We start from the raw sequence: 72,089 nt of genomic DNA, 5'->3' as shown, positions 1-72,089 counted from the left end.
GTGGATGGAGGCAGGAGTACTCCGAGAAAATCTACAAGGAAAATACAGCAGCTACAGGACTGGGAGGCAGCAGCTCAGTTCACTCCTCTTAATCACTAGGATTTTCACGAGAAAACCGCATCTTGAGTTTTGCAAAAAATTGAATAGTTTATTATAAGTATATTAGAGCTCATAAGATTACAATATACAAATGTGTTGCTCAATTTGTTCAGATCCATATGTATAAAATGTGCATCCAGAGTGGAATAGAACAGTATAGTACAACATATTTCATGCATTTATGTAAAAATCTGCATTAATTACCTGTTGAGGTACGAAATTGTAAGGTTTCAAAGAATATAATGAAAATACACTTTTTCCTCTTTGTCCTTTCCCACTTCTGTGTGGGGTCGATGTGCTTAAACCTTCTCTAAACAGCTTGGTGTTGCATCTCCTTCCCTGTCAAATCTTCTTTTACTTTATCCATCAACCTTCATTTTGGCCACACTTGCTTTCTTTTCCCTGTACTTTCATTCCTATCACTTGATTGGTGTCCCTACATTTTCCTGATACGAATGGGAAATGAGACTTTGAACTGGTACCCTGGATTGGTTTCTCCTTTGCACCCAGTTCTGGATTGATTCTTGAATCATGACACTATAATCACATTAAGAATATTTAAGAATGGATGATCTTTAGATTTGCTTTATACAATGTATTTGTAAGATTTTTTTAGTTCAATCTTTACTGTTTACAAAAACATCTAAATTTTAAAATTTCTTCTCAGATTCTGTGTTCAGGGCTTTGTAGGATAAAAGTCTGAATTTAGCTTTCTGTGTAGTGCAATAAAGGGGTTTGATTATGTTGAACATGACGTTAAACCTTAACTGTTGTATACTGCTCTCTAGAGGACGCAAAGAGTAACAGTTAATTGAGCGTTATGCACGTTAAGCTCACTAGTGAAAGTATGTTTCACCCGTTCCCATGTGCAGATCTCCTCTAGCTATGCTAGATAATTCCTTCACTAGAGCGTGAGAAGAGAAAATGGAACAAATTCCCGGCAAGCTTCTGTCTCCTAAAGGACTGAGGTAAGACTGGGCATTTACTGTATCAGAGGAGTTTAATGTTGGAAGAGGAACAGCCAAGCAGCACTCTGATATTTCGACTGAGTGATATTACCTGGTATCAGGGGCGCCATTACACATGTCGGGGCCTGTAACAGAACTATACTAATAGGCCTCTGCTCAGCATCACCCACACCTTCAAATGTTGTAGCCATTTAACAACATAGAACAGCATCAACGTGTATTTAACAACATTAAACCAAATGCAAAACATTATATAGTTTCAAGGTTTTATTCATGTTTACACAAGAAAATATAAAATTTCCCTTCTCAGTTGCATCCAACAACAGACATAAATGAAATAAAAACAAACAAATAGAGACAAGATATTTGCATCATTTGAGAAAAAGATGATTTTTTTAACTCCTTCTATAGTGTATACAGTAGTCCCTCGCTATATCGCGCTTCGCCTTTCGCGGCTTCACTCCATCACGGATTTTATATGTAAGCATATTTAAATATATATCGCGGATTTTTCGCTGCTTCGCGGGTTTCTGCGGACAATGGGTCTTTTAATTTCTGGTACATGCTTCCTCAGTTGGTTTGCCCAGTTGATTTCATACAAGGGACGCTATTGGCAGATGGCTGAGAAGCTACCCGGCTTACTTTTCTCTTTCTCTTGCGCTGACTTTCTCTGATCCTGACGTAGGGGGATTGAGCAGGGGGGCTGTTCGCACACCTAGACGATACGGACGCTCGTCTAAAAATGCTGAAAGATTATCTTCACGTTGCTATCTTTTGTGCAGCTGCTTCCTGAAATGACATGCTGCACGGTGCTTCGCATACTTAAAAGCTCGAAGGGCACGTATTGATTTGTGCTTGAAAAACAAACTCTGTCTCTCTCTCTCTCTCTCTCTTTGTCTGCTCCTGACGGAGGGGGTGTGAGTTGCCGCCTTCAACAGCTTTGTGCCGCGGTGCTTCGCATACTTAAGCCAAACAGCCATATTGATTTGTTTGCTTTTCTCTCTATCTCTGTGACAGTCACTGCTCCTGACACGTACTCCTTTGAAGAGGAAGATATGTTTGCATTCTTTTAATTGTGAGACAGAACTGTCATCTCTGTCTTGTCATGGAGCACAGTTTAAACTTTTGAAAAAGAGACAAATGTTTGTTTGCAGTGTTTGAATAACGTTCCTGTCTCTCTACAACCTCCTGTGTTTCTGCGCAAATCTGTGACCCAAGCATGACAATATAAAAATAACCATATAAACATATGGTTTCTACTTCGCGGATTTTCTTATTTCGCGGGTGGCTCTGGAACACAACCCCCGCGATGGAGGAGGGATTACTGTATTTACCTAAAAATGGTTACATGATACATATAAGACCTCTACACTTCTATTATTTATCATCTCCTATATTCCTTTTTAAAAACATATATGGCACTGGGATAAAAAGGAGTTTCCAGATTGATTTGTTTGGGTTTTTAAAGTGGCAGTCTTTCCTGATTTAGTTAGCTCTGCATGTAATGGGTGTCTGTCATCAGTTGAGATGATTTCCAGTTTTTAAACATTGTCCTCTGACACACATTCACCACATCATCTGCAATAACTTTAGCTGCATGCTTGGTAATCTGCTGGAGATTTGTTCTTTTTTTCAAAGTTTGGTTTGTCAGACTGTTAAAACTAGACAATGAAGCTGAAAGTGATGACAGAGTAGATCACACTGTGATTAAAGGACAACATGAAGTTCTTGACCACTTCAAAAGTAGAGTTTATGGAAGAGAAAGAAACACATCGCATTTACAGTCCATTTTTTTGTACTTATATCACAATTAAGATTAGTCTGGGGTAGTGTTTCCTTAAGAGGCATTAGCTCTCTGGAAATGTGTTCTTTTCAATTGCGGCGTTTTAATTAACCTGAATTTAAATAATTATAAATAAAAAAGGTATTATCCACCCCAGCATGCAATATGATGGTTACAAGATTACACGAGAAGTATAAAGGATATTTTAGCTCACTTTACTGACGGGTTCACGCGGTATTACAGACGGGAAGCTTATGACAGACTCTATCAAGCAATGTGGGGGTCTTGACCTACGCAGTTTGCCATCTTTCGTCGCCATGCTGAAAGGATTTTCACCGGATGGAAGACATAATCTTCTGCCCGGCAGCTTCAAAGTGTGTTGGCCGTAGGTCCATCCTTATATTCTGGTTGCTCTATGTGCAGGCTCCTTCTCTGGATCCAAACAAGGACAGGAAAGGACTCAAACCCCACCTTCAAAAATACAGGAATAGCACAATGCCTACATACAGTTCTCATTCTCCCAACAAGGAAAGAGGATAGTGTGCTGACAGAAGACAGAAATATATTAGTCTGTCTTTAGGCTGACTATTCAATTCTCCAGTTGTCTTTGGCTCTCTAGTCCTGTGCTTGGCTCGACAATTCTAAATGCTGATGCTGTGCCCCTGTGTACCATTCTTGGTCTGCCTGTATGAATGAGTTCATAACAGTGGGCACAGAGAACAGTGACATTAAACATATTATAACAGATGTTAATTTGCTGTAGGCCCAAAACATGTGACCCAGTGAGGCTGGAACTTGATTGCAGCGTTTGCAGGTTGGATCTTGCCCTGGAAACATTTTGGACAGTTTTAAGCGAGACAGATGCGCTTGATATATACTGTAATTTTGAGTTGAATAATTGTATGCTTTGCACATATGGAGCTCGAATGAATTCGCAGCATTGCTACCTTCCACTCCTTTTCTGATATGTTGAGTGAGAGATCCTTTTCTCATTGTCCTCTTGGATCTTTGAAAGGGAGGGACTGTAAAATAATTTTATATATTGCAGAAATGCTGTCCGAGTCCTCGAGACTGAGCAATATTTTTTCCAGCATAGAGGTAGGTGGGAGATGAGGAAAATCGGGCAGGTTCTGTTTAACAAAGTTTCTAATTTGAAGATAGTGAAAGAAATGTGTTGCTGGAAAGTTGAATTTGGAATGTAATTGTTCATAGGATGCAAAGATGCGTCTATATAAAGATCTCTAAGCAATTTAATCCCAAACGTTTTCCAGATATTAAACACTATTAAACACAGTGGTCTTAATTTGCCTTTTTTGAATAGGTTGTATGTTTAACATTTATGTGTATATATTAGGCCTGGGAAAGGTAACGCGTGATTAATGTGGTCTGTTTAAAAAAATAATGTCGCATCCCGGGCAATAGTGAATTAAACATCTTGAGTCTGAAAAGACCAAACTTGTTTTATTCCATGTGTATTTTGCATTGCCAAATATTCACGGTGCCTCAACTCATTATCTGTTTCTTTTGTCTTTATTACAATATACTGTACATTATAAATACTGTAGATTTGGACGAAACAGTTAGTAACTTTCTGGTTTATTAGGCACTGTGCATGTGACCTCAACTTAAATAACGGAGATATGGTAATTGTCGGATTAGTGCAACAATTAGTCTCTTAATGTGGACAAGATGAAGGAGATAATTGTTGACCAGGAAGGCCCCATTGCACACCGAGAGCTCTGTGGTGGAATTGGACAAGAGCACCAAATTCCTTGGTGTACACCTGACAGCTGCCCTTACTTGGTCAATTAACACCACCTACACAGCCAAGAAGCCGCAGTGTTGTCTACACTTGCTTCCGTACATGAAGAAGGCAAGCTTAACTCCCCTTTCTCATCAAATTCTGCAGGGCCACCACTGAGAGCATTCTAACCACCTGCATTACTATCTGATTTGGGAAATGCAGTGTCTCTAACCATAAGGTCCTACAATGGATAGTGCACACACCAGAAAAGATCATTGGGACCACCATCAAAGATATCTTTATAAAGTGTTGCATCTGAAAAGCCTATAGCATTGTGAAGGACTGCTCTCACTCCTCCCATGGTCTCTTTCTCCCACTTCCATCTGGTAGAAGGTTCTGTAAAATCTGAAGTAGTTCTGCCAGGTCCTGAAACAGCTTCTACCCCTTGGCTGTCTGAACGCTGAATTCTGCTCTCAGATCTGCTCCTTGGCGCTTATTTATATACAGGACATTCGTTACATGTGTCACTATTGTTATTTTTATTATTAGTTATTAATTTTATTTATTTATTCATTTATTACTATCTATTTCAAATTGTTACTATCTACTCACTTACCTGTTATGTTTTATTCATTTATATATCTATTTATAATATAGTACTTTATCTATTTTGCACTTGTCCTGTGTTTATGTTTATTGTGCACTGGGGTCCTGTGGACTATTATTTGTGCCACAATATGCTGCTGATTATAACCACTTGACTTGACTTGAGTTGATGGTATGTGACCTTTGGAGATATGCCTCCAGCACCTGACCAATGCATCCCTGTCAATGGAACCCCAAAATGGTGGTGAACCTCAAACTTTAAGGCCTGAATGCTTCAAAAACGCCTAAGGCCAGAATGGCACCAGCAGGTGCTTGGAGGTATGGTTAAAAAATTGTTTAGAGCATAAATGTCAAAATGAGCAAAATATAAATCAAACATGGCTACATTATAAAACTGCAACAAAGGGTACAGCACAATCATGCTAGATAAGGTAAAATAAGAAACTGATTAATTATAGGTAGACTTTTTAAAGTCACTAAACCATCTTCATACAACATGCAGTGTGGCAGTAACTACACAACTCTGTGAATGGTAAGAATTGTGGAAAATTGTAAATCAAGACACAGCAATTAAAAAGCCAGAGATGGAGTCTAATGAACAGACCCAGGAAGAAAATTCCAACAAGTGGCAGCCACAAAGCTGCAGAAGTATCTGCTAAGAGTGACATAACAAGAGTCGTGCCTGGCAAAGTCCATTACAAACAGACCCAAGTGCAAAGTCAAGGTCTGATAAATCTAACTATAATTTAGATATCTGAGAGCACCTACAAGTTCCTCATTGGGAGCAGTAAGTGTGCTAGAAATATGGATATCTATTCAGGACTCAATATTCATTTTAACATTTCAGGTTTGTTTCTTGTCAAATCTTATCAAACTGTGGCACAATGAAATGCTTGCTGCCATATCTTCCACAGGCCAATGCCAACAGTACACAAAATGACATTGAATACACCAAATACAACATTAACAGTATCAGCAGTACAAGAACAAGAAGCAATCACACAGTTGGTAGTATGAGTGAGTGGATGCTGAGTAGCCTGGTGACCTATGGATAAAAACTGAGTCTGAATCTCGTGTCATGAGTATTAATTATCTTGTACCTTTTGCCAGGAAGGACAACAGAGAAAAGTGATAGATAGATAGATAGATAGATAGATAGATAGATAGATAGATAGATAGATAGATAGATAGATAGATAGAACTTTATTTGTCCCGTGGGGGAAATTTGATATTTTACAGATGCTCAAAAATACAACAGACCCTCAAGGTGGATTTGGTATAAAAAAGAAGGCTGGCTATACCAAAAAGAATCTGAACCCCACTGTCAAGTATGGGGGACATTCTGTGATGTCATGGACTGTTTTTTTGCCAGATGTCCCTTGTTTAGGGCACATGGCCTCATGGACTCCATTAAATACCAGGAGATTTTAAATCTCAATCTGGATGCCTTTGCCAAGAAGCCTATGTGGGTCGTTGCTGGATTTTCCAACATGACAATGATTTAAAATGCATGTCCAAATCAACACAAAACTAGTTAAAGCAATGCAAAAAGTAAGCTTCTGCCATATCAGTCTCAGTCCCTGGACTTAAACCCAGTTGAAAACCTGTGGGGTGAACTGAAGAGGAGAACGTACTAGAGAAGACCTAGGACCCTGGATGATCTGGAGAGACTCTGTAAAGAGAAGTGCTCTCAGATTCCCTGCTATATATTATCCAAACTTATAAGAAATTATAGGAAATTATAGGCTCAGTGCTTTTGCATTAGTAAAGGAAGGTTGTAAAAAGAATTAAATGTAGGGGTGCCAAGAAACTGAGGCACATGTGATTTTGTTAAAAATAATTGTTTCTTGATGAGGAATTTTTTTTTCTCAGTATTAATATACTTTAATTAAAAGGTTGGATTTCTCCCAATTTTTCCAGTGTGAGATTTAGGTAATTCACCAAAAGGTGATTTTTTTATAACCTTTTTTTCACTCAGAACCAGTAAAGGAAAAAGTTGATCTTTGAGGATTGGCCAGTCAGTAAGAGCAGCTCTTCTCACTTGTGTCGACTGATATGAGTTCTTGCCTGTAGAGAAACTAAAAAGGGATTTCTGGAAAAAGTTACTTGAAAATAATGTTCTTTGACAAATTATCTTTCCAAAATAAAAACAGATGATTCAGAAATACATGTTATTAAAATGAGGCAATTTCATAATGCCGCAGTGTGAATCAATTATGTGATAATTAAACGACTTATTGACTAGCTTATTGATTGTAGAACACATGTATGTAGCTATTTATATATTGTGATTACTTTCTTTCTCCACATTCATCACATTATTTAATTAAAAGTAAGCCTTTGAATTTCATTGAGCTACAGGTTTAATTTACTTTTCCAGCTGAGACAAAGTAAACTCATTTCTACTGCTGCACATTAAAATAATCAGAATAGTTATTTCAGAACAGAGTTTATTAATGTATAAATGTCCACAGTTAACACTTTACAGTTTTATCTCTTTTGTTACCTTCTCAACTACCAATTAAAATCCAACACGAAAAACAAAGATTTTACCCCAAATGTATTCATAATTCATTATTTAAAGGAGTAATGACTACTAAATATGCACCTTAAACATGAAATAAGCACAAGTCTTTGGATGAATTCTTATTTACATTAACGTTACTAACTGACGTGACACAAGTTGTGGGCTGAGAACACTTCTAGGTCACTGTGTTAGTTTACTAATTCTGCCTGCACACCATTATTTAGTTTATTTATTACTTTAAATTCTTGTGACCCTGAGTGGAAGGGTCATACGTTATAATAATATTAATATGATATTATGATATGTTTTATTGTTAGTGCTTTTTGATTTCTCATGACAAAACAATTTAATTTTTTTAAAGTTTTAAAATCTATGTTTTCTTTCAAATTTATATAGGAATTGTCAGAAATGTTGTAATTTTACTGTAATTTGGTATAATTAATTTTAAATGCCATTGGATAAATGGTACTTCTATTTTAAGTGATATCTCACGAAGAGAGGTTAATGCCCAGTAATTATAAAACACAATGCTCAGTTTGTAACAACCTTGCAAGTGGGCTGCACATCCAGCTGAGTCTAACACTTGACCGGTAAAGCTGTGCCCCTTCATCCACTTTTGAACATGCATCTTCAAGTACAGGGGCAAGGAGAGTCACAGCCATTTCCTATAACAATGGGTACAAAACAAGAACAAGCCCTGGATGGAATCCAATCCACGGAAAGGCACACTCAAATACAGAAGCCAAGATATAGCAAGTGGGACTGTGGGAGGAAATCAGCTCAAGACATGGGGAGAACAGACAAAAGAACACAGAAGGTGTTGTTCCACTGTGCCTCCATAGTTACTATACCTGTACATACCATTAAAACTAAAGTAATTACTTCTTAGGTCTGACTGCGGAAATTGAAGGAATTAAAGATATTAAAGTCACACAAACAGTGAATGATTATAATTTGGCCAAGCTAGCCTGGACCGAATAGCCTTTTCTCGTGATACATGATGTGGACACCCATCACGATAGCATTAAGTTGCAAATTTTATTAGCAATAAAAGCAGAAACCACTCCAAGAGTCCAGATTCTGCATGTTTACAACCTTGGGCAGCTCAGTAAGAACTGTACAGTGTATGGGAGGACATGGTGCATATGAAGTGATAAGAATGGGCTGACTGGAGACATAAAGAACCTGCAGATTTGCACACGAGCCACACAGTACTGCAAACACATCTTAGGGCATGTAAGCCCATCACTGTATATCTGACATGTTTTATAGCTAACCTGAAAAAAGGGGAAAGATTAGACAGAAACTAGTCTGTTTCCTTTAACGTTCATAAAGATATGTTTATTAACATTTATTTGCATGTATCATCTTTAGCACAAGTGTTTTTCTCCATAAACTCTGGACCATCTTTTCCTTTTTTTTTACCTCTGGCACACAAATTTATTCTTTGGCAAAACCTGAGCATAACAAATCTTGTTTCTCTTTTCATCTATAGTAATTAGTGAGAAGTCAAGCTATGGTAATTAAATCATAATCTATCTTTTGAATTTTTTCAGCTTCGTTTGATATTATTTATTTATTTTGCACACTATGGATTTAATTTCAACCCTCAGATTGTCTCTTGTCTCCTCATTTATTTGCCAATATGCATAAAAAAAGATAGTTGAACTAATTTCCACTAAATGTTGCAAATAAGTGGCCGTTGGTCCAACTTAAAATCTAGCCTATAATGGTGTTTCAAAAATTTCATCAAGGAGGGGAGCTGTAATGGGGGAACAACTAAAAACTGTGTATTACTTACTCTCTATATATAAAATCCTAAGCCTAAAAGTGCAACGATTTTGTGCAATGATTTTACGTGACGCTTTTATGTCACATTTTTTGTCACGCTTTAAATCGTGCTTATTTTCAAACCTACATATATATGTTTGGTATCATTCTTTTCAGAATTTATAGAACTTTAATGTGATGTTGTTAGATTTTCAGACTCTTATTCTGTACAGGCTTTTAAATGTTCAAAGTGATGCGCAAGATGCAGATCACACGGCACGGCGGCAGCAAGCCAGCAGCTGAGGAGGTAAAAAAAAAAAACAAAACTGTATTTGTTTCCCATTGTATCACCGTTTAAGAGGGAGTTTCGGAGGAGAGACCATGTCTCCTTGGGGTGCGTTCAGCCCCCCTCTTCACAACGCGAGTGGCAGAGATGCAAAGTGGATGGCACGTAGTACAGGCTGGGGGGGTTGATGAGCGAAGCAAGCAGGGGGCGAACTCCCTTGTTATGTCAATAGTAATGACATTTTGCATGAATAATAAAGATGAACCACCTTAAAATCTTAGTTACATGGTGTTTCAAATATTTTAATGGCAAAGATGGATGTAAATGGGGGCCGGCTAAAAAATGCATCACTCCAAAATGGCCGAGTCCAAGTTCATGAAAATCTACATGCATATTACTGTTGATACAAGTTAAAATCCTTGGAATACAGTCTGCAACTCTAATTATATATAAATTGCCCATAGATATTTTGCATTTTGTCCAAAATTATGAAAACAAAGTGGTGTACCACTGTTGCTTCACAGGTCTTTAACTCAGTGTTCACATCTTGGCCTGAACGCCATTTGTGTGGAATTTACAAATTCTCCCTTTGCCTGTGTGGGTTGTTCTCTAAAACATCAAATTAGGCTGACTGGCAGCTCTTAAATTGGCTGTGTGTACAGTAAGTGTGCATGGATGTGTTTTGTGATGGACTGTCGTCCTGTCCAGGATTAACACTGGAATTGCACCTCAGTCCAAAATTAAATCAAACAGGTTCAGAAAATGGATGGATGAACAGCTGGGCAGAAGCATTTTTCTTATCTCATTGAACATTTAAAGAAAAAAATTGATCAAAGAATTTTGAAACAAACTATTGGTTAACAAAACAGTTTCATGTTTTCATAAAGGATGTTGAATTCTCACAGCTTTAATTATATTAAAATATTAAAAACACTATAACTGATAAATGAAATTTGGATTTCTATGACTAATTATTGTGTCATATAATAACATTCACAGAAAAATTGTCATCAATATACGCTAAACAACAATTTACACCACTTCTTATCAGTTAATCTACAGTACTATAAAAATGGAAACACAAAACAAGAACTACAAGATAAAATAAACAAATGGTTCAATTTTCATTCATGTAAGAGTCTTGTTATAATCTTTATAAATAAATTATAGGTTTCTAAAGAATAAACTCATGCTATGTTTGATTTGCCAGACTACTGACCTGCTGTAACTGTATTTGTCTACTTTGTTTGAAATGGAATGCTTTGATGATTCATAAGAATTCTCTCAGTGAACCAAGTGGCCCAAGACGCCATGTTGAATTCTATCAGGTGTTCAAAGGTTTTCAATCTTTCAAAACCATTTAGTATCATTTTTATAACTTAACCCCAATATCCGTCTTACATTGTACTTTTTAAAGCACTGACACTTTTGTCAGCATGAAATTTTCTATGTTCCAAAAAGCTAGATTTCCATATGAATCTCTTGCCACAATGTGTACAACAAAATGGCTTTTCACCAGTGTGAACTCTCTGATGTTGCTGAAGACTAGTCTTTCTGGCATATCTGTTTCCACATTCGGTACAACTGTATGGCTTTTCTCCAGTGTGAATGGCTTGGTGCTGCTGCAGATTCATTTTCCGAGTGAACCTCTTTCCACATACTGTACAACAGTGAGGCTTTTCTGCTGGCTGAATCTTCTGTTGTTGTTGAACACCGATGTTCCATGTGAGCAAACTACCAATCTGTACAGTATTATTCATTTTCTTTTTATTGCTGTTCCTACTGTTACTGCTAGTTTCAATATGTGGAATATTTTCTGCATGAGTCTGCTTCTGCTGCCGTTTTATATTTGATGATGAAGTAAATGTCTTCCCATATTCACTGTAGCAATAAGGAGCTAGAGTTGTGCCATCCTTCTGTGACGTCTTCCATCCAGGCTGATAGACTGTGGGCAGAGCAGAGCTTCTGTGCACTTCTGAAAAATGTACAAGAAATAAAAGACACAACTATCAAATAAAAATGTATTTACAATAATACCCACAATTTTACAACATTTAAGAAAAAATATTTCTTTAAATTCTTTTTTTTTTACAACCACAGAAATGGTAGAATGAACTGATGTTTCCCATGTGTTAAATTGTATATAAGTGATATACAAGTAAAGCTGCAATACATATTAATTCATAAATGAATAGAATTGAAATTTTAAACAAAGATAAAAAAAAACTTTTAGAGCACACAGTGGGTACCTGCTTTGTGTTAATAAACTTCCTACGTGCATGTGACATATCACTTATTTTAGATGACAGATGAGAAAAGGTTGTAAATGTCACTGTAGTTTCTTTTTTTATATTTTTCTCACAGGTCCAAAATAAGTTCATTCACTAAACAAACATATAATCACTAATAGGCCTTCACTGCAGTGCAATGCCTCATGTATCCAGTGTCCTTATTAAAAATCCCACATCTGACTGTTATGTGTGTGTGCGTGCGTTTTCCTCTGGGTACTTTGTTTTCCTCCTAGTGATGAGGGTGGATTGGGGCATTCCAAATAAATAAACAAATTGAGAGTCCTTGAGCGTGCAGGCTGTACATGTGAGCGTGCACACAGCACTCTGAGGTTGATTGGGGTGCTTGGCTAATCGCACATTTATGTGGAAATGCGAGTGTGCCTCATTCACACATCGGAGCAGGAGGATAGCACCTGCACCCAATCCGGACTATACAAGGAGCCTGCGTGGCAGAAAGGAACAGATCAAAATAAAAAATACAAAATGAGAAACAGACGGAGAGAAACAAACAAAGGCTAAGGAAGGAGAAAGAGGCAGGACGATAAGGAGTCTGTCTCGTGAAGAAACAAGGCGGGATGGTGAGAAGCCTGTGTTGTGAGGAAAGGAGGCATTTGGTCTGGAGTATGCCCCATGATAGCAAGCAGTAGGCCTGTGCTTCAGTGTAGGCCTGGAGAAAGGATGCTCCCACTGAGCAATTCAGAGGAGCAGGAACACACCGTTGTACAGCATCTGCCTTTTGATGCAGACTGACTGGCTGAGGGAGACATGAGTGGGAGTTCTATGGATGCAGAGGGACCTGAACCCAGGATTAATAGGACAACTGCACCTGTCAGCGTGTGTCTCCTCACGCAGCAAGGTCCTGATAGGATAAGCTAAGGAGACGCCAGGTTTTAAAAAGAGGCACTGGGTCTTGTGCTTTTAAGGAAGAATCTTCCTGGGATTTTAACCTAATGTTTATAGGATTTTAACCTCCATGTTCCACTCTGATTTCATGATTTATTTATTGAAGATTTTTTTTGACGCTATTTGGCTTTAAGAAAAGCACTCCACCACTTTGTACCAACCACTTGCTGACTGTGTGTCTCCTCACTTATACTTTTTCTCACAGCAAATATTAAGTGCCAGCTAGGAGTGCAGTCCAGGTATAATATACTTGCTAAAGTGAAACCAGCAGCCTGCAGACATTGGACCTCAACTGTTTTCATTTGTAAAACATTTGCAAGTCAAACCATGATGCAATATATTTTTTTTCCATTATGGTTTTATAGAACAAAGAAATGCATAGGGAGTCAGAGCACATGAAGTGAATGAGGTGATTTAGGAAAGCATTTCATTACATGTTGTACTGTAAGTGTAATTTGTATGTGACAAATAAAAGTTGACTTTGAAAAAGACATATTGAGGGATAGAATGAACATAATTTAGCATATAAAACCATTCTACTTCTACTTGTAATTTAACTAAAATAGAACACCATACACAGCTCTGACCCAATATTGGGCAAAATGCTGTTTTTTTTACCTATTACGGTAAATATTTTTAATTTTTGTCTACTTTCACTTTTTAAAAACTATACCACTGTGATGAAGTTAATCAAATTTAAATTAAAAACCTTTGTGATTTTTTTTTATTTATTTAATTAAATAGCACTTAAAAAAGAGAAACTAGTTTGGAAGCAAAAGGTAAATTCAGAATGAACATAATTTAGTATATAAAACCATTCTACTTCTACTTGTAATTTAACTAAAATAGAACACCATACACACCTCTGACCCAATATTGGGCAAAATGCTGTCTTTTTTACCTATTAAATATTTTTAATTTTTGTCTACTTTCACTTTTTAAAAACTACACCACTGTGATGAAGTTAATCAAATTTAAATTAAAAACCTTTGTGATTTTTTTATTTATTTAATTAAATAGCACTTAAAAAAGAGAAACTAGTTTGGAAGCAAAAGGTAAATTCAGAAAAGACCAAGGTGTCTGTCAGAGGCAGAGGCAGGAGTTGTGGACCAGGCTGGCACATAGCAGTGCAGCGTATGTGGTAAAGGTGTTGGGAGAAACTGTCCAATACATGAATTTGTCAGCAACGGGTGCTTAAAAGATAAACTGTCACAAAGTGATTTCTGCAGGCAGCAAATGTGACCTTTGTTTATAGGAAGTGTGTGAGAGGGGTGTACAATGCCAATGCAGAAAGCGTGCATTTGGATATCAACAATGGAGTTGTTTTGGAGAGAGTATGGAAGTTATGCTGCTTAGGAGCAGATGGAAGTGCAAGCATTGCATTTACAAGCAGTGTCAGACATACATGGAAGACATATTGGTAGCTGTGCCCCTTTCTTACATCTAAGGGGTAAAGTTTATGAAAGATGTATGAGGAAGAGAATGCTCTGCGAGAGTGAGACATGACCGATAAATGCAAAGCTGAAAAAAAGACAAACATAAGAGTGATAAGATGGATATGCTGAGTGACAACGAATGAGAAAAAAAACTAAGGCCGAGTTAAGTAAAAAAAAAAGAAACTTGGTGTAAAAGAGTGTTGTGCTAGGAGAAATGGACTAAGGTGGCTAAGGTGAAAACATGCAACAAGAAAAAAGTGATGAGGTGGACACCAAGGGGGTTTAAGAAGATGTGGCTGGAAGTGATGTCAGATGATATAAAAATGGGTCTCACCCCCAAAAGGTATCCAGATCCTTGCAGAATAAAGGAAAAAAACACATTTGTGAGTAACCTGCTATCCTGGTTAAATCTAGAAAATGGGTGTTAAATGGATGACGATGATTTAAAAAATGCCAAAATAAAAGTACAAGAAGGGAGAGGAAGTAAATAAAACAAGAACAATGAAACATCACACAGAAAGTGAGGTAGTACATTTGTTTTGGTGTAGATCACCTATCTGTTTAACTTACTTATTCCGGGCTCATGGTCAGATGATGCCAATTGTTCACGCTCTTTTGTATCAACAGAAGCTACTGACAGCCGTTCATCTGTCCAACACTGGATATCACAAAGCCTTTCTGGAAATAACCTTAGTGCTGAAGCCCCCTCTACATCCAGACACATATTTTCAGAAACACACATCATCTCATCTTCAACAAATAGATTTGATTCAAGGTCATTTGTTTCCTGTTTAATCAGAACAGGTTTCCACTCTAAGCCGTCCACTGCACATGGGGAGTCTTGCAAAACTACATTTTTCTCCACAGTGTGACAGTGCCTTTGACTGATGCTGCTTTTTTTGTCTTCATGCAAACCCAACTCATGAGTGCCCAGGGCCAACAAAGAAAAATCTTCACCTGCAGCTTCTTCTTTTATTTGAATGATTTTAATTTGTAAACCTTCTTCTGTTTTGAAGACTTCAGGTTTATCTTTACCTGCAAGAGGAAACAAAATAAAACTGAAAATGGTCTCTGAAAAAAAAAATACCAAAGAAAGGTTCTTAAATATTTTTTCCAAAGGCTGCCGTGGCCACAGGTTCTTCTCTGAAATATTTCTTAATTAGTATCTCTGATTCTTGTTTCCAACTAGTCATGTCATTTAAGTAGATGCTTTACTCCTACTCTACTCCTGCCACAGTTGAAATTTCTAATACTGAGTGTACTTTTACTTTAGAAGACAACAAAATATTTTGTGGGTGAGAGTGCACTAGTAGCACTTAAATGCTCAGCTATTTTATTTGTGAATATACATGGGATTTCAAAAAGTAAGGTAATATAGAGTTTGTACAAACCATCCTAATAAGCATAGCTGTTAATAAATTGTGTGTTGAAATTTCAGGCCATCAGAGAATGCAACTGTTTGTTAAACATAGTGGGTGTGTAGTGTGATCCGATTACTCCATGCCAAAGACAAAACCTCCCCTAAAAATCATCATCAAATGATAGAAGTGTAGGGTCCAGCAGTCAGACTACTGTGGAACTGGTATAGTGGCTTTGGTAATGGAAAAACTGGAGTTACAGATAAGGCAATGTCTGGAAACTTGTGCAACTTTATTGACAGATAAAATGTGTTTTATGTGGACTGCACTATCAAGATAAATGTACCAAGCATATAGATATTTTAAAGGAAATGTAACATCCTGATGGAAATACCTTGACACCACTCGGCAGGGATGGATGCCTAAGGCACATGGTAAAACCAATGGAAATATGGAAGTTTGGAAATATGTGGAAAAGTAGTACTTGACTAAGCCTTTGTTTTGTTTATAAATATACAAACATTTGAATAAATATACAAAAGTGTAAGGTCTTGTTATCTTACTTTTTGAAATACCCTTGTATTATTCAAACATTATGATACATACACAGATAGAGCGTATGTCCTCATGTGTTGTTTGCAGATCAAACTCTTCAGAAAACTAAGAATGAAAATGAAGAAAATGAAAAAGAAAATCACAGGTAAATTTATGGCAAAAACACAAATCACTGCAATATATTTTTGTCTATAAAATTGACAACAAAAAAGGCTACTATAAAGAATGTGTGACGGTGATAGACTGTCATGTGCTCCTCTAGGATGTGCACGTGCTCTTGGAGTTGTTCATTAAATTGGTTTATGGCAGACGTGCAAGCTTTGTGGGTGCAGTTCATCCATTTTTTTATTACTTGTAAAGTTTTTTGTCCTGGGGTACATAAAAATACCAACAAAAACATTACACTATAAAAGGAAACTGTCAAGAAACAAACCTTCATTCTCTCAATCAATAGTTACTATATGTACTGTTCCTTTATTTTTTAGATACTACTCCATCCAGGGCACCAACGTCACAGTTCACCAAGTATCTGAATCTACAAAATTATTTAACCCATCTGTAAAGTGTCTGATGTGAAAGATAAAAAAGACAATGAGCATGCACACTCAGCAACTAAAACTAAAGGGAACACAATTATCCTAAACCAGGGCTCCTCAGTTACATCCTGGAGGGTTGTAGTGGCTGCAGGTTTTCGCTCTACCCGATTTATTAATAAATATCTGTTTATTTAGTACTAAAATAATATATTTTTATGCCTAGTTTTAGTTACATCACTTGTTGCAATTCAGAACCCTTAACTGTCTCTTTTACCATATTTCTCACTATTTTTCTTATTTTTTTTTCAAAGTTATGTATTTATTTATTGTAGTGAAAAATTAAGCAAAATTACACCTTTTAATGGATAACTAGAAAGATTGCAATATGCAAGCTTTCGAGGCAACTCAGGCCCCTTCTTCAGGCAAAAGTTCTTATCTATCTATCTATCTATCTATCTATCTATCTATCTATCTATCTATCTATCTATCTATCTATCTATCTATCTATCTATCTATCTATCTATCTATCTATCTATCTATCTGTTTTAATCAGATGCATCTAAGTTTTAATTATTACCTGGTTTCTTAACCAGACATCAGTTAATAATGAGGTAAAAATGGAAAAGGAACCACCAGCACTTCCGCTAATGTGCTTCAATTTAAACCTGTATATATGTAACATGAAGTGTTTGTGTTAATAAAATGTTTTGAAATAAATAAGAAAGAGACAAGAGATACAAAACTGTTCTGGGCTACAAAACATATAGATAATGTCCTCAGAAAATGAAAAATATACACTGTGACAAAAATTTGTCTTAGAATAATTATCTGCTAGCACTATCTGCTAGGCCTGGCTTCTAATTACTAAACTGGATAAAGTGAAAACCTGCAGCCACTGTGGCCCTTCTGGACTGTAATTGAGGACCTGTGCCCCAAAATATCACCCTGTCTGAGACTGGCTTCTGACTTTGTATGAAATAGCCTGGAACTGTCATAAGCACCTCACTTTATATATAGTTCTGCAGTTGTCTGCTTTCAACCTTTTCAGACTTGACAATGATATTTAAGCCTCCATTAATACTGCCATTTTGGTGGCCCCATTGTCATATTTTCCCCCTAGAAGTATTCTGTTTTCAGTTAGAAATTGTATTTTTCCAGATAATTCACAATTTGAATTTCACAAGTTAACTCACATTCCTACATCAATCATTTGTAAATATGCATGTTTTAATGCCAGATTTCTTGTTTTCCTTCAAGTACTGCAATAACTTTAAAGTCTCAATTTTAAAGAGCCCTTACAAGTTTAAGAGCCCTTTCAGTGTCAGCAGTGCTCATTATGGTACCTCAGCCAACACGCAGTTGCAGCTAAATTTGTCTTACTACATGTATGTGGCTGCTAGCTTGACATAAAATGCCATAAACAAGGCTTAATGAATTTGCTAGGGCCACCTGCATCACATTTCTGATACAGCTGTAAAGTGGGAAAAGAGGAACTGACTTTTGTTTAGGTATGTTATTCTATGACGGCCTGCTCCTGCCTGCAGCATTTAACTGGTGTCCTGAACTGTGATGTATCAGTTCAAGTTGGGTCACACACACATCATCAGAGCCTGCGGGTCCAACCCTGCCACACTGAACAGCTGCTTCTTTGCACAGGCAGTAAGACTCTCGAACACAGCGAGTCTTTTTACATGCGCTTTAATGACCCAGTTATTTACAGAAACCTGGTCTCTAAAATGCAATGCAAACCCCTATTCCAGTTAGAAAAAACAGCTTAATGGTCTCTGAAAAAACAGGATAACCCATGTAGATTTCTCTGTGAGAAACCTGATTATGTTGCCATGTAAATGCTTAAGGAGTTTGTAGTCTGTGTATGTCCATTGCACTCTGCTTGCCTGCACATGATAGCTTCACACTTGCTAACAGCATGCACGTGTAGAATCATCCACAAAGATAAATTTCCTGAGACAAATGCATGGGTGATCGCATTATTTCTTCTCCTTGTTGAAATAATCTTGCTCAATATTTCATAACATGAACAGAATGTGTTATGTATTCTGAATACTTTTTAATTTAATGAGAACCTAACGCAATACTCATTTTATTGAAGTAAAAATACACGCATTATTTTCCAAAGAGCACTGGGTGTAAGGCAAAAAGCATACATACCAGTATGCCAGTCCTTTGCATGCCTCAATTGCACAGTCAATTAGAAAAGAGTGTGCTGAGTGCCATTAGGTAACAGAAACATATTAATAAAGTGTCAGTTTTGATTTATTGGAGCTTTCTGCTTTAGATATGCTGAAGCAGTGTGACTGGGTGATGCAGTGGCCATTGTTATACTGCAAATCAATGGTGGTGATATAAAAAGGGCATGGATGTTATTTATTTCAATGCACATAATGAACTAAACATATTTAAAAAAAAACACAAAAAAATGATCACAGGCTTCATGCCCATTTTCAGATTCATCGCAGTCGATGATAACATTTAACTTTTCTCTGCAGTTTAATAATGTCAGAACATTCTGCCAAAGGGGAACTCCAGAAGTGTACTTGCGCATACAAACAGAGGTTTTTAAGAAACTAGGCTTCGGTCTTAACTCACCTTTATCTTGGTTTTGTGTGTGTATGTTAGCACACTCAATGTTAACCCCTGTCCCTGTGTGTGCCTCAATATGGTAAACTCTTAACTAATTATTCTTCAGTTCTGCATTCCTTGTCCATTGTACATCTCCTATCATCACTGATTGCTATCTGTCAATATGATGTTAATTTGTACTGATGTTTCTTGTCCTACATTTTCTTATGCTACACTACTCACCTTTTTGAACTGTTATATTGTCATACTGTATTTATTGTCTAAATATTGCACTGTGGCACCAGGAAACGTAATTTTCTACCACTGAAAAATGTACCAAGGTATGTGAATTGATGTTACAACAATAAAGCCCACTTGACTTGACTTACATTTTTTTCTTTTACTAAGTCTGTTAGAAAAATGAAAATTTCATTAATACGTTTTTTAACATGGTCGAGGAAACACAAGTGATTTTGTCTTGGTTTTTGAGTGTGAACTGCACTTCATTATGCTTTCTCTTTGATTATATTATTTTATCTGTGCACAGAATCACACCTTTGTGAAGAGCTGTTTTCACATTTGCTAAAAGGCTGCAGTTTTCACCATCTTATTTTAAGCAAGTCATATTCATAAGCATGCTTTTTTTCATAACCAACAAAAAAGTTAAAGTAGTAAGATATATATATATATAGCACATATGGTGCATCGAGAATATTTAGGCTACATTCTAATGTATATGCATTTTTAAAGTGAATATTCATGTATTGATTAAAAAATCGCAGCATTATGTTTGTGACATCCAACTTGATGATTTCATTGATTAATTTGCTGTTTATGCCACAATACTTCCCTCAACTCTTTTGTACACTGTGCCTTCTGACAATTGGCATACTTTCTTAACTCCTGTTCACGTGTCCCAGTTGGCATGTTCTCTTGGTGTTCACATTTCTGGGCTTCTTTGCTCATGATACAAAAGCATGTGTGAACTCTAAAGCGATGGTGTGCATGCCTCCCATCTACCACTAGTTCCTGACTTAAACCTTTTGCTCTTGGGAAAGTCACTGCCTGTTGGAAATACTATTCTGGAAAATAAGGTCTAAGAAAATGGACGGACTGATTAATGCTATTCTATGTAACGCTCTGGTGATGAAGAGTACATTACAGTAGTTTCTCAAATGCTAACATCGTGTAGAGCTGCTGTCGCATTTACAGTATTTGACTTCCATAAACAAGGCTAAACACCCCAAGGCCCTGCTTACTCCGCTGGGCGCTACTCCTGGTTGATTTCCACGCGCGGTCCGTTGGTCTGCACCATGATCCACTCGCGGCTTCCCTCTCGGTTATGCCGCCGTCGCAGTCAAGCCGGGCTTGCCGGTTACATAATCTGCTTGTCCCAAAGATGCTCTCCGCCCGGTTCACGTGGTCCCGCGCAGCTCGCAGCTCATTCTGGGATATTTGAAGTTGCATCCTCAAACTTTTAATCTCGTTATCCCTAGCGGCAAGTTCGAGGTGGAGGTCAGCAAACCTTCTGTCCGCATGATCTGTAAACTCCAACCGAACAACCTCCACTGCTGTTTTTAGTGCCTCGTTTACGAGCATATAATAGTCCTTAAACTTTCCACCCCTTTGGCAAACTTCATTTCCATGATGTTCCATTTCTTTACGATATATTGAAAATTTGTTCTCCACAATATCTGTAAATGCAATTGCTCCCCTGCTTGATGTTGCTTTCGTCCTGCGTTCCATGGCGGTGGCGAGCTTCTTCTGAAAGGCGGGGACTTAACGTTGCGATCTGATTTTCTCGTTTTTTTATTTATTTATTTTTTTCGTGTACATCTAGCTACACTGAAAAAAAGCTCAAATTGTCAGGCGGGTTAATTCTATCCCCAGGAGCTGTTTGAAATGGCCTTGAAACCGAACAGCGATGTAAACTGTCGAGTCTGCCTGGACAGACCGCACGTAACGGCAGCTGGAAAATCAACTTCCGTGTTTCCAGCGGTTGTCACAATTAAAAAGGCTGCTGTCAAAATAAAAGTCTTCTGACGCGCTCTTGTTTCCGTCATGTTTATATATAGGTATGGAGATAGTGGAATTGTCAGAACGCTAGCTTCCTCGCAAAAATATGGAATGAATCCCAGTGTCTACCAGAAACCTGAGACCAAAACGAGACGGGATCCAAGCCGAGCATTCAAACACGCTCAGTGACACGTATCGGATTACTTCTGAAGTGCATAAATCACAATGGACATACAAACGCACACACCCAAAGTTACAAATAATGAAAAGATAAAAAAAAAAATGACAGGAGAAAAAACAAGAACTGCACGAACAATTATTAATTAGAGGTATGAAAAATTCATTCAGTTTATATTTGCATATCAGAATGAATTTTGTTTTCTTAATTCATGTTCATAGAAAAGTGAATTTGAGTGAGTCTGATATTTTGTAATTTAAATATATGGATTCTCTGTTTGCTTAGTATACAAAGAATACACACATCCTCTGTTCTCTTCTTTTTGTTATCATACACAGAGGGAAAACATATAAGATAGTACATGTTTGTTGGAGGGCGGCATGGTGGCGCAGTGGGTAGCGCTGCTGCCTCGCAGTTAGGAGGCCCGGGTTCGCTTCCTGGGTCCTCCCTGTGTGGAGTTTGCATGTTCTCCCCATGTCTGCGTGGGTTTCCTCTAGGTGCTCCGGTTTCCTCCCACAGTCCAAAGACATGCACATTAAGTGCATTGGCGATTCTAAATTGTACCTAGTGTGTGCTTGGTGTATGTATGTGTGTGTGTGCACCCTGCGGTGGGCTGGCGCCCTGCCCAGGGTTTGTTTCCTGCCTTGCGCCCTGTGTTGGCTGGGATTGGCTCCAGAAGACCCCCGTGACCCTGTAGTTAGGATATAGCGGGTTGATGGATGGATGTTTGTTTGAATTCCCTAAACATCAGTAAATATGCCTCCTTCCACAATACCTTAATAGAGCTGCAATAGAAAACTGGTGTCTTAAGAGATTTAACTTTTTTAACATAGCAAATATTACTTGTTGGAAGTGAGAATGCAAATCTTGAAGTCAGTGAAGGAAGATGGGCATTGCCTGGGTGATAAACCTGGTAATGACAGCATGTGCCCCAGAAGTAATCATGACTCACCAAAACAAAGCGAGAGAGAGTATAGCAAATTAAAAGGAAACTGGAAAGATTCCTTCAAAACACAGAAAGGCAGGCATACTAGTAGATTCCAAGAGGTACTGTACTTCCCATCTTGTCAAGTCAAGTCAAGTGGCTTTATCATCATACCATCCATGCACAATGCTGCAGTAAACAGTGGCTTTAAAAAAACATTCCCTGAGATTGCAGTGCAAGATATACACGGATGGTACATGTATAACATAACACACGACCAGTGCACGATAAATTAACTACACAAACAGTACATAAATGATGCAACACAAGACCAGTGCAACACAAATTAATTAAAAAAAGCCCCACAAAACTATACTATACTATATTATGCTACACTACACTATTCTAATAGAAAAGTAATTATGGCATAGGTAATCAAATATCCATCCATCCATCCATTTTCCAACCCGCTGAATCCGAACACAGGGTCACGGGGGTCTGCTGGAGCCAATCCCAGCTAACACAGGGCACAAGGCAGGAACCAATCCCGGGCAGGGTGCCAACCCACTGCAGGACACACACAAACACACCCACACACCAAGCACACACTAGGGACAATGTAGAACCGCCAATCCACCTAACCAGCATGTCTTTGGACTGACAGTAATAAATTCAAATAGAGAGAAATAAATAATTTTGTGATAACAACAATTAACAATAGAGACAGCAGTAGTACCAGATGTCCTCTATACAGACAGACTACAAGGAACAGATCTGGGAGGCAGTACAGAGTTCAGAGTCCGGATAGTCAGGAGGTAGAAGCTGTTGCAGAACCTGGCAGAACTTGTTTGAATGCTATATACCTTCTGCCAGATGGAAATAGGACAAAGAGACTGTGATAAGGGTGAGAGGAGTCTTTCACAATGCTCTAGGTATGCAGATACAATGCTTGATGTTTTAAATGGAGTGTGGAGAGATCCCAGTGGTCTTTTCTGCTGTGTGCACTTTCTGCTGTAGGACTTTACAGTCAGAGACGCTGCAGTTCCCAAATCAGAGTCTTGCTCCAGTCAAACTTTCCATTTTTATGGTAGAGGAATGTTACAGATGTACTTAAAATATAATTAAACAGTGGATTATGATAAAAAATTAAATATTTTGGGTTTAATAGGGATCTCCAAATAGTAAAGAGCTCTAAATAGTCCATGTAATCTGTTTATAAGGCTGACCTGCCCAACTCCTAGATTGGAGTGTGTCTTTTGACATATTGCTTTCAGTATACATTATTAGAAGTCTATTGACACAACTGTCCTATTATTTGTATTTTAAGTTACAGTTAAGGTGGCTGCCTCAATTTCACTTTGTTCTGGGCTCAAATCCAGCACTAGTTCACTACAGTACTTGTATGGAATTTATATATTCTTCCCCAATTGTGTGAGATTTTTGCATTTTTCATTTCATATCCCAAAAATGTATGTGATTCTGATTTGGTTCCGTGTGACAGCTTTTATGTGAATGCGCTTTGTGATGGACTGAAACCCCATCCATTGTCATTTCTTACCTTGAGCTTGATTTGGCTGGGATAAGTTCCAGCCCCAGTGATTCTGAACTGGATTAACTGGGTTAGAGTATGTTATTTTATAGGGAAACTGGAGCCTGTCACAGCAAGCACAGGGCACAATCAGTATATTTTTATTGCAAAGTCACATAATGAAGCAGAAAAAAATAAAGATGTAGTTAGTGATTTTTCAGCTTAATATCTTAAAATCAAAATTTAAAATATGCAATTTATATAAGTGTTTAGACTCCACACATTAATGTGGTTGAGCCAACATTTTTCACAATGACAACTTTAAGATGGTGCCCATCAACTTTAAACAGTTTCTAGGAGTAATTGTTGTCTATTCCTTATGGCAGCACTGTTCCAAGTTATTCAGCCTTTTGAACAGCACTCGCAAACCTACATTTACAATTTTAAATTCATGACTGGATTAAGTGGTGATGAAAAGCATTCTCACAGCATGCTGATGCCACCACCATACTGCACTGTAGAAGTAGTGAAAAAATAAACTATTATTAAGTAACTTAAGAGCACTTTGTGCCACTCCATGCTGCTAATATTGCCAAAGTGATTTGGAATTGAGAGTCTACCATCATTTCATTTTCTTCATTGGGTGAAGTACCAGAATTGTTTCATGTAAGTGCCATGTCAGGTTGCTCACATCTTACTAATGGTATTGGAAAACACAAATGTATCAAAGTTGCTGAAGAAACTTTCAGAAGATGTTTTTGGGAGACAACTCCCAAAAAAAGAGACAAACTAGTAGTCAGAAAAGCAGGCTGAGGTCATTAATGCTACGTCAAAAGATATCAAGATGTCAAAACAAAAAAAAAAGGAGCCAATTACTTTTGTCAAGAACATTTGCAAAAATGTTCAAAACCAGAAGATCAATAATAAAAATAGCAGAAGGCGAAAGAATCATAAATTATGGCTTCACTGATTATCCAGATATTTGGATATTGATTGTGCCATGCCACAATACTTTTTATAGTGGCATCACCATGACATTAAGTGTCCTGCAGTAACGAGTCCAGTGCCCAGCAATTGATGACTAGTAAATAAAAAATTTAAACTAATTTAAAAATTAATAAATAATATGCTGTGGTGGGTTGGCACCCTGCCTAGGATTGGTTCCTGCCTTGTGCCCTGTGTTGGCTGGGATTGGCTCCAGTAGACCCCCGTGACCCTGTGTTCGGATTCAGCGGGTTGGATAATGGATGGATGGATGGATGGATAAATAATATGGACAAAATAAAAAAATAAATACAAAATAACCATGAGGAACATGACATGATTTCAGTCTAATAAATACTAACTCACTTCTTTATTTACATGTCCAAATGCAATTTATCAGCCCAGTGTTCTTTAACCACAATGGCACTAAAAATGCAGGGCTGTTTTTTTCATAGCCGCCTTAACAAGTAAAAATAAATTCACATTTAAGTTTGTGCTATATCTATTATATATCTATATTGTCTATTATCTGAATTGATGGTTGGTGGGACCTGTCTCTATGGGGCAGTCATGAGTCATCTCCAAATCCAAAAAGGGTCAACAGAACCAAAAAGGTACAAAAGATGGATGGTTTTAATTGTCTAATCTAGTATATACATTTGAATGTGTGTTTATTTTTGTCTGGTATGCAAATCTACATCAGATTTTGCACAAATTCTCAGTCTGTACAAGGGAAGACTGTAGCCCAGCGTTTCTCAACCTTTAAGTATTTGCGACCCATGTTTTCATAACAGTTTTAATCATGCCCCCTAAAGTTTTTTTGAAAGGAGCCCACTAATACCAATTTGTTCTTTTTTTAATTAATGATATATCATAGATGCATATTTTATTATACCTACTTAACTTTTATCGACATTTATCTAACTCTATATTTATTTTTCTAGTATCAGAATGTAGTTTAAGTTAATTTGTTTTGGTTTTAATAGATGTATTTTTCATATTTTCGATTCTTGTTTTCTTTTTTTCACATCTTTGTGCCCCCCCTTTTTGTTACTTTGCGCCCCTCTAGGGGGGCGTGCCCCACAGTTTGAGAACCACTGCTGAAGGCTATGTTTCGTTCCAAAATTCAGTTTGTGCCCCCATGCCAGCCAGTGCCTGGTACCACTGCTTGTGTTTGTCTGATATGCAAATCCACACTGTAGGATTGTTTTTGACTGATTAATAATTAATAAGACACTTACCCCAGGACAGCAAATTAATGCAGTGAATGAGGTGTAGGATCTTCTCATTCTGGTTGGGATGCCAGAAATGTGAAGAGATCTGTACAATTTATGAACAGGATTCATAAATTGTTGAAAGTCCACATCAACACATTCACTTTCTCTGTTGTGATTCGAAATGTGTCCGAAGACTTGCTTTCACAAATAACCCAGACACGATTGTTGAAATAAGCAAAATAATACAATTTATTTATGACATAATGATAGTAGATGGATATATGCATATATGCATGTATATTGTCGCAGGTGGCTGGGGAGGACTGGAAGAGGGCTTACGTCTTCCCCAGACCACATGGGGGGGGCAGCTGCCCTGGTGGCTATGAAGCTCAACCCTGTAGGGGCCCGTGGTCACCGCCAGGGGACGCCTGGATGCCTTGGGAGCCCTGGACCTCAGCACTTCTGCCACACCCGGAAGTGCTGGGGGGGAAGAGGAGCAGGGACACCCGGAGTGCTTCCGGGGATGCGGCCGGCACTTCCGCCACACTGGGGCGTGTAGGTGGAAGATTGCTGGAACACACCTGGAGCACATCCGGGGGAATATAAAACGGGCCACCTCCCTTCATTCAGGACGAGAATTGGGTGGAAGATGGTCGAGGTCTGGAGGAGAGAGAAGGAGGCGGCCTGAAGAAGGAAAAGGCATTGAGTTGTGGCCAGGACTTTGGGGTATTGGGGTTTGTGTGTGAGTACCTGTAAAGATGGAGCCCCTCAATAAATGTGTGTGGGGTGATTACAACGTGTCTGCCTGCCTGTGTCTGGGTCATGTTACACAATATACATATATATATATAACAATACATATATATACAAAACATAAAATAACAAAAGCTCAACACGTAATTTATCAATTCAGTCTCTTGGCTTAAATAGAACCTTCTTCTCTTATAGGAAAAGGCACATTCATACCTCCCCCTTTGCTTAACACTTCTCACTTGTGGTCAGAGGCAGCAACATCTAAACTCACTTTCCCCAACTGCATCAGTCAATCTAAGCCAAGATCTTTTCTGAGACTTAGAAACAAGATAGTATGTATCCATGATTATATATGTGCTTTGTCATATCTGTTTATTAAATGTTATCGTGTTTGCTTCATATTTCTTTTAACATCTTTATTTAATCTTATTGAAGGAACAAAATCATCACAATATAACAAAATTATAGTCAGTCAATCAACAGCTGTGGTCAGTACAACAGCTGCTCCAAGGCTGCTAAAGAAGCCCTGCAGCAGTTTATAAAAACAGCAGAGGTCATCATCAGCACTGAACTGCCATCACTCGAACTCTTGCATAAGACTCGCTGTGTGGGAAGGGCCAAAAACATTATCAAGGAATATACTCAACATGGAAATTCTTTGCTTGAGCTCCTCCCATCAGGTAGACTCTTTATATCAATCCGCATACACACAAACAAGCTAAAAAATAGCTGTTTTTCCATCTGCCATAATCTTTCTAAACTCTGAATCTCTTCAGCCTGACATAATTTTTAATGAAATATGTGCAATAAGCTATATTGGTAATGTGCAATATACTAATATAATACAATATATAATAGATAGATAGATAGATAGATAGATAGATAGATAGATAGATAGATAGATAGATAGATAGATAGATAGATAGATACTTTATTAATCCCAATGGGAAATTCACAATATACCATAAACTATTCATTGATAGGTGCAATAAGAATTTATGCTGCTGCACATTGGGCAATAATAATTTGCTCTGGTTACTTGATCACTTAACACTGTATTTGACATATTTTCAAATAGCTGTCATATTTTGTATGACTATTCAATTTTCCATATTTTTTTTAACTCAAATTCTTTTTTTAATTGTTACCTCTATTCTGTTATTTAAATGAACCTTTGGGGTTGTCATAAAAGTAATTTAATTGTGTTACGCAATGACAATAAAGTGCTTGAACTTGATTTTTCAGTCAACTTATAATGCTTTTTTTGTCGCTGACTTTACAAACAGGGTAGTACCTCATCATAAACTGGCTGATTAACAGGGGTTTTAGGGAACGCACAAAAAAGAAATACGTATGTACATTATGTACCTAAACATCATAAAGTTTCTTGTTACTCTCAAAGAGTCATCAGTCTTGGGAAAATTACCTCTGATCATTAAATTCATAATCACAAACCTAAAAATATAGTCCAAGTAATACCGCAAAAGATCCTTCCTGTAAATTTTAATATTAGCCCCTAACTACGTTGTGCAATATATTGTTGCGCAATGTTGCTTGGAGAGCTGCGTTACATCATGTGACTTTCATATCAGGCGACCAGTAACTGTAAACATAGTGATAGCGGCTATGAAAAGAGACACTAATGTAAAAATAAAATGAAGTAACCAGAAGAACAATGAACTGTTTCAGGTGAACTCTCATGAGATACTTGCTTTATATTTATATTTCTAATAATATCTACTTAAGCTTTAGAATGGAGGAGAAGGCTTGCAATTTTGTAAAGATAATATTGAGACCACTGAGCATATAGTTTTTGCTTGTAATTACAGCAATGTATTTCTTAATTGTTTCAAAATTTCCTAATACAGAAAAATATTAATGTTATAAATTTTTACATACAGTAATGTTAAATGTATGGCATACATAAAGAAAAATGTTATTCTTATCTTACAATTAATAACTGAACTATATATTAACTGGAGTCCTGGGTTGAAATTATAGACAATGGCACACCTGTGTAGAAGATGCCTGTTCTGTACATGCTTCTGAGGCTTTTCCTTTTGGTACTTTGGCTCCACATCCCAAAAGCATGCTGGTTAGTTCAAATGGTGCCCATAAATTAGCACTGTATGAACGATTGTGGGTTGTACATAAGTTTTCTCTGTGGTAGACTGGTTTCTTATCAGGATTGGTTTCTGCCCTGACCTGGCCCACCATGACTGTAGAGTAGATTAACCAAGCCTGATAATGAGTGACTAGATGGATAATCAATTTCACTGTATTCGCTTATTCACTTGTATATTTTCAATGCCCCCACACTCTCACACCACCTAGAAACTGAATACAAACAAATTTGGGATGAGGAAGGAAACTGAAACACCCAAATATATCTAGGAATAGAGTGAGAATTTAAAAAGTCCATAAAGACTGTATGTGGGTTAGGATTTGAACCAAGCACCATGGAGCTGTTAGGAATGAAATATAAACACTGTGCCAACATGTTGATATAATAGCAAAACTTATAAGCATGTAATACTAATTTCATCGCTCTAAGAATATAAAGGGTCAGAAATACAAAAAAAAAAAACCTGAAAGTCGGTCAAACAAAATAGAAAATTTGATATAGAGAGTACACTCCAAAAGCCAAAGTCTTTATAGTAATGGAGAAAATGAAAACAATCACAACAATAAGACAGAATAATATGTAAAGTGAAAGTCTGCCAGACCAAGGCCAATGCATTTTGAACCTTAACTTACTGAACTTGAACCTCAGAATCTACTTTGGATTCACTGTGGGTGAAGCAAAGAAATTAGTCAGACTTATTGGCAAATTGTTACACTTGCATCACCCTGAAGCAAAAAGGCAGGATACAGTGGCTGAGTGAAAGTGGCATGAAACTTGTGCAGAAGTTTCATTGAGTTTGATATGCTATAAAAAGACAAACTGCCAGTTATATAGTCCAGGAATATTCCTATTCTGGGGGAGAAGGGGGCACTAATTATAGTTGGTTTATTATTGTGCAAAGCATAGTAACCAGCGCCATAATGGCTGAGACACCAAGAGTTAGAGTTGCCACCAAGTCGACAGTTGACACCAGCACCTTTCCTATTGATGCCTTTATATGTGATTCCTATTTCAGGGCAGCCACTCCACTGCACTTCCCAGTAGAAGCAATCTCTAGCCAGCGCTTCTTCACAAAGTACTTGAGGCCAGTGGTGAAATCTAGCAGGGAAGCTGGGGTAGGGCTGAATCTCACTGGAACAAGAAACTGTCTTGAGATCTTCGGAGAGATGGAGATGACGATGGGCTGAGCGTGGGTTCAGTTTGAGCCGACAGAAAACTGGAGAAGTGAAGAAAAGAAAAAAACTATTTTATACTTGCCTTACAAATGTGGAGCAGTTTTACACAGTTGATTTTTACATAATCACCCATTCTACTATTTTTCAGTTAACCCTTTGCAGTCGTATTTAATTTTCAACGTCACGCTACATTAGTCGTAATTAATTATTGAAAAAACGCCAATAATTACAGCAGTTATTTTTTTCAAGCACGTAGGAATAACACAGGCCACTTTTCTCGACCAGGCGACTGTGCAAATTGGTCAGAAACTTGCAGGGCCACCAGCGGTGGCCTGACGACCTATAGCGCACTTTTTACTAAGGCCAGTTTTCTGGCCTAACGACCGCAAAGGGTTTTAAGGTTTACAAGTGCATAGCTTAGGCGCATCGATACACGTGTTATGGTAATGTTGTTCTTGCTTCTAGAGCTTTCATGTTTTTGATTCCTTAATTGAGAGCACACTTCTCAGTACTCAATCACTCTGGATGGTGAGAGAATATGCATGAAAAGTGCAATAAAAATCTACATGTACATGAGATCAAACATTTATTTACTGTATATTTTACTGAAATAGCTTAAAGGAACATTATAAACACCGTTGAAGAGAATGGGAAATTGATGGAAGATAAGTGAATGAGACAAGGATTCATTTCAGCAGTGAGAAAACATTTAACAGATATAAAAGTTAATTTGTTCTTCAAATGTGCTATTGCAACAAAGGCTGTACAATTCTGAATTACACAATTTACTAAATTATTTCTAAATCTAATATATCACAAATCACTGCTGCAGCAGACTTGTTTACATTGAGTTAATGTTTAATAAAAGATTTCAACAAGTCCTTGATGAGGGTGGGTTTGCAAAACAATGGAGCACTGTTTGCTTCTAAATCATTTTCAGGAATATTCCTATGTTTTCCTATTATTCCTTGTTTTTATGCAGTGTATGTGTGCTATGATTAGGAGGCACACCAAGTCATGAATGTGAAAATTGGCAACTGGGTTTAAGGTTTTTAGGCTGACTCCTGCAGGAAAGGATTTGCTTCCTAGAAGTATTGTGAGGGTCATGAATGCCTGATAGGAAACTCTGTAAGTGTATTCAGACCTTTTGTCTCAAAATCAGTGTACCACGATGACATAAAGAAATGCCCAAGGACTTATAAGTCAGCCTCATATGCATGCCAAACTATATAAAGGTTTATTGTTTTGACAGCATCAATTGCAGAAATGCTGGTCTTTAGGATGGAACCATTGCTTTTCATGTTCATGTAGACATGTCAATCCAATGAAAGCAACCTATAACATTATTATTGTTTACAAGAAGTGACTATTAGGGTTTTGCTTTATTTTTTATATCTTATTAGTATTTTCACATGGGTTTTCCAACTCAGATAGTTTTTTGAGGCTTGTGATTATGATTTTTGGAAATTCCAATGTCATAAAACGTTATGTATTTTTTTTAACTGTTTTGTCAGCCATTTTGTATAACATATTATTGCCACTATGTTTTGCGCCCATCGTCAAGACCACTTCACATGTAGCTAAGACCAGTGGCGTAGCTGGGGGGGGGGGGGGGGGGGGGGGGGGGGGGGGGGGGGGGGGGGGGGGGGGGGGGGGGGGGCAAGGGGGGACACCTGGTTTCGATCCTATTCTTTTATTTGTTTTTTCTCATGGTCATTTCTCAAATCTAGTCAGTTCACTGACATAACAATGACAAGGAATATGTTTAAGACTCTTGGCAAATTCTTTAATAAAGAGTTAAATATGTTAGCAATTATTTGCCAGAAATGTAATGACAAAACAAAACTTAAACTATAAGACGGATCCAGTTGGGTTTACTAAAATTCTCTTTAATAACAACATTGTAATATCCATCCATCCATCCATTTTCCAACCCGCTGAATCCGAACACAGGGTCACGGGGGTCTGCTGGAGCCAATCCCAGCCAACACAGGGCACAAGGCAGGGAACCAATCCTGGGCAGGGTGCCAACCCACCGCAGGACACACACAAACACACCCACACACCAAGCACACACTAGGGCCAATTTAGAATCACCAGTCCACCTAGCCCGCATGTCTTTGGATTGTGGGAGGAAACCGGAGCGCCCGGAGGAAACCCACGCAGACACGGGGAGAACATGCAAACTCCACGCAGGGAGGACCCGGGAAGCGAACCCGAGTCCCCAGGTCTCCCAACTGCGAGGCAGCAGCGCTACCCACTGCGCCACCGACATTGTAATATGCACTTGAATATTATTTTGTTTTTTCTTTAATCAAAACTGGTACATTCTCCTGTTTTTAATCTTACCCTTAACTCATAAAACGATGACATCACATTCAAATATGTACACACAACCTGGCCTAGTCCACAATAAATCACGCACTATCTGTGTATCATTTAAATCTAAGTACAGAAGCATCAAGAAATGGAAATTAATTCAACCGAGTGTAACTGCAGTGACGTCATTTTCAATACACTCACTCCAGTGTGTCATTCTCGACACAATAATTCTGTGGCATTTGTTCATTCTAACAAATGGAATATACAACCAACACTAAAACCTAATAAAATAAATTTTAAATAATAAAAAAAATTATAGGAAATAAAAAAAAGCTGATAGAGGAAATACTTGTCCAATTGGAGCCCTTTGACTGACATTCAGACATAGCTGGTGGTTTGACTTCTGCATCTTAACCTATGGTTCTGGGAGTTAATTGTTAGTAGAATTTTTTTAATGGATTTTGCTAAATTAATGAGAACAGATTACCATGTACTCTGATGAGTTTAGCTCTCTCTCTATCATTCTTTTATTACTTCCTATACTTTTAGATGATGCACCATAATTGTTAATGCTGAATATGATGAATGAATTGTAAATACTGGAAGGACAGAAATCAGCTTATATTATACATTTAGATTAGTCCAGAAATAATGGCCACATACCTAGCAACAGCTATAATAAAAGCAAGCCTGTAGTGTATTTGAAAAAGGACATCTGAAGTGCAAAACCTAAATAGACTATTGGTAAAAGTGAATTTCTAACCAGAAACAAGCGCAAACCAAGAATAACAACGTGAAAATATTTACATCCAGAACCAGATACTGAGAAGGAAAGAGTGGGAAACGTTAATAAAACTGGCTTACTTCTCCCTAAAAATGCACAGATCTAGACTTTATATCACATAATTTATTATTTGTACTGCCAAAAAACACAAGACATCCTAGAAATACCAAAGATTCGCATCTGACTGATTAGTGATCATCTATGCTTTAAATCATAAACACATTCTTACAGCATTTGAAGAAACTAGCTACAGTTGAACTTATCCACTCAATTACATTTTTCAGTTTGTGAAGAACATGTTCTAAAATCAATGTTTGAGCTCCATATTGAAAGTTTCAATTACCATAATCAAAGTTTATGATTTTCTTCCAACAGTTTCTCTGTGAAATGGTTACAAACTAATGCAACAGAATGAAAGGGCCCACAAAACCTGATAAAAATCCAGAAACCCAACATCATTAGCACTCGTCATGTGACACTTGTCTTCTCCTCAAGGAAACAGAAGGATGGTTTTGATAAAAGTGATCTGGAAATTACTAAACTGATTTATAGTAAGGGCAAACCTGCTGGTCAAAGAGAAGATAGCCAACAATAACTTTTAGAAACAAGATTTTGAAGACACCTTTAACTGGGCATCATTTGACAATGAAAGATTTAAATGAATATTCCACCCAAAAATGACAGTTTGTAGTGTAAGAAATCGACAAACAGGAAACCCCTTTACATGGGGTCAGACTTGTGAACTGGAGACCCATCTCTCCCCCTCATTCATTGATCAAGAGTCCTGCCTTCAATTCAAAACAATACCAGTGTGTGAAGGGGCTTCCTTTTTGTGGACTATTTTAATTTTATGAAATTAATTATTTAACAAAATTTCAGCAAAAAATCCTTTTGTTTTGCCCACTGTGAGCAAACAACTAGATGACTGGACGTATGAATTATGTGATAAGAGTAACTTGAGATTTTTGTCATGGACATTTTTGATATTGTTTGCTGTTATTCAATATTGATCACCATTGGGTCCTTCTTCATGTCCATTTTCCATGAAAACATAGGATTAAAAATGTTTCTTGGTCATCACTGCAAACTATACAGGGTCAGTAATGTATAAAGAAATAATTTTTGGGTGGATCATTCCTTTAACAATCACATTCTGAAAAGAACAATTCAGTTCATCCGTCTTTAACAAAGTGAGGAAACCATCACACTAAAAAACCAACAGTCAAAATGTTTAAATTCATCAAAGTTCCATATACCTATGCTCTTTGAGCTTTGAACAGATCTGGAAAAAGAGGAAATCCAAAAGATCTCTGAGATGCTGTAAGCATGAAAATTTAAATAAATAGAAATGAATTTCACTTGGAAATGACAGAATTTCAGAAATCATTAATTGTATTGATGCTATAGTTATATTGCTCATTTTTTCAGGCAATGTAGTTAAACTTACTTAAGTGTAGTTTATGACAATCTCTTAAATATCCATTTTAACTGTAGAATATTTAGATGGACAAAACAATAAAAAGCAGTGTACCTTTCAAATCCCAGTTCAGTTTCTTGTGCAAAATCCAGTTAACTGTCTTATCCCTCTCCTGTGTCTAATTGCAAGACTGGTAAGCCATGGTTTTACAGAGTGCTGTGTTGCTTGCCATGATCAAATACTGTCGTGACACCTATGTATGACATCTAGTTTTGGAATATCATCAGCCTACAAGTGTACTAGCAATACTTTTTGCTTTGATCGTCGCTCTGTTTGACTTACTGTGCATGGATCTATTTCTTTACATTCCATTTTCAATTCAGCGTTACATTTGGAATTGTGTTCAAGACAAAAAAGAATCCTGGACCCACAAGGTAAATTCCTGGACATGTTAACAGTGAAACATACAGAGCCAGTTCCTAAAGGCCAAGACTTCTCATGTGTGAGTATTTGCCTGTCTGTCTTATTAAAATCTTGCTGAATTTAAACTGATTAGTACTTCAGAATGAAAAACATCCTGCTTGTTGAAAAAGATACAGAATTGTTAATGACATCAAGGCCTATTTGATGTGTAAATTAGTTTTATAAGTAGAAAAATCTTTAGAATAGTAAGATATTTTTGAAAACCTAAAAGTGGGGCCTTACTGACTTGATTTTTTTTGGAATCACATTTTTGCTCATGTGTGAATGAAAAAAAAAGACTTTAGGAATAAATTCTTCAGGTTAAGGCAGAAGGGTGTGCAGATGTAAAAACCAATGCATCTTGCACAAACCATCCCACTCAAACAGACCTGGCTAATTTTAAATCACAAATTGGTCTTTTATATCTTTTGAACAGAGAATTCCAAGAAAAGCAAAGCATTTTGCCTGATACATGCCTGACAATGATATTATATTAGCAAAAAGTAATTTAAACTCAAGAATTTCATTATCAAAAATATCAACAATAGTATTTTTTTAATGGAGTGTACAAATAATTTTATAAAAACTGATAAAAAGGATTAGTCTGTAATGCCTCAGACTACAGATCAAAGGGCATGTCAGATAAAAAATTCTGGGTGATACTAATCTATAATGCATTAAATATGAAAAAAGAAAAGAATCTTTGCATTTGCATTTTAAAATAAGAACAGTGTTAAATACATGAAACACTTTATTAATTCTTATTATTTAAATCACACATGTACGAGGAGGAGGCTGGGAGCATGTGCTGATCAATGTAGGCTTACACATTATGATTTGGATTAAAAACTGAGAACTAAATACCATGTGAAATGCCATAATAAATGAAATCAGCCTCCAGACAGCTGAGCACATTTCCTTTATATGCTTCTGAAATGATGGACCTCACCAGAAAAGGCACTTTTTAAATTAGTTTTACTTTTCCTGTCAGAAAAAAGTCAACCTTGGGGTCCTTAGCAGTGTTTCCAGGTCTGCAGTTTTGTCTTTTTAAATTTATGATTGTCTTCCACAGGAAATAAATGTTCTTGTGTGGTTTGCATTTTTTTGGGCTACTTTTTTGAAAGCAACGTGGTATTGTGGAATATTTTTCAATCCCCCCTTCACCACATTTTTTCATGATTTTCATCCATCTGGCACCGCTTCCCCTGCTACTCATATTTTTATGTATTCTTTACCGTTGTAAAATCTCCAAGAGGGACTCTCCCATCCCCCCATTGTTTGATGGTATGTACCCATTCTATCACTCTGAAATATCTCCAAGGGGACCCCCTACCTCGAGCTTAGTTGGTATGTACCGTGATGGACGGCTGGCAGCTCATCCAGGCCAGGATACCCCTAGAAGGAAAAGATGGGGGAAGGCATTAACGTTTGGACACTGCCTCCCCCAAGATGCTAGATGGCATCTCCCCTGGAGTGTAGCAGTGCCCTGGATTTCCGCAGGGCATCCTGGGACTTGGAGTTCGGTTTTACAGCCCTGTTGGATGCCGTGGGTGCCACCAGGGGGAGCTGTCGAAGGACCGGAAGTACTATTGGATCACGTGGACAGGAGCCCCAAAGTACTTTTCTTTATACAGCCTCCAGTTAATCCAAAATGCTGCTGCAAGAATTATTACAAGAACAAGAAAATATGAACACATAACTCCAGTTCTTAAATCCTTACACTGGCTACCCGTTAAGTTTAGGGCAGATTTCAAAATCCTCCTTTTAACTTATAAAGCATTAAATGGCTTACTTGTCTGAACTTATCATGACTTACAAACCAGAGTGCACATTAAGATTTTAAGATGCCGGTCTGCTTATGATTCTAAGGTTTAATAAAATAACAGTGGGAGGTCGAGCTTTTTGTTACAGGGCCCGTGAACTGTGGAATGGTCTGCCTGCTACTATAAGAGATGCCCCTTCGGTCTCAGCTTTTAAGGTAAAGTCATCCCTGATGGAGGATCGCAGGAATCATGGGGTAGAGGAGTCCTTTAATCGGATTGGCTGGCCCAGCGCTGTTTAGGCTGTGGAATGGTCAAATGGGGGAGGCAGCTTGGTGGCCGAGGTCTTCAGGACTCTAAACAAATCCATCTATCCATCCATCCATTCTCTTCTGCTTATCCGAGGTCGGGTCGTGGGGGGCAGCAGCTTGAGCAGAGATGCCCAGACTTCCCTCTCCCCATCAATTCTTCTAGCTCTTCCGGGGGAATCCCAAGGCGTTCCCAGGCCAGCCAAGAGACATAGTCCCTCCAGCGTGTCCTGGGTCTTCCCCTGGGCCTCCTCCCAGTTAGACATGCCTGGAACACCTCACCAGGGAGGCGTCCAGGAGGCATCCTGATCAGATGCCCGAGCCACCTCATCTGACTGCTCTCGATGCGGAGGAGCAGCGGCTCTACTCTGAGCCCCTCCCGGATGACTGAGCTTCTCAACCTATCTTTAAAGGAAAGCCCAGACACCCTGCGGAGGAAACTCATTTCAGCCGCTTGTATTCGCGATCTTGTTCTTTCGGTCACTACCCATAGCTCATGACCATAGGTGAGGGTAGGAACATATATCGACTGGTAAATTGAGAGCTTCGCCTTGTGGCTCAGCTCCTTTTTCACCACGACAGACCGATGCAGAGCTCGCATTACTGCATTACTCGCATTACCTGTCGATCTCACGCTCCATTCTTCCCTCACTCGTGAACAAGATCCCGAGATTCTTGAACTCCTCCACTTGGGGCAGGATCTCTCTACCAACCCTGGTAACCCTAAACAAATCCAAAATCATATTATGTGATATCATCTACTGTTAAATTCTGGTCCGTACTTGTAAATATTTTATTTTTATACTGTATTGAGGATTTGTTCCGTTCTGTGTATTGTATTATATCGACCTCCTTCTTTTTGACACCCACTGCACTTTGAACTGCCTTTCCCAAGGTTTCTTCCATTTTTCCCTACAAGGTTTTTTTTGGGAGTTTTTCCTTGTTTTCTTAGAGAGTCAGGGTTGGTGGGTTGTCAACAGGCAGGGCCTGTTAAAGCCCACTGCCGCACTTCTTGTGTGATTCTGGGCTATACAAAAATAAATTGTATTGTATTGTATTGTATTGTATTGTATTGTATTGTATTGTATTGTATTGTATTGCATTGTATACTTCCAGGCTGACTAAAGAATTTGAGTTCTCCTTCTGACCCAGAAGTGCTGGCAAGTCACGTGGAAGGAAGAACAGAAGCACTTCCGGGTTGGGCACTATATAAAGGACTGCTGAAGACCCAGCAGGCGATCTGGAGTCGGGAGGAGTAGGACAGAGCTTGCTGGGAGTTGTGGAGGATAATATTGTATTGATTTATAGCTGGTTTATTTGTGTATGGTGGCTGCAGTGCTTTAAAGGCACTTTGAAGAAGAAAAAATAATTAAAAGATCTTCTTCGTGCTTTTACCCTGTGTCTGCATATCTGTCTGTTGGGTTTAAGTGGGCGATAGTGACCCCTAGAATTCTTATAGTACCTAAACTTGTCAGTCTGACACTGTTGCCCAACCCTACTTTCCTGTGTGTCATTTTGTCAACTTCAGGCATTGGATAATTTTTTGGGGCAAATTCTCTATTTTTAAACTTTCCTTAGGCTATACATTCTTAGGGACCTGTCAACCCCGGTCTTTCAGCAGTATAGTGAATTTCCCCTTGGGATTAATAAAGTATCTATCTATCTATCTATCTATCTATCTATCTATCTATCTATCTATCTATCTATCTATCTATCTATCTATCTATCTATCTATCTATCTATCTATCTATCTATCTATCTATCTATCTATCTATCTATCTATCTATCTATCTATCTATCTATCTATCTACAGGCCATGGTGTCAGTAGGTGATCCATTTAGCCCTTTTCATACTTTGCATTTTTGTCTTTCGGGAGGAGTCATCAATGGGAAGGTCTGTTCCAGTTATGAAAGAAGAGTTTCTGTTTTAATCCCCTGTGTTTAATTTTTAAATATACAGTAAACATTCTTGCCTGAGCTTCAGCAGTTTTCCCACTGAATCATAGTATATATAATAGATCCAAGCAATTAAAAGATAAAAGACCACATTTTTTATATGCCATTGCAGCACTTATGTTTGAATCCAACAGTTAAAATCTGACAAGTACATAAAGTTTACAAGCTGCCTTAAGATTAATGCTGTTCCTTTATAACTGGAACATCTTTAGCGTCGTAGTAACATGGGAATCAGCTTTTAAAAGGGCAAATGCTTGTTAATGTGTGTGAGTCTGCAGTAATGGAAAACAGCACACCGGATGCCTTCTCAATGGAACACAATTGTGCAATGGCACCTACTCCTATTCAGCACATACAACTTTACGTAACTACAATATTATTAAATTTTTCTTTTCTAACTAACCGTATGAACTAGAAGCCTAAATGCTGTATATGTCTGCATGTTTCATGTCAGGAACTTAATAACTGATATACAACAAACATGAAAAAAACAATGCAACGGTAAATAGTTGCTACAAAGACATAGTTCAAATGTGGTTATTTTATAAATACCTTGTTTATTCTATTTTACAATATACAGACATCAAAGTGGAGCAAGCTAATGATAAATATAAAAAAACAGATTACTTGAAACTTAGCATACTGGCATAAAAAGTTAACAGACTAACCTTAGTAATTATAAATAATTCCCTCACTAAACTTTTACCTTATTTGTCTGGTTTTGATGTTTTTATTATGTAGTGCTTTTCAACGATACATCTCACTTGCAAAAATTGAATATTGGAAGTGAAAATTGAGAAGCAGAATATATGCCATTCTGACAAACTAACAGGAAGTACATTTATCAATCATTGCATCACTCCCAAATTTTGCAAAAAATGCTAATAGGGATTTTTTTATAGTAAACTAGGGGGCTCTGCCCACTGCTCGCTTCTCTCACCAACCCCTGGACGGGTGCTATGCGCTAGCCACTTCATGGTTCTGCCGCTCACGTATGGGGAAACGGATGTACAATTTAAACAGATTGTTATTTTCATGGGAATTGTTACATAATTACTTTACATTACAGCGAGTAATTAACCACAGTAAAAAATAGTAAAATGTAATAGATTGAAAGAAAATTATGTTTCATGTTGCGTTAGAGGTATTCGTTGCATTATACGTTTTCGTTCTGTTTGGCTTTGAAATTAACACGCAAATACTTTTTAAACTTACACTTTTACTGTAAAACTTCAGTAAAAACAATATTTGGAATTAACTTTTCGTCAATATCGCTTTGAATTTTGATTCCGTGTTTGGAGTTGCATCGTGTCCATAAAACGTATAACTGCCCGTGAGTGAAGTACGTTTCTTTCTCTCTAATAAATAAACCGACTTTTTCGAATGTTTGTCCCTATGATTTGTTAATTGTCATAGCAAAAGCTATTCTAACGGGAAACTGTAAACGTTTTAATATGAATGGCATATCAAGATCTCCTTTGGTGTCTAATGTTATCCATGGAAGATGTACTATGTTACCTTTCTTTTCACCTGTTAAAATTTTACGTCAGAATTTTTTGACCAATTTTCAATACAACTAATCTTGCCCTATTACATAGTCCATCACTCAGACATAAATTATGCAATAACATTACAATTCGACCTTCTTTCAACAGTAATTCAGCCAGTGGAAGACCGGATGGTTTTAACGGTTGTAGATATTCTACAGGATATTGAAAGTTGATGTTTTTATCTTACGCACCATCACCACCAACTGTTTCAGCATTGTCTATTGATACGCATTTAACCAATCTGCTGTGTAACCGATCGACACTTGTCACGTTAATTCGTTTGACTTCATTATTTCTTGGTGCTAGGATTGACAATTTACTCATTTCTTCTGTTGTTAACCCTTTGGAATTAAATTCTTCAATAAGATTTGGACATAATAAGTCTTCTTTTATTGGGAACTTAAAGTGAGGAAAACTTTATGGTTGAGAGGAGGGCCAGACTTAAAAAAATCTCATGTTAATAGTTTCGTCTTGTCTCAAGATTGTCTTTTATAATAGAGAGATGTACATATCCCACAGAGGCATTGCTTTCTTATTTGTACCTCATGGCTGTGTTGTCAGTATATATTTGAAGCCTAAGAAATAAATAAGTAAGTTATAAATTGGCAGAATCAAAAATGAAGTGAAGTTATGAAAGCATCATTATTATAAATAAAGTAGTGTGTATTGGTGTACAGTATGTATATGCAAAAAAATATTTTGTATGGTGTGTGTCAGGAGTAACAGGATCAAATGACTGATATGAAGAACTCAAGGCGCTTTAGGCACCTCCGTTGGACAAAACAAAACATAATGGTCTTACATTTTAAAAATTGTTCTCTATGTTTCATTTCCACAGGTTGCAGGCTGTAGAAGGGAGATACACACACTGTATAGAAAAAAGAAAGAAAAATAATAGTTGAATTATTCATTTGGAATTTAAGAATATTCAGTTATTCAGTTTTGGCTGCATGTACACTTAAAGTTCTCGTTCTTTTTGTTTTTATAGAGTTTATCTTTTTTCCACATTGCTTTATCATTCTTCCACTGTCTTTATTTCCTAGCTGTATTAAAACAGGAGAAAATTGAAATCTGGCCAAGTAGTACATTACATTGTCTGTTGCATTTTTAATTTTTTCTGCCTTACAGCCTAAGATTCATCACTGTGAGCACCATGTAATCTCTTAATAAGGAAGATTGCAATATCATTGCTTTTCAGTAGAAATGAATATAATTATTTCAGACATTTTATGCTTAAAAGAAGATAGTATAACACACACGTTTTTCTGTTTCCATGGTAACTTACTATTCTGAATATCTATGTGACCATTTCAATTTAAAGTGTGCTTGTAATGTATGAGGTGGGCTGAATACAATGCAAGACAGCTTAACTCTTAGTTATATTATGGTGCTTTTTCTTTTTCCCTCCTACATGTATTAATTGTGCATAAAAAGCACATGAGTAAACAATTCACACTTTTATTTACCATGCATATTACTCTTCAATGCCTTGGACTTGCTGACAAGTTTTATTTTATTGTGCCTTGTCAATTAAATGTTGCAGAAACTGCCATCACTATACTGCCTTTCTTTTAGGCTTTAGAAGTCTGCAGTTTTCTTGTCACTGAAATGCCTGGTAGTCAAAAGAAATTTACACTGCTTAGCTATTTATGAATTAGCAGTCATTACTTCAATGTACAGTGGTTACAAAACTAATTATATTTCTAGTGGTTATCCCAGCCTGTTAGTGAAGCAAATATTTTGGCCAATCTTTACATCCAGTTGTTTCCCAGGTCTGCTTATCTTATTTCTGGGTCATGTGCATTTATTGTTAATGATTGATTCTGTAATTTTAGCCATTATCCAATTTTAGGGTGACTGGTAATCAGACTTAGTCAAGGGAATTTCATGTTTATCAGCCCTGAAGCATTAAGATTCACACTGAATTACCAGTCATTTTCTAACCAACTTTGTCCTGAACAGGGTTGCGGGGGTCTGCTGGAGCCTATCCCAGCTAGCATAGGGTGCAAGACAGGACAAAACCCTGGACAGGGTGCCAGTCCATTGCAGAGTGAGCTCACACACACGAACACACACGCACAGACACACACACACACGCGCACACTCTAACCACACATTAGGGCCAATTTAGAATCGCCAGTTCACCTAACCAACATGTCTTTAGACTGTGGGAGGAAACTGGAGCACCCGGGGGAAACCCACAAAGACATGGGGAGAACATGCAAACTCCACACATTTAGAACCTGAAACGTGAATTTATTATTTTTTTGGGGGATGCAAGGACACCACTCAGCCTGGTAAAACTTACACACCTCCCCTATAGAGACATACTACACCAAGACAAAACAAATCCATAATTATATTCAAAAACCCATCCCAACATTGCACAACAAACCTTTAATACCCATGCACACAGTCCAAAAACAAAGTTCAGCGGACTGGTAGAAGTTTGAAAGTTGACAGAAAGTTACACAAAAATGCCCAATTGAACAGTCTTTTGGAAAAATTCAAACCTTGTCTTACGGTATTCAGTAAATGTCTGATGGATATCTGCCTGTGAAGGAGCACACTACATGTGATGACAACTCCAAACAAACAGTCCAAAAATGAGACTTAAAATAAATTCCTGAACGAACAGTAATCCTTAGTGGGCTGATGCAATGAGAAGTGAAGCAAAATGACACCTTTTTTGGCTAACTGAACAGATTACAATATGCAAGCTTTTGAGGCAGCTCAGGCCCCTTCTCCTGGCAAGCTGCAGTACAGAAACTGGAGTTTCCAGTGTTCATATATACACTGGGAAAGAAACAAAACCTTTAAGTAGGTCATCTTCAATGTCAAAAATTAACAGACCTCTCCAGCCAAAGATCCATTTAGCAGGAGAGCAGAACAATGTATAGTCAAGATCTTTTGTCCAACAAAGTCTTTTGAAGATTTTGATGAGTTTTCCTTACAATGTGGTTCTATAATCAAATCGACTGGGTCAGTCAGAGAGATGTAAATAGTTCTTATGTCTGGTCATAAAACTCTTGTCTCTGTTTAAACCATGTTGTAATGAGTTAAATTTTAGCATTAGTTTAGTGGGATGATGAAATTATAATCAAAAACATATGAAAAATGTGATGTTTCAGCTTCGAAGAACAAACATACAGCAAGTTAAATTTCAGTTAAAACAGGCATCCTTTTAACTCTTGTGCCTTAACTGAAGTCCTCTTAGTAGGCCGAGGCAGTCTAGTTGCTCAGTGATCCCACACCTGGATGTGAGATATGCTACAATGTGCAAAGCAGGAGGTGGGCCAATGAAATGGGTGGGGCTTCAATTCACTCCAATGCCTGGCCATTCACATCATGCCATGCCAGAGCTGCACATTAAGTACAGTTGCCTCAGACTTACAAAGACACACTGGGAAAGGATATGTGAGTCACATGAGTACCCTATCAAGGGACTATGTGTTACTGCATCAGAGACTATATTAACTTCTGTGTTGACTCTATTATTCCCTCAGAAAGAGTCCACAGATTTCCAAACAAGCCCCGGATTACTAAAAAGCTAAAAACGTCTTCTGAATGAGAAGTAGAGAACATTCAAGTGACAAAAAAGTTATAAAGGGTATAAAGCCAGTACTGAAGAAAATGCTCATTGAAGAGAAGGAAGCTTACAGACCTCAAACAGAAAACTCAGAGCAACATGAAAGATGTTAGGAATAAACTGGGCACACATCCTGGACACAAGCAATCCAGGGCTAGAAAGAAATGTGAACAAATCTAATGCCCTGAACCCTTTTCTTAATAGATTTTCCCTCTTGATTTTCCCAATGACCAGTCCTCCCTATACCATCCCTACTGCATCAACCACTCCTACCACTTCTCTTGGTAAGGCCTAGTTATGAGTCCATCACTGACCATCAGTATGGAGTATCCATAACTGAAGACTAAGTGAGGAAAAGACAGAGGAGACTAGATACAGGAAATGCTGTAGGATCTGACAGAGTCAGTTCTCAAGTTCTTAGGGCTTGGCTGACCAGCTTTGTGGTATCCTCTGCTACCTGTTGAGTCTGTCACTAAGGCTGCAAAGAGTGGAAATCATCCTATATTGTTCCAATTTCAAAAAAAACAGGTGAATCTTCCCCCAATGATTACAGACCAGTGGCACATACGTCCTATATCATGAAAATCTTTTTGAGGCTGGTCCTACAACTATAAGAGTCCTCTTTTGAAAGACCAATGGCCTCACAATAGTTTGTCTATTGGACAAAGCTTAGAGTGAAAGATGCAATTATCTATCTACTCAACATTCTTATTCCCATTTGGGCAAAGCTTGCAGCATAGTGAGGATTATGTTTTTTGATTTATTCATTGCCTTCGGTACCATCCAGCTATTGCTGCTCAGAGATATGCAAGTGGAAGAGCCTACTGTGTCTGGCAGACCATAGTTTCTGAGGCTCAAGTACTGTGTCTCTCATGTGGATGTAAGCAACATTGGACCACCACAAGAAACTGTCCTGACTTCTTTTTTCTTCATCCTGTATACTTCAGACTGTAAATATAACACCAGGTCATGTCACTTGCAGTAAATATCCCATGATTCTGCACTGATAGGTAGTAATGATAAGGAGGATGAGACAGAGTATAGGAGTCAGATGGAGAACTTTGTTCCTTGGTGCAAAGAAAATTGTCTTTATCTTAACATCAACAAAACCAAGGAAAGGTTATTGAGTTTTGCAGCACCAGAAGCCTCTACATCTCGTCACTATTCAGGTTGTGAATGTGGAGGTGTGGATGGTGCACTGCAACAAGTACTTGAGGGTCCACATTAATGACAGGCTGGACTGATCTCAAAGCACAGAAGAACTATAGAAGAAAGGGGAAAGCTGGATGTTTTTTAATAGGATTAGAATGAAAGATGCTGTTGTCTATCTGCAGCACAATGGTTACATGTTCTAAATTTTCAACATCTCTATGATGGTCAGTGCGATTTTCTACACAGAGGTATTCTGGACCAGTAACATTACTTCAAGAGAGGCCCACCAAATCAACAAGCTGATTATGAGGACAGATTCAGTTATGGTGTCACGCTCAATTCGTTGGAGGCAGTAGTGAAGTACAGAATGAAGACAAAACTGAACACCATTATGAGCAATGTTGCACATCCTCTCTATGACACACTAGCATGAAGTACTCATACAGCTAATTATTCAACAGAAGTGTGTCAAGAATACGCTATTGGGCTCCTTTGTATCAACAGCAATACACCTTTATGATGACTCACTGTGACTCCTTACTTTATCTTTAGCCAAGTTGTCTTTGTTTTCTAGTAATTCAGCTGTATATTTGAGGTGGTTTTGTTGTTATAATAATTCTTTATTTATTGAGCTTCTGTAAAAAGCAAAATTTCCTGCTTGGGACAAATGAATCTATCTATCTATCTATCTATCTATCTATCTATCTATCTATCTATCTATCTATCTATCTATCTATCTATCTATCTATCTATCTATCTATCTATCTATCTATCTATCTATCTATCCATTATCCAACCCGCTGAATCCGAACACAGGGTCACGGGGGTCTGCTGGAGCCAATCCCAGCCAACACAGGGCACAAGGCAGGAACCAATCCCGGGCAGGGTGCCAACCCACCGCAGTATCTATCTATCTATCTATCTATCTATCTATCTATCTATCTATCTATCTATCTATCTATCTATCTATCTATCTATCTATCTATCTATCTATCTATCTATCTATCTATCTATGCTAAGATCCCAGTTAGTCCATCAAACTCCTGAGGACATTCTAAAGGTGGATTTGTCTGACATTTTCTCTACAAGAACAGAGTTCATACCAACCATCCTGGGTAACCGTCTGTACTTCCCAGTTGCAGAGTTTTTCAACTGCACTTTTCAGATTGTCTTTGTGCCTCGTCAAAGCAGCAACAGAAAAATGAGAGCAGAAGCTGATGTCTGAAAATTCTTCATTTCCAGGAAGTGTGGTGAGTGTAGGGTAATTCTGTAGTGTAAGGAGAGAACAGAATTAGTTATGAAAATCTTCTCATACTCCAAAATAATTTTTGAACCTAGAGTGAATTGTACTGTAGCACTATGTATAAAAAAAATGTTTGATTAAAAGCATACTGCACCTAAAAACATACAGGAAAGGAATAAAAATAGGAAAACAGAATAAATCAGACTGCACTAAAGATGTTAGTTTTCTGCACATGGCCATGATAAGGTTGACTTGCATCCTTCAGGATTACTCTGATATTTTGTTCTTTCTTCCACGTCTCTCTTCTTTTCTTGTATTTGGCTTTTGTCCTCTGCTGCTTGTCTTTTCCTTAGTTGATGGTAGTAACTGATATCCCTCTAAAGGTTATAAAATCACCTTTTTTTCTTCAAAAAATGTCTGGATTTAAGTGCTCCTGTCTTATGACTGACCATCCTGGCCCACATCACACCATTTGTGGCTTCTCTCAACTTTATGTGTAAAACAATTAGAAATGGCTTTAAGTTGCTTGTCCCTCTTAATATCCAACAAGATATAATAATCTAGTACTTGGTACGTCCTGAGTTGCTTCTTTTTAAAATATTGAACAGACTTTAATAAGATCTAGTGATACATGTACAGTATATATACATTGACATCCAGAAGATATATTAACCTGTCCTTTGCCTCACTTCCTTAACTTCAGACCCTCCACTGAATCTTCCTTAACTAGCAAGGTACATGCTGTTTATGCTGTAATTCACCATCTAGTCACACTCCACATCTCAAATCAAATATGGTAAATTTCCCACAACATTTAATTTCTCTGACACATATGCTTCCATTTGTTCTTTTTAATTTTCCTTGCTTTGCACTGTGATAGCTGATTGCTTCACTTCATCACAGGTTTTAATAAATATACAGTAAATTTACCTGCAAGAAACTGATGTCATCATCTGTTTTGGAAAGCTCTGTCAGCTCTTTGCTTCTCTTTCTCAATGCAGAAATGTCATTTTCCAGCTGCTCCATAACACCTTCAGACTTCTTTACTTCAGCATTTTCATTATCCTTGATCATTTCAATTATTTTTTTACATGTGGTTTCAATGGAATGAATTAACTCAGTGAATAACTTCTCAGCTTCCTCAATTTCCTTCTGAGCAGACCTCTGAATGGAAATCCATGGAAGAAATAATTTTAATATACCATAATTCCCTATACTATGGAAATATACATATCATATCATCCATCTTTATATATAATATGCTGCTGTGGCTGTTCGTTTGTCTGTCCAGGATTTTAAATCACCTGTAGCTCACAAACCGTTTGTCCTATTGACCTGAAATTTGGTACACATATACTACGTGATGTCTACTATCCGCTTTCAAGGTGATGATTGACCTCCAAGGTTATTCCTCTTTTTATTTTTATTTTATTTTATTGAAGAATCAACTCTTGACAGTGGCCAGCAGGCCGACCATGCGGCGCAGGCGTACGGGCACCGTTCTCATCCCTACCACCTTCGCCGTCACTTCCCCTACCACTTTATATCGTAAATCATTCATGAGGCAGATTGAAGACTTAAGTGCCAGCTTAAGTGAAAAATTAAAGAAAACGTACAAAGTAATTGCAACACAAACACTGACTTAATCAGTTTTAACATGAAAAGATGTCGATGAAAGATGAGAAGAAGTGGGCCGCTAGGGTGGAGAAAAGAAGAGCTGCTCAGGAAGCAGCAGGCACATCAACCTCTGAGCAAATGAATGCTAAACGTACAGAGAAAGAGTACGAAAACTATGGATGCTCAAGTCATGCGTATTCACTGCACGTTATTAAGCAGTGCGCCATTACTGGTTATATAATAAAACACTAAGGTCTATGAGTGTGTGCGCACGTGTGTGTGTACAGTGCTGCAATCAAGCTGACTGATCAGTTTGGCTTTGGAGTGATAAGTCAGCTAGGCTTTGGTCACGTGATTGAAAGAGGATGCCCAAGTGTGAGACATAAGACAGAGAATTAAAGACATAGGAGACGTGTGTTGCTACCAGGTGGCACAAATTGAGTAGTGGTAGGCACACTGAGTGTTGCCTTTGAAGATATAAAGTATAGAAGTTGACAGATGGTGAGCAAGTCACCCTAAAAATAATAACAGAGCCTGTGAAGCAGACTTTACGGGAACATGCTTGACAGAAGCAGCATCGGGCAGGAGAGGTTCAGACACACGTGGATACCAAGGTAAGGAGTTGAAGGTACATGTAGGGAAAAAGACATAAAATATTTTAAAATGTATTCTACTACCTGTCTTTGACAGGACACATGGCTAGTATAATATAAGGTGGTAGAGTTGTGCAGTGGGTCTGTTCTTCAAATCATTGCCTGTGTGGATTTTGCATACTCTGCCTTAGTGTTTGTGGATTTTTCATGGTTAATGGTTTCTATCACAATCCAAAATGTTCATTAGTAAGTTCACTAACATCTCTAAAACTTAAAACGTGTTATCCCAGCCTGAGTTAGTGAATAGGTGTGTGTGTGTGTGCGCGTGTGTGTGTATGTGTGTGTGCGTGTGTGTGTGTGTGTGTGCGCGTGCGTGCGTGTGTGTGTATATATATGTTTAAGCATAAGTGTGTCCTGCTATGTCCTAGTGTCCTGTTCAGAGTCACCCTTGTGACTCTGTAATGAAATATATGGATTAAGAAAATGGTTGGACAGATGAGTAGGGAAACATGGTGAGCATGGAGCTAAAACTTCTATGTCACTGCCCAATTGATCAGGGTTCAGTCCATAGCCAAGTTACTGTCTGTGTGGAGTCTGCATATTTTCCCTGAGTTTGTGTGAATGTTATTTTCATGAGAAGCAATCCATCATATTCTGCAAACTGTCCTCAAAGACTTTTAATCAGTATAATCCTGAGCCATGTTTAGTCAAGAGATTACCAAGTGGATAATCTACTGTTGAAGTGTTTGAACTTTCAAAGCGTACATGTAAGACATAAAGTAACTGTAGCCCTTTTTATATACTGTATATAGGCTATTTCTGCAGTTTACTGGTTGTTAATCTGTCAATCACAAATATGTTCTGAAAATTTTCACGTGTCAAAGAGAGAAGTTTTGAGTTAAGGTACTAATTACTAATAATGAAGCTGAAGAGTGTAGGATGTTGATTAGCACATGCGTCATTTTGCACTTTTACAGATACTGGAAGAACCTACGAAAACACCTGGGATGACCAGTTTGGTTTCATTTGGAAGCCAGTCATGCCTGCATTAAAGGGAACCTTAATATTTGTGTATGGCTGTTTTGTTGCACCAGCAGGAGTAGAGTACGTAGGGCTTGTGTGGCTTTGGTGTCCGGTCATATGTGGTCCAGTTTGAGAGTTAATGGTCGCTATTCCTCAATAGAGCTTAAAGCCAGAAGTAAACAAACACATTCCTGGTGTTTTAACTGTGAAACCGATTACAGAAGCTGATTGTTCCTAGACATTTTTAAGAGATAAATGCTGTGAGACTTGAAACGCGTGTCATATTGCTATTTAACGGAACAAGATTTCACTGTACTTTAGTAAGCATGACAATAAAGAGCATGTAAACCTTTAACCCTATAAAAATGAGATACATTCTGTCGTGATTTTTTTTATGCAATTCACTACACTACATGAGGTTACAGTTTCAGCTGCTTTCACATATGCAAGCTATTCCAGGAATTTAAAAGGAAATTAAAAAAACATGTTTAATGGGTTTCGTGAATCAAGATTTCCTAGCAAGAATTAGTACAGTAAATGTCTGCTGATGTGTAAACAAAACTGTAAAACTTAAGATCTAACCCATCCAATTTTCGCACGCAAAGTACACTGACATTGATGGCGGTCAGCTGGATAGAGACTTTGCTTATGATATATAAAAGATTATAGTTTTGCATACATTTATCTGTCTGTTTTACAAGTTTATCTATTTGAAAAGTATTGTTAAAAGTGGACAAACTTAAGCAAATAATTTAATCTTCATACAATTTAGTAAGGAGCCTTCTTAGTCCATAGATGATTTTTAAGTGCCACTTTGATAATAGTAAGCTAGTAGAAATTTCCTACTTCAAAAAGTGCTATACAAATAAAATGCACTATTATTATTGAATGGTGTGGTGTACTCAATCTTAGTGAAGCTATGATGAAATGCGTGAAGAGATGGTCTTGTCTTTGGAAACTTATTTTTGTAGAACATTGTGCAACATTCATACAGTATATACTTCAGCAGGGATGGGCTGACATCCAGGCTGGGATAAAGCCCTGTACCCTTATCTGGCAGGGAGGCTAGTGTGGTGAATGGACAGGGGGTGACGGCCTGCTAAGAGTGCATGCTCCCTCGACACGCTGGGTTGCAGCATTTCAGTATACCCATCTGACAGGGGGAGCTGCAGGGGAGGGCTGTCACTACTTTCAAGAACTCCTGCTTGTCCCGAGAGAGCCTTCATCGTTGACGGCAGAGGTACTCCCGGGTCTGGCATAAAAGTGGCCATCTCCATCTACTCGGAGAGTCAGAGTGGGGAGAGGAGTTAGACTAAGCATACATATCAACACACACACACACACGCACACACACACACACACACACGCACACACACACAAGCACACACACGGACACACACACACACAAGCACACGCACACACACGCTTGCACACATACATAAACAAGAGCCAATTTAGCAAGAGTAGCTCACCAAACCTGCATGTCTTTGAACTGTGGGAGCTTCCCCACCACTCTGCTCAGTACCAGCATGTTGGAAAATGCATGGATGGACAGATTGAAGGATGGAGAACTGGTCATCTCCATTTTTTCTTTTATTTTTTTAACATTTTATTGGCACTTATTAGTCATTTTTATATTATTTCTGATTAATATAATTCATGTTTATTTGTCTTACACTTTTTGGCCCCATGATCCTGCTTGTTGGATAAATGATATGGGCTGTAGTACTTTCAGGAAATATAGAAGGCTGATCAATAAAAGATGAATGTTGGTATATAATGACAGGCCCAAAGGGAAAAATGAATGATAGAAAACGAACATAATTCAGTTACCACTATTCTTCTGCCACTAAAATCACATTTTTTATTTACAAAAAAGGACTTCTAATTAAAAAGCAAATATTACAATTTTATGTCAAAGAATATATTAGAAGAGTCACAAAATGAGTAAGACTTTCAAGGGACTCGTCCATCATAAAAGAAATATGTATTTTCACTGTAGTTCAGGTATTATAGGTAAACATGACTAATATGTTCTGGGATTTTTCCGTTCAGGTAGTAACATTCACTAATCGTGGTGCTGGAGAATTGTGACATGTTTCATGTTGATTAGCATATCCAAGTAAGAACTTCACTGTACTCTGTGCACATATTCTTACAGGGTCAGGCTTGTTTATATTGTATATCTGGAGATAAGCGTGAATGAATTTTGATGAAATTTGGGTGGGAACAATTAGACAGTTCACTGACTGTGACATTTCTAACAAATCCAGTGCCTTTTGAAAGTGGAGCTCAAAGTATGGGCAGTAACTTGAACAGCTATGGTGCTGTCATCGGTGTTGTCTAATCTTAAGCCTGAGGCTGTGGTTAACATGGTTAAACTGTCTGTGACTGGAAGACTCCCAAATACACCTCTATGTTGTGCGTGTGTGTAGCCAAAGGTTTGAAGTGTGCCACTGTGATCTGTGTTTATTCTATACATATTATTTAATGTAAATGGGTAATTGAGGCCTTAAAAAGATGAAACCGCACAAACCATCTGACAGGGAGAAAGAAGTTCTTTCATGTAAGCAACCTGACTGGGAGATGGGATGAAAAAAGTGGAGACAACTCAGGCAGACTATTAGAAGACAGTAGATAGATAGATAGATAGATAGATAGATAGATAGATAGATAGATAGATAGATAGATAGATAGATAGATAGATAGATAGATAGATAGATAGATAGATAGATAGATAGATAGATAGATAGATAGATACTTTATTAATCCCAATGGGAAATTCACATTTTCCAGCAGCAGCATACTGATACAATAAATAATATTAAATTAAAGAATGATAATAATGCAGGTGAAAAAAAGACAATAACTTTGTATAATGTTAAATGTTAACGTTTACCCCCCCCCGGGTGGAATTGAAGAGTCGCATAGTTTGGGGGAGGAACGATCTCCTCAATCTGTCAGTGGAGCAGGACAGTGACAGCAGTCTGTCGCTGAAGCTGCTCTTCTGTCTGGAGATGATACTGTTTAATGGATGCAGTGGATTCTCCATAATTGATAGGAGCCTGCTGAGCGCCCTTCGCTCTGCCACAGATGTTAAACTGTCCAGCTCCATGCCAACAATAGAGCCTGCCTTCCTCACCAGTTTGTCCAGGCGTGAGGCGTCTTTCCTCTTAATGCTGCCTCCCCAGCACACCACTGCGTAGAAGAGGGCGCTTGCCACAACCGTCTGATAGAACATTTGCAGCATCTTATTGCAGATGTTGAAGGATGCCAGCCTTCTAAGGAAGTATAGTCGGCTCTGTCCTTTCTTGCACAGCGTATCAGTATTGGCAGTCCAGTCTAATATTTATAGGTCTGCACCATCTGCACACAGTCACCTTTGATGATCACGGGGTCCATGAGGGGTCTGGGCCTCCTAAAATCCACCACCAGCTCCTTAGTTTTGCTGGTGTTCAGTTGTAGGTGGTTTGAGTTGCACCATTTAACAAAGTCATTGATTAGGTCCCTGTACTCCTCCTCCAGCCCATTCCTGATGCAGCCCACGATAGCAGTGTCATCAGCGAACTTTTGCACATGGCAGGACTCCGAGTTGTATTGGAAGTCCGATGTATATAGGCTGAACAGGACCGGAGAAAGTACAGTCCCTTGTGGCGCTCCTGTGTTGCTGACCACAATGTCAGACGTGCAGTTCCCAAGACGCACATACTGAGGTCTGTGTTTAAGATAGTCCACGATCCATGCCACTAGGTATGAATCTAATCCCATCTCTGTCAGCTTGTCCCTAAGGAGCAGAGGTTGGATTGTGTTGAAGGCGCTAGAGAAGTCTAGAAACATAATTCTTACAGCACCACTGCCTCTGTCCAAGTGAGAGAGTGATCAGTGTAGCATATAGATGATGGCATCCTCCGCTCCCACCTTCTCCTGATATAGGAGTACCCCATGGCCTGATGGTCAATTTATGGTCAACACTTATGGTGTGCTATTTCTATTTAAGCTGTGCCAGCACAATTGTATCCATATTTAGAAACTACATGCTCTTATTTTGGGAACTTTGGACTGTAAGAAGGTATATAGCCTCTGGCAATTGCGCATTAGAACTCACCTACTGATGGATGGAAGACGTCATGCCTCCGAGGCAGGCTAAAGCGGACTGCAGGAACCACACAACTGCATTACACTTTTGCCGGTAGCACTCATTGCATTATTGTGAATGTCCAGCTGATATTAAAAGAAGGTAAGTGTATTGTATCTTTGTGGATTTTTTTTCATTTTGCATCTTAGATTCACTGCTATATCATTAGGGAAGGACATAATATTTTATTTTATAATATATATAATAATAATAATAATAATACATTTTATTTATATAGCGCCTTTCCCATGCTCAAGGCATACCATAACCTGTTGCAAGGAAACAAACATTCTGTTACATCAGATTATACTTTGTCATTTGAAAATATCTCTAAACTGGTGGTAAATGCGAATGATGCATTGCCACTGGCTGTATGTGGTTTCTGTCACTCACAGTTATGATAATAGAGACAGAGTAAATAAAAGATTCAAAGAATTTGCAGCTGCGTCCATCAAAAGATGAACTCTAAATTGTGTATTTGAACTAAATGGTTTGCCCAACATGTTAAAAGGAGGTGAAAGGAAGTTTTGTTAAGCAATGTCTTGTTGCTGTTGATAATAAAGAGTCACAGGAGAAACAGATTTCTGTAGTTTATACACCTAAAACAGTAAATGTACCTAATTGCTTTGATACCAGCAGAACCACTGTCCACAGACAATTCTGCACAGCCACCCAATTCAAACTGCACGACTAAACAAATCACTAAAGTAAGCTAAAATTACTGTGTAATTGTAAGAACCAAGCATGTCATATCAGAATATACTGAAGGTATGAATCATTTTAAGGCATCCATTTTGAAACAGTATCATGAATGATGCCTCAACAAATTCAATACATCTTACTAGCCATTAAAATGTTGCTTTGATTATGTTTTTGGTTGTACCTGAAATGTTTACAGTACATGAACCGGAGAACCCCAGCATCATAGCCGTTTCTGCAGCAGATTTCTGCACTCTCCACTACCAAGATTTTAATAAATTGTCTTCAGATGTGTGCTCTCTTTCTGAGAATCATATCTAACCCCTTGACACTACTGTGCATGTAACAATAATGACCCTATAAACCTATAATGACATTTCTTTAAATGTCTGTTCAATTTCTTACAAGTAGGTGTCGTGGACTAATGTACTACAGCAGTGCTACTTGTGAGAATGTACATTGAGAAGAGAAAAATATGAACGAATCTTATGAAATTTACAAATCCAACAGTTGTTTATGTATTTTTTTTATTTCCTTAACTGATATCAGAAATATTATTCCATTTATCTTGTGATTTACTTTGTTTGGAAAAGCTGAGAGAGAGGTTTGGAGCATGCACTGATACAGCGCATTGCCGCACCCATCACATGACAAACCAACTCAGGATCCCAGATTAGGACCCGAGTGCATCCATGCAACGGGTGACACCTCATCACCACACTAGTTCAGATGGGACTAGTCTCTCTATTATAAAAGCAAATCTTGAGACGAGACTATTGCCAAGAGATTTTTTCAAGTCCCGCCCTCCTCTCAACCATTTTCAACTACGCCCACGGTCCCCTCACCTCTCAGTCGTGTGAACGCTTTTGTCAGACACAGTTCCTGTGCTCTCAGCTCTTATAAATTTTTACATTTTCCTCACTTTAAGTTCCCAATAAAAAAAAGACTTATTATGTCCAAATCTTATTGAAGAATTTCATCCCGAAGGGTTATCAACAGAAGAAATGAGTACATGGGCAAATCTAGTACCGAGAAACGATGAAGACAAACGAATTAACGCGAAAATTGTCGATTGACTACACGGTAAATTGGTTAAATGCATATCAATAGACTATGCTGTTGAACAATTCTGACATGTAAAATTTTAACAGGTGACAAGAAAGGTAATGTAGTACATCTTCCGTGGATAACATTAGACACCAAAGGAGATCTTGATATGCCATTCATATTAAAACTTTTATCAGTTTCCCATTACAATAGCTTTTGCTATGACAATTAACAAATCACAGGGACAAACATTAGAAAAATCTTTATTTATTTATTCGAGAGAAAGAAACAATATTCACTCACGGGCAGTTATACGTTGCATTGTCTCGATGTAAGTCCAAACATGGAATCAAAATTCAATGCGATATTGACAAACAGTTAATGAAAAAAATCATTTTACTGAAGTTTTACAGTAAATGTGTAAATTTAAAAAGTATTTGTGTTAATCTCAAAGCCAAACAGAGCAAAAACGTGTAACGCAACGAATACCTCTAACGCAACATGAAACATAAGTTTCTTTTAATTTATTACGTTTTACTGTTTATTACTATGGCTAATTACTCGCTGTAATGTAAAATAGTTAGGTCTACTATGCATATGCAACAATTACCATGAAAATAACAATCTGTTTAAATTGTACATCTGCTTCCCCATATGCGAGAGGCAGATCTGCGAAGTGGTTAGCGCATCGCGCACACCTGTGGGTTAATAATAATAATAATAATACATTTTATTTATACAAGGCGCCTTTCAGAGAACTCAAGGACACCAAACAAACAAACAAACAAACAAACAAACAAACAATAAATAAATAAATAAATAAAAGACACAATTATAAACAACTTAAAACATCAGTTAGTGAGCGAAGTGAGCAGAGGGCAGAACCAAAAGCCAAATCAGAATTTTTCTTTTGGGAATTCCTGAGTAGAACAGTATAATTGATCATGAACATGATCGAATGGAATTACCTTTTCACTGCATTGGAGAAATTTGGGTTTGGCCTGAATATTTGTGCTTGGATCAAACTACTGTATACCAATCCAGAAGCTTCAGTTTGTATTAATAACATTTGCTCAGACTACTTTAAACTAGAACGTGGTACCAGACAAGGATGTCCCTTGTCGCCACTGTTGTTTGCAATCGCTATTGAACCACTGGCGGTTCACTGCCGAAATTCTTATCAGATAAAGGGGATTGTCAGAGAAGGACTGGAACAGAAAATTTCTCTATATGCAGATGATATGGTCTTATATATATCAGACCCAGAAAACACTGTCCCCGCTGTTTTAACAGCACTAACAGAATTTCAAAAGATATCTGGTCTTAGAATTAATCTGAATAAAAGTATACTCTTTCCAGTGAACTCACAAGCATATAATATTAGATTGGACACCCTACCTTTTACCATAGCAGATCAGTTTAAATACCTAGGGGTAAATATCACAAGTAAACATAAAGCTCTTTATCAACAAAATTTTGGCGTCTGTATGGAAAAAATTAAGCAAGAGTTGCATAGATGGTCAACCCTTCATCTCACTCTAGCCGGAAGAATTAACATTGTTAAGATGAATATCCTTCCTAAACTTCTCTTTTTATTTCAAAACATTCCAATATATATCAATAAATCGTTTTTTAAACAGTTAGATTCAATAATAACCTCATTCATTTGGAACTCAAAACACCCACGTATCCGAAGAGCGACCCTACAAAGACCTCAGGCAGAAGGTGGCATGGCTTTACCTAATTTTCAGTTTTATTACTGGGCAGCAAACATACAAGCCATAAAAATCTGGACACAAATAAATGAACATACACAGGCTTGGTCCGCAATAGAAGTAAAATCCTGTAGTACTTCTTTATATTCCCTGCTCTGCTCTCCAATAAATGAAAGTTATCGCAAATATACTAATAACCCAATTGTGCTTTACTCACTCAGAATATGGAACCAAATTAGAAAGCATTTTAAGATGGAAAATCTTTTATCAGTGGCACCTCTGCAAGAGAACCACCTCTTTCAACCTTCGCAAGTATATCCAGTTTTTAATACCTGGAAAAGTTTTGGGATTAAAATGCTCAGAGATCTTTATATAGACAACATATTTACATCTTTTGAACAATTACGTTCAAAATTCAACCTCCCAGCTACACATTTCTTTTACTATCTTCAAATTAGAAATTTTGTTAAACAGAAATTGCCCGATTTCCCCCACCTTGCGCCCTCCACAATGCTGGAAAAAATACTGCTCAATTTCGAGGAAACAAACACTATTTCCGCAATATATAAAATCTTATTAGAGTTCCTACCTTTCAAAGATCCAAGAGGACATTGGGAAGAAGATCTCTTAATCAATATATCAGAAAAGGAGTGGAAGGTAGCAAAGCAGAGAATTCACTCGAGCTCCATATGCGCAAAGCATAGAATTATTCAACTAAAAATTATATATCGAGCCCATCTGTCTCGCTTAAAACTGTCCAAAATGTTTCCAGGGCAGGATCCAACCTGCGAGCGCTGCAACCAAGCTCCTGCCTCACTGGGTCAAATGCTTTGGGCCTGCACTAAACTAACATCATTTTGAACAAAAATTTTTAAGTGCCTCTCAGACAGCCTTAGTATCACAATCCCTCCTAACCCACTAACAGCTGTGTTTGGTGTCCTTCCAGACGGACTTGAATTGGAGAAGGACAAGCAAACGGTGATTGCATTCACTACACTTTTGGCACGCAGACTTATTTTGTTAAATTGGAAGAATCCTAATTCTCCTCTTATAAGTCAGTGGGAAACCGATGTTTTATATTATTTGAAATTGGAAAAAATCAAATTTTCAGTTAGAGGATCTGTACAACATTTTTTCAAAACATGGCAGGATTTAATCAATATTATTTTAGAATAAGAGAAATAACTATTATTGCATTTAACTCCCTTCTCCATCTCTTATTTACATAGATATTTACTTCTCCCTTTCTTTTGTTTAATGTTGCCTTATTAAAAAGCCTAAAGCAATTTTCCTTTAGCTAAGCTCTCCTTCTCAGGGATGGGGTTTGATTAGTCTTCAAATTTGTTGGGTTATAAATTGATCTGTTTGTATGGAATGATTACAATGAAAATTAATAAAATAAAAATATTAAAAAAAAAAAAAAAGAACAGTATAATTCAGTTTAGAGTTAAGGGCGCTGGAGCATATATTAGCATCATCAGGCACAAGACAGTAGCCAGTACTTAATGGAGTGCTTCTCAGTCATAAGACACATTCATACACTCTCCCACAGTCACTCATAAGGGGTTTATTTGGGGTTACCAGTTCACACAGGTCTTGAAGCCATTAGTATAACATGCAAACTCCAGGCAGGCAGTGATCAGGTTGGGAGTCCAGAGCTGTGAGGCAATAGCTACTAAGTACTGAATCACCATGTTAACCCACAAAGAAACCCTTAATGCTCTATATTGTAATTATCATGTTTTCTTATTCTAATAAATACATTGCATTGGACTAATCATTCATATTCTTCTGTATTTATTTGGTTGGCAGGAAACATACCTTAAAGGCCTCCATACCCTCTTTGAGCTCTGTGAGTTTCTGTAGCCTCTCCTCAATTCTGTGATGTATTTCAGTTTGCTTCATATTTAAATGGCTCTGTGCAGAAAGATAGATTTGCATAAAAATTTAATTTTAAGAAGGTAAATAGAGTATTTAAGGATATACTCTTATCAGTTTTTGTATCATCTCTGCTTTGTATAATACTGAAGCAATGCATGAAGGCCTTTTCATGCTATATGTAACACCAGTAACACTCAGTTTGAATTCTTCACTTCAATTTATGATTTAGCATCACCCTCTGCAATTGGATTTTGGATTTCCTAACCAAGGAACCCTGACAGGGCTGTTGTATGGGACTATAATTCCCAAAATGCCCTGTGGGTATTCACTAGTAGTTCCCCAAGTGGGATGCTGCCACCATGTATTGCGGGGAAACACATAATCCTGGTCCACAGACACTTTCTATTTTTCCAAGCAGGCATCCTGTCCTATTAAGGAACCAACATCCACCCTGGCCGGTACACCATTCCATTTGACCTTCCATTATGACCTCCCATCCAAGTGAGGAACCATCATCCAACCGAGTTAGGATGCCCACCATCCCAAACGGTACTCACAATAAAAACTGTGTGCGTGTATATGTATATATATATCCATCCATCCATTATCCAACCCGCTATATCCTAACTACAGGGTCATGGGGGTCTGCTGGAGCAAATCCCAGCCAACACAGGGCGCAAGGCAGGAAACAAACCCCGGGAAGGGTGCCAGCCCACCACAGGGCATGCACACACACACCCACACACCAAGCACGCACTAGGGACAATTTAGGATCGCAAATGCAGCTAACCTGCACGTCTTTGGACTGTAGGAGGAAACCGGAGCACCCAGAGGAAAACCATACAGACACGGGGAGAACATACAAACTCCACACAGCGAGGACCTGGGAAGCGAACCCGGGTCTCCTTACTGCGAGGCAGCAGTGCTACCCACTGCACCACCATGCCACCATATATATATATATTTATATATATATACTGTATATATATATATATATATATATATATATATATATATATATATATATATATATATATATATTTATTTATATATATATATATATATATATATATATATATATATATATATATATATATATATATATTTATTTATATATATATATATATATATATATATATATATATATATATATATATATATATATATATATATGTGCGTATATGTGTGTGTATGTATAAATATATATACAATATATAAAAATATATACAATAGTGAGCAAAAGTAGGTTTAGTCCGTTATGTTGAGGACACAATACAAAAATAACAATATTGCACGTCCTCTCTCGGCTTCCATAGCAAATAGTGCTTCAATCTGAACAAAATTAATCACTTGAACAGCTAAAGGCAAGATGAGCAAGAGAGGTGGCAGTAAAATGTACAAGGAAAACAAGAAGCATTTAGTAGGGAAGCAGGGGAACAACATCATGTAAATGATGAAGTGAAAATGAACCTGAAGAAGCGAAAATTCCCATACTTGAGGCAGATGTTATAAGAAAAAGAAATAAAAGGCCATTGAAACTCTACATCAGTGTTCAAAATGATTACAGTGGGAAGCCAATTATTAGAAATAGCACATACAAACTTCATTCAACAAAGATCATTGACCCTGAAAAATCTATCAAAATTTGGTTTAATAAATGAAGAACTGATTTCAGAGCCATGAATCTCTGTTGAGAATACTACCTAAACCTTGCAGATAAGAAGCCAGCTGATGCTTCAGCAGTTAAATTTAAACACCAGACTGAATAGACCAGCTGGTGCAACGTAAAATAAATATTATTTATGTTTCTTAATCTAACTAGGGAGGTGCACTGTTTACTCATCCTTTATTCTTTATTTTATATGTCATCAATGAAAATGAAAGCCATGCCCCACCCCACCTCTCTCACCTGTTTTTTTTCCCTCTCTGTCTTTGATATGACTGTGTCATGGCTCTTGTGTTCAGTCATTGCACAAAAGCAGCAGATGGATGTTTCATCGGTTTTACAGAAAATGTCAATGACTTTCTGATGTGCAGGGCATATCCTTTCCCACAGATTTCGCCGGGGATTAACCAGTAGGTGTGCCTTCAATGCCAGAACATCATAATGCGGCTTGATATGTGACTCACAGTACGAGGCTGTGCAGGTTAGACAAGATTTGACGGCTGGAATTGTTTTGTCCAAGCAGAAGTCACACGGCACATCTCCTGGAGTAGTGTGATTCTCAGGTAGAGGATGGCTGGGCATGGTTTTCTTGAATCTCTCCACAATTTCAACTAATGTGGTATTTCTGCCCAGAACAGGCCTTGGGCTGAAAGTTTGTCGGCACTGAGGACAGTTGAAAACGCCCATGTTGCTGTTCTGATCCCAGTACTGTTGAATGCAGTCCAGGCAGAAATTATGTCCACATGCAGTTGAGGCCGGGTCCTTGAGTAACTCCAGACACACCGAGCAGGTAAACTCATCTTGGGACAATGAAATATTTGCTTCTGCCATCCTGGACAGACAGAAGTGTCCTAGACAAGTGTTAGGTTGCAAGAATCAAGCAAAAACGAAATGATTGTTGTTGATGTGTCTTTATTTAAAACAAAAGAATGAGGCGGAGTTTAGATGTGGGAAAAACAGAAATGCTCGGAAAATGGTTGGCAGCAGTACAAGGCAACAGATGTAAAATGTTTTCCACTGCCAAAGGCCACCATTATTATCCACTTGGGTTTAAAATGTAAAAAATAAGTTTGTTAACTAGTTACTGCAGAGCGGATGCAGATATAGCAGTCCAGCTGGGGAAGCCAGTTGTAAAAAGTGTCCTTGAGGGAATTTCCATAGATGCATCCGTCAAAGGGATGTGCTATAAAAGACTGGCCAAAAGCAGGTATTTGATTCCAAGGTTCCACATGTAATAAAGGACAAGCCTGAATATCATTTTTTGTTCCTTTCCACTTTTGTAAAAATACTTAATTGTGCAGCAGAATTTGGAATCAAACATTGGTACAACACACTCTTGGACAACTCCATGATGGTTTATTAAGACAGAGGTAAGACAACTCTGTTAGGAGAAAGGCCGCCATCACACATCAGGTAAACAATTAAAATCTGATGAGTAGTCAGCATGGGGAAAGCAGGCCACAGAGGTGAAAATATACAAATGAGCACCTGTCCACATAGTCAAAGCTAAGCTAAAATTGTTTAGGCAAAAATGAAATTGACAAGCAAGAAGTTAAAAAAGTGAAGAAGTCAAATATAAAAAGTGATAAAAAAAACACTGCTATCATTGCTTGAAAATAAAAATTTCAATAAGCTTATCCTCAAGCTGCTAAGTTTTTACCAGTGGTATGGGGACAGAATTCAGAAGAAAAAGCATTGTCTTAAAAACTTACTAAAAAAGAAGACTTTAACATCTAACAATAGAATTAGCAGAATAGTAAAATGTTATAAGAAATTGTATGCAAATTATTTCTCAGAACGACTGAGTATGGCTTTCTTAAACACAGCTGACAATCCTATTCTATTGTAAGCCCACACTTGCAGTGGGATAAAATGGCTTCCAAGACAACATGACTATGATGTGACTAAATCATGTCAGCAATTTTGGATCATTGTATTATTAGGAACTACGACATGCTTCTTTTCATTTTGTTTTTATGAATATTATTAAGTTACTAGCCGTGTAAAAAGCCCGGGGTCCTAGAAACTTTTGAAATCATTAGAAAATAAACTGAAATGTGGAGATGTCAGGTAATAGAAAAGAACTCTTCTGGGCATCCCCTTCTTGAACTGCCAACTTATTGTGGTGGAGGGGTTTGCGTGTCCCAATGATCCGAGGAGCTCTGTTGTCCGGCGCTTTATGCCCCTGGTAGGGCCACCCAAGGCAAACTGGTCCTAGGTGAGGGATGAGACAAAGAGCGGTTCAAAGAAACCTCCCATGAAGAATAAAAAATTTGGACTGCGTTTTCCCTCGCCCGGACGCGGGTCACCGGGGCCCCCCTCTGCAGCCAGACCTGGAGGTGGGGCTCGATGGCGAGCGCCTGGTGGCCGGGCCTGCACCCATGGGGCTCGGCCGGCCACAGCCCGAAGAGGTAACGTGGGTCCCCCTTCCCATGGGCTCACCACCTATGGGAGGGGCCAAGGAGGTCGGGTGCAGTGTGAGTTTGGTAGTGGCCAAAGGCAGGGACCTTGGTGGTCTGATCCTCGGCTATAGAAGCTGGCTCTTGGGACGTGGAATGTTACCTCTCTGAAGGGGAAGGAGCCTGAGCTAGTGCGCGAGGTCGAGAGGTTCCGGCTAGATATAGTCGGGCTCACCTCGGCACACAGCTTGGACTCTGGAATCAATCTCCTTGAGAGAGGCTGGACACTCTACCACTCTGGAGTTGCCCCCGGTGAGAGGTGCCAAGCAGGTGTGGGCATACTTATTGTCCCCCGACTTGGACAATAAGGCTCAAACGTATTGTGAGGGTCTGCTGGGAACATCTGGCAGAGTCCCCTGTCAGAAGTAGCTTCAACTCCCACATCCGGCAGAACTTCAACCACGTTCCGAGGGAGGTGGGGGACATTGAGTCCGAATGGGCCATGTTCCGTGCCTCTATTGTTGAGGTGGCTGACCGGAGCTGTGGCCGTAAGGTGGTCGGTGCATGTCGTGGCGCCAATCCCCGAACCTTTTGGTGGACACCGGCGGTGAGGGATGCCGTCAAACTGAAGAAGGAGTCCTACAGGACCCTTTTGTCCTGTGGGACTCTGGAGGCAGCTAATAGGTACCGGCAGGCCAAGCAGGATGCGGCTTCGGTGGTTGCTGAGGCAAAAACTTGGGCGTGGGAGGAATTTGGGGAGGCCATGGAGAATGACTTTCGGACAGCTTGAAGGAGATTCTGGTCTACCATTCGGCATCTCAGGAGGGGGAAGCAGTACAGTGTCAACACTGTAAATGGTGGGGATGGTGCGCTGCTGACCTTGACTCGGGATGTTGTGGGTCGGTGGGGGGAGTACTTTGAAGACCTCCTCAATCCCATTAACATGCCTTCCAATGAGGAAGCAGAGCCTGGGGACTCGGAGGTGGGCTCCCCCATCTCTGGGACTGAGGTCACCGAGGTGGTCAAAAAACTCCTTGGTGGCAGGGCCCCGGGGGTGGATGAGATACTCCCAGAGTTCCTCAAGGCTCTGGCTGTTGTAGGATTGTCTTGGTTGACATGCCTCTGCAACATCACATGGACATCAGGGACAGTGCCTCTGGATTGGCAGACCGGGGTGGTGGTCCCCCTCTTTAAGAAGGGGGACCGGAGGGTGTGTTCCAACTACAGAGGGATCACACTCCTCAGCCTCCATGGGAAAGTCTATTCGGGGGTCCTGGAGAGGAGGGTCCGTCGGATAGTTGAACCTCGGATTCAGGAGGAACAGTGTGGTTTTCGTCCAGGTTGCAAAACAGTGGACCAGCTCTACACCCTTGGCAGGATCCTGGAGGGTGCATGGGAGTTTGCCCAACCAGTCTACATGTGTTTTGTGGACCTGGAAAAGGCGTTCAACCGTGTCCCTCGGGGAATCCTGTGGGGGGTGCTCCGAGAATATGGGATACCGGACCCCCTGATAAGGGCTGGTATCAGAGCTTGATTCGCATTGCCAGCAGTATAATGAACCTGTTTCCAGTGAGAGTTGGACTCCACCAGGGCTGCCCTTTGTCTCTGATTCTGTTCATAACTTTTATGGACAGAATTTCTAGGCGCAGCCAGGTTGTTGAGGGGTCCGGTTTGGTGGGCTCAGGATTGGGTCTCTGCTTTTTGCAGATGATGTTGTCCTGTTTGCTTCATCAGGCCATGATCTTCAGCTCTCTCTGGATCGGTTCGCAGCTGAGTGTGAAGCGGCTGGGATGGGAATCAGTACCTCCAAATCCGAGACATTGGTCCTCAGCTGGAAAAGGGTGGAGTGCCCTCTCAGGGTTGGGAGCGGGATCCTGCCCCAAGTGGAGGAATTCAAGTATCTCGGGGTCTTGTTCACAAGTGAGGGAAGAATGGAGTGTGAAATTGACAGGCAGATCGGTGCAGCGTCTGCAGTGATGAGGGCTCTGCATTGGTCTGTCGTGGTGAAAAAGGAGCTGAGCCAAAAGGCATAGCTCTCAATTTACCAGTCGATATTCGCTCCTACACTCACCTATGGTCATGAGTTATGGGTAGTGACCGAAAGAACGAGATTGCGAATACAAGCGGCTGAAATGAGTTTCCTCCGCAGGGTGACTGGGTTTTCCCTTAAAGCTCAGTCATCCGGGAGGGACTCAGAGTAGAGCCGCTGCTCCTCCGCATCGAGAGGAGTCAGATGAGGTGGCTTGGGCATCTGATCAGGATGCCTCCTGGACTCCTCCCTGGTGAGGTGTTCCGGGCATGTCTAACCGGGAGGAGGCCCCGGGGAAGACCCAGGACACGCTGGAGGCACTATATCTCCCGGCTGGCCTGGGAACGCCTCGGGATTCTCCCGGATGAGCTAGAAGAAGTAGCCGGGGAGAGGGAAGTCTGGGCATATCTCTCCTAGGAGGATTCGTTTTGCTGATGTGCTCACATTGTTTGTGCATTAGCGGCAGGAAGAAAAGTAAAAGGGATGCCATTTTGCCGATGTTAGCGACATTGTCTTTTTTCTGAGGTTTCGTTTTGCTGACATGCTGGCCTCGCTTGTGTATTTAGCAGCTAAGTGAGTTTCTGTTTCCTCAGAGGTGGAGTCCTTACCCCAACTCCACCCCTCACTTTCGGGCCGGACAGACACACACACTTTCACACGTAGATGTATATAAGATATTTTCATGTTTTAAATACAGTCATATGAAAAAGTAAGCACACCCTGTGAATTTTTTTTACTTTTTCAATATATTTGAAAAAGGCAAACATTAGATCTTCATGCAAAGAGTGCCTTTTGGAAAAGTTATAAAACAAGGAAGCAAATGTTGCCTTTTCAATCATTTATTCAACACAAATATCAATAGATGTATAGGGGAAAACTAAGTACACCCTTGGCCTCATAAGCTGGTATTGCCTCCTTAAGCAAAAATTGCTTATTTTTTTTGCATAACTGCCCACCATTCTCTTGACGTTGACTTGTGAAATTTTTAACCAGTCTTCCATGCATAATTCCTTCAGTTGCAAGAGGTTTGGAAGTTTTCTTACATGTACTGCCCATTTCAAGTTCCCCACAACATTTCAATGGGATTCAAATCAGGGCTTTGACTAGACCAGTCTGTAATTCTACATTTCTTCTTTTGAGCCATTCCTTTGTGGATTTGCTTGTGTGGTTTAGATCATTGTTGTGTTGAACTTTTTGATGGATGACTTTCTCCTCAAGCACACTTTGATATGATGCAGAATTCATAGTTGACTCAAAGACTGCAAGGCAACAAAGCAACCCCAAACCTTCCACCATAGCTGGTAGGAGGTTCTTCTCCTGAAATGCTGTCTTGGGTTTGTGCCAAATATCTCTACTGTTATTATAGCCAAACAATTCTCACTTTGATTCATTTATTGTTCCAGAAGGCCTGGGGCCTCATGTATAAATGGTGCGTACACACAAAAATGTTGCGTACTCCCATTTCCTTGCTCAAATCGCGATGTATAAAACCTAAACTTGGCATAAAGCCACGCACATTTTCACGGTAGCTCAAACCCTGGTGTATGCAAGTTCTCTGCTTGGTTTTGCAAACTGGCGGGACACCCATCATCAAACCGATGCTTTTGTTCCAGTGTGATTTCCCTTTCTTGTTTAGAATCATTTTCCTGACGCGGCTTTATCATATACACTGAAATTAACCACATATTGTTTATTAGTTTAAGGCATTTGATTGTAATTAACCTGTAACAATATAATGGTCCATGGAATAGCCAAACTATTCCAAATACCATAGCTGCTTTAGTGTTGTTACTCTCAATGCACCTTCGTCTTCTTTTTCAGCTGCTCCCGTTAGGAGTTGCCACAGCGGATCATCTTTTTCCATATTACTCTCATTGCACCACTCAGAGTATTTATATCACTGCATCCGAGTGTGGAATCACAGCTGTACAGCAGCTGATCAGAAAGAGAATTATCGGTATAGATAGATAGATAGATAGATAGATAGATAGATAGATAGATAGATAGATAGATAGATAGATAGATAGATAGATAGATAGATAGATAGATAGATACTTTATTAATCCCAAGGGGAAATTTATACAGCATCAAGCACACGCTGCCTCAGCCATGCTGCCTATTTGAACTGCTCTCATACGGCAAACGCTTCAGAGCCTTTCCTGTACTGACCTCGCGGTTCAGAAACAGTTTCATCCCAAGAACTACAAACACACCCAATCAGTCCATCAAGTGCTCCTTGTAAAACTGTTTGTACTTATTAGTACAATTACCTCAATGTAAACATGCAATACAGTTGTAATATTGCACAACTTGAGCCACTTCATAAAGCGCGTATTTACATATGATGACGATATCATTTTTAAAATGAAATGCAGCAAAATATGTTTATTATATTATACAGATAAAACTTTAACTTCATTTAAATAATCTATATTGTTAATAATTAAACATGTGAGGACACGGTGTTGCAGCGCTAGCAAGGAGCTGGCGCTCCGTTCACGGATTGTTCTTGCCTCGCGCTGTATTCTTGCTGGGGCTTGTCATGGTCAGGCTTCATGTCCTTGCACCATTCTTGGCTAGACATGACTTACTGTATGCCCTTCTACAAACTTTGTGTTTCACTTGTAGCCCCAGGCTCAAACTTTTTTTATGGCTGTTGTAGGCTCACAACAGGCCGCTAGTTTTTAGTTTATTGTGGTCCTGACCTGGTATTCTTTAAATATAAAATTATCTCTACACAGAAAAATGTCTTAATATTGCATTCAAAACATTTGCTTACAATCCTCCCTCATGTCAGGTAAAATCAAGACTTGGGCATCCTATGCTGAATCAACATTGACACGATTTTTTAGATTAAACTTGTTTAACAGTTTGCATATTACTGTCCATGAAATCAAACATTGTGTATATTATGAAATTGTAGTTCAAACTGTAACAAAACTGTTGTCTTAAAAAGAAAAGTTATTTTTGTGAAATAGAATGTGCAACCAGTTTGCCAGTTCATCAAAAACAAAGTAGCTTAAAGCAGCATCCAAAAAAACCATACAGAACTTGCACTACTCAGACAAAACTAAGTTTACTAGCGGTGTTCAATGTACTTCCTGGCTCAACAAACGTGTGGAAATTTTCAGCAACAAATTATGCAAATGTACAGTACTGTGCAAAAGGTTTAGGCAGGTGTGAAAAAATGCTGTAAACAAAGAATGCTTTCAGAAATATAAATAATGATTGTTTATTGTTATCAATTTACAAAATGCAAAGTGAGAGCACAAAAGAAAAATCTAAATCAAATCAATATTTGGTGTTACTACCTTTTGCCTTCAAACCAGCATCAATTCTTATAGGTACACTTGCACAAAGTCAGGGATTTTGTAGGATTCTAGTCAGGTGCTTGATCAACCAATTATACCAAACAGGTGCTAATGATCATTAATGTCACACGTAGGTTGAAACACAGTCATTAACTGAAACAGAAACAGCTGTGCAGGAGGCTTAAAACTGGGTGAGGAACAGCCAAACTCTGCTACCAAGGTGAGGTTGTGGAAGGCAGTTTCACGTCATGGCAAGATTGAGCACAGCAACAAGACACAAGGTAGTTATACTGCATCAGCAAGGTCTCTCCCAGACAAAGATTTCAAAACAGACTGGGGTTTCAAGATGTGCTGTTCAAGCTCTTTTGAAGAAGCACAAAAAACGGGCAATGTTGAGGATCGTAGACGCAGTGGTCAGCCAAGGAAACTTAGTGCAGCAGATGAAAGACACATCAAGCTTATTACCCTTCGAAATCGGAAGATGTCCAGCAGTGCCATCAGCTCAGAACTGGCAGAAACCAGTGGGATCCAGGTACACCCATTTACTGTCTGGAGAAGTCTGGCCAGAAGTGGTCTTCATGGAAGAGTTGCAGCCTAAAAGCCATACCTCCGACGCGGAAACAAGGCCAAGCAACTCAAGTATGCATGAAAACATAGGAACTGGGGTGCAGAAAAATGGCAGCAGGTGCTCTGGACTGATGAGTCAAAATTTGAAATATTTGGCTTTAGCAGAAGGCAGTTTGTTCGTTGAAGGGCTGGAGAGCGGTACAATAATGAGTGTCTGCAGGCAACAGTGAAGCATGGTGGAGGTTCCTTGAACGTTTGGGGCTGCATTTCTGCAAATGGAGTTGGAGATTTGGTCAGGATTAATGGTGTTCTCAATGCTGAGAAATACAGGCAGATACTTATCCATCATGCAATACCATCAGGGAGGCGTATGATTGGCCCCAAAGTTATTCTTCAGCAGGACAATGATCCCAAACATACAGCCAAAGTCATTAAGAACTATCTTCAGCGTAAAGAAGAACAAGAAGTCCTGGAAGTGATGGTATGGCCCCCACAGAGCCCTGATCTCAACATCATCGAGTGTGTCTGGGATTACATGAAGAGACAGAAGGATGTGAGGAAGCCTACATCCACAGAAGATCTGTGGTTAGTTCTCCAAGATGTTTGGAACAACCTACCAGCTGAGTTCCTTCAAAAACTGTGTGCAAGTGTACCTAGAAGAATTGATGCTGTTTTGAAGGCAAAGGGTGGTCACACCAAATATTGATTTGATTTAGATTTCTCTTTTGTTCATTCACTGCATTTTGTTGATTGACTGGTAATGTTTGATATATATACACACATATATATATATATACACACATATACATATATACATATATATATACATACATACATACATATATATACACATATATATATATATATATATATATATATATATATATATATATATATATACACACACATACATGCAGTTTCAATAACATAGAAATCAATATAAACAACATTAACATAATTATCATATGAGAATATGAAGTAATATATAAAAAGCACATTTCATATAAATATAAATTATTAAATAGTAAAGTCTTCTTCTGTAATTTGCTACCGTGGCTATTCGTTTGTCTGTCCGGGATTTTAAATCACCTGTAGCTCGCAAACCGTTTCACCTATTGACTTGAAATCTGGTACACATATAGTACGTCACGTCTACTATCCGCTTTATGGGTGATGATTGTATTACTCTTTTTATCTTTATTTTATTTTATTGTAGAATCAACTCCTATCTGCGCACACCAGGGCAGCCGTGGGCGGATGCGTATGGTGTATTCACTCCATGTTATCGTGCATTGTGCTGTCACTGGTATTTTGATAAAAGAATTTGAACAACATATAAGAAACGTATAAATTATTAAACAGTAAAACATTAACATTTAAGAAGTAAAGTTACATTAAGTACTATTGCAGTGCCTTCGGGTATACCTCATTTTTTGTTTGCCCATTACATGCTTAAATGTATACATTTTTTGGTGTACCTACCCGAGAACACGCGACATATAACCGAGCGTGGGAGAAGCATGGATTTTAAACACGCGTTGAGCTCATCTGCTGGTCTCCCTCGTGGAATAACTTGTAATGTTTGACTAAAATCTACAGCGAGTAAAACGACATTACCTCCTATTTTTTTTTTTACGATCTCTGAGATCTTGCTTTTTTCGGTTCAAGGCTTCATAAGCTCTTTTATGTTCTATGGTGTACTTATCCCAAACCATCATCTTTGAATGTTGCAAGACTTTCGCCTTGTATGTAGATCGGGGTAATTACATTCATTGCATTCCTAGTCTGAATCACAATCTGATTGTATGGGTGGTTACCTGGCATTGTAGGGTTGCCACCCGTCCTTTAAAATACGGAATCGTCCCGTATTTGAGAATGAAATTGCGCGTCCCGTTTTGAATCAATATGGGACGGGATTTATCCCGTATTTTTTTTATCATTTTTTTTAAAGCAGCGTCTCATGCAAATCATCCCACACGCATTTTATGAAGATGCCTCCTTTCCTACTTTTGATTGGGTAATACTTGATGTCATCGTTAGTTTGATTGGTCTTTTTAACTGTCCAGTGAGAGGGCGGGTCTTTTAAGTAGAGTCTGCAAAGTCTTGGCACTGGGATGTGGCACCCGCTGCAGTATGCGTCCCTTATTTTTTTGTATTAAAAGTGGTAACCCTACCTGGCAGGTAACAGTTATGTTTGGTCATGAAGTCGTCTAAAATCCGCCACGTGCCCTCTTTTAATTGTGAGAAGCAGATATATATAGCCAAATTCTCACGCTTCGTTGCGGCGAAGTACTGCTTTTAATTTTTTAAGAAAAGAAAACCTTTTTAAACGGATCGAAAATATACCAATAACAATTTGTTAAGGATCTGTTTTTTTCTGAACCTCGCTTTTCACAGCTGTCGCGCTACGGTGTGTGTTTCGTTTATTTGACAGTATGTAGATCGTGGTAATTACATTCATGGCATTCGTTTTCTGAATCACAATCTGACTGTATGGGTGGTTACCTGCCAGGTTACGCTT

The 72,089-nt window shown here is 38.5% G+C and overlaps 2 protein-coding genes across 4 annotated transcripts; both read right to left on the bottom strand.

Annotated features, from left to right (window-relative positions):
* Positions 1 to 7,308: 7,308 nt before the first annotated feature.
* On the bottom strand, positions 7,309 to 21,413 carry LOC114662082 (zinc finger protein 619-like). The gene is made up of 3 exons (XM_028815405.2): positions 20,702 to 21,413; positions 14,984 to 15,448; positions 7,309 to 11,758 (listed from the first exon to the last, which is right to left on the bottom strand). Exons 1-3 carry the CDS (start codon positions 21,186 to 21,188, stop codon positions 11,181 to 11,183), a joined length of 1,530 nt encoding a protein of 509 aa, XP_028671238.2. The 5' UTR covers positions 21,189 to 21,413; the 3' UTR covers positions 7,309 to 11,180.
* Positions 21,414 to 28,080: 6,667 nt separating this feature from the next.
* LOC114662081 (E3 ubiquitin/ISG15 ligase TRIM25-like) lies at positions 28,081 to 62,165 on the bottom strand. Of its 3 annotated transcripts, XM_028815402.2 has the most exons (7): positions 61,506 to 62,164; positions 59,537 to 59,632; positions 47,817 to 48,050; positions 46,751 to 46,910; positions 41,705 to 41,770; positions 29,632 to 30,384; positions 28,081 to 29,470 (listed from the first exon to the last, which is right to left on the bottom strand). In XM_028815402.2, the coding sequence occupies exons 1-6, from the start codon at positions 62,091 to 62,093 to the stop codon at positions 29,864 to 29,866; spliced, it is 1,665 nt and encodes a 554-aa protein (XP_028671235.1). In that variant the 5' UTR covers positions 62,094 to 62,164; the 3' UTR covers positions 28,081 to 29,470; positions 29,632 to 29,863. The 3 variants fall into 3 exon arrangements, with proteins under 3 accessions (XP_028671235.1, XP_028671236.1, XP_028671237.1); XM_028815403.2 differs by lacking the exon at positions 59,537 to 59,632; XM_028815404.2 differs by lacking the exon at positions 28,081 to 29,470 and having other exon boundaries at positions 30,249 to 30,384; positions 46,747 to 46,910; positions 61,506 to 62,165.
* Positions 62,166 to 72,089: the final 9,924 nt, after the last annotated feature.

The sequence above is a fragment of the Erpetoichthys calabaricus genome, chromosome 12, assembly GCF_900747795.2.
Source record: "Erpetoichthys calabaricus chromosome 12, fErpCal1.3, whole genome shotgun sequence".
NCBI classification, from domain to species: Eukaryota; Metazoa; Chordata; class Cladistia; order Polypteriformes; family Polypteridae; genus Erpetoichthys; species Erpetoichthys calabaricus.
Note: the sequence above shows the minus strand (reverse complement) of the source record. Positions and strands in the feature narration are given on the sequence as shown.

Excerpts from the sequence above, each read along its gene's own strand:
- LOC114662082 (XM_028815405.2), bottom strand. The coding sequence starts at position 21,188 with ATGGAACGCAGGACGAAAGCAACATCAAGCAGGGGAGCAATTGCATTT. Across the intron at positions 15,449-20,701 it reads CAGGAGTAGCGCCCAGCGGA|GTAAAGATAAACCTGAAGTC; the intron begins GTAAGCAGGGCC and ends TTCCTCTTGCAG. Across the intron at positions 11,759-14,983 it reads TGACCATGAGCCCGGAATAA|AAGTGCACAGAAGCTCTGCT; the intron begins GTAAGTTAAACA and ends TACATTTTTCAG.
- LOC114662081 (XM_028815402.2), bottom strand. The coding sequence starts at position 62,093 with ATGGCAGAAGCAAATATTTCATTGTCCCAAGATGAGTTTACCTGCTCG. Across the intron at positions 59,633-61,505 it reads CAGAGAGGGAAAAAAAACAG|AGCCATTTAAATATGAAGCA; the intron begins GTGAGAGAGGTG and ends CTTTCTGCACAG. Across the intron at positions 46,911-47,816 it reads ATGACATCAGTTTCTTGCAG|AATTACCCTACACTCACCAC; the intron begins GTAAATTTACTG and ends CTTACACTACAG.